This window comes from Urocitellus parryii, chromosome 1 (genome assembly GCF_045843805.1).
Source record: "Urocitellus parryii isolate mUroPar1 chromosome 1, mUroPar1.hap1, whole genome shotgun sequence".
In the NCBI taxonomy this organism is placed as follows: domain Eukaryota; kingdom Metazoa; phylum Chordata; class Mammalia; order Rodentia; family Sciuridae; genus Urocitellus; species Urocitellus parryii.
The window spans coordinates 155179569-155242632 of NC_135531.1; the positions used below are offsets into that span (position 1 = coordinate 155179569).

The window sequence follows — 63064 nt, forward strand, 5'->3', positions numbered from 1 at the left end:
TACCACATTACAAAATTGTGCAACTTCCAAATATATCTTATTCCCAGATATTTTTATCACTTTCAGTGAAACACTACCCATTGTCCCTATGTATCTTTACTTACAGTCACTTGAAGACTCTAAGTATAATCTCCATGTTTAAATTTATGTCTTGCAGGTTTGGTTGAGTAGAATCATTCAGTATGGGTTCTTTTTTATGACTTGGGTCAGTCACATGTTTTTCAAATTAATCCACATTGTAGAGTTTATCACAAGTTTATTCTTTTAGAGAATGAATACCATTCCTTTATATATATATACCAGCAACTTAAAAATCTATCTTTCTATAAGCAGTTGGTCCTTTGTTCTGTTATCATAGTGTGTGTCCTTAATGGGTAGTTATCATTTTGGTTCTAGGGACCTCTCTCTGTCTTTGCTGAAGGAGTCAATGTCCAGGATTTGGACCTACGTTTCTTCTCTGTTTCTTTGTGCCCAGACCCTTGTTGTTGTTTTCTCCTGTATTCAATGTATGAAAGCATTTATGAGGCTGTGGTGGGTCTAGTTCATGTGTGGAGTGAGGTTTGCTGATACTTGGCTGGGTTTTGAGTATTGCTGGGTAGCAAGATCTCTTCATTGTGAACTTAAAGTGTCCCAACCACTTCCAGCCCCTAATTTCCTCCCTGTCAGGACCCAGCATTCTCCACATGGATTTTCCAGCACAGAAGAGAAACCTGGGCTTCCTGAGCACAGTACAGGAGCCTGGAAGTATACCTGAAGAATGACCAGGGACTCTTTCAATTGTTTGCAATCCTTATTGACCCGGAAACAAGTCTCCATATTAAATTATCTTGGATAAAATGCTTAAAGTCCATTTCTCTCTTCCTGACAAGATACAAATGGATACACAGCTCTGTGTCAAAATCCAGCTCCCTACTTCTCCTCCTCCTAGCTTTTCAGAATGAGCTCAGGCTACTCCTCCCTTGCAAATTCTTCCCTTCAGGTTTACTAATCCTAACTCCTCTGTATTAGATTTATCTCCTACTGACCCATAATGTGAGTTCCTATAAGTCCCTATCTTCCTAGCAATCCCATTTCGGCATGAGTTCACAGTCTCAGCCAAGCCCTCACTAACATAATCAGAAGTCTGTTGTGGATAAGGCATTGACAAAAACTGTAAAATTACCTTTCACAACACAAGAATCCTTATTGGGCTGCACCTGGGTAGAGTACTGTTTGGTAGCTACTGAACCACAACTTTACGTGGCTCAGATGGGTCTGAATCCTAGCCCTGTATCTGCAGCAGAGAGGCCAGCCTACTAAGGGTGTGGGCATGGCCTGAAGGGCATGGGCAGCGTTGGGGTGTGGGGGAGTGAGGGTGTGGCCCCAGCCTGGCCATATTAGACTGCCATGGCCTGGAGGGAAGGAAGCCAAGTCTCCCCATCTAGGTTTTCCAAAAGCTGTGGCATCTTCCTTCCTATTCCACCTGGTGATGGGGCTCCTGAACTTGGAAATCACAAATGCTCCAGTACATCTGCAAATTGCACAGCGCATATCACAAATGCCACTCTTTTCAGAGCCCCAAAGTCCTCCCAAATTTTGATTATAACCGTAAATAAAGTCACATCAGGGTAAGGATGGCTTTGTGACCATGGAGAGCCAGTACCACCCGATCACTGACCAATGATGGTGTTTGTAACCAACAAATTCTGAGTTACCTGTAGAAACACATCAGCAACAAGAAGACAAGGAGAAAAACCAAAAGTGCTCATGAAAGACACCACAGACCCAGGCAGCCTTCTGCAGGTGAGGAGAGTGTCCACCAGAAGCTTGCCTTGTCTTTATTCAGAGTTTTGTCAAATGATAAATCACTGAAACTGTGTGCACGTCTGTCACTTGCTTCTGATGGAGTTTCCTGAGTTTTTTGTTTAAAGGCTGCAGAGCTGCTGCCCCTCCCTGGGCTATGGATGACACAATAGGGGAGGGTAGATGGGCAGCCAAGAGCAGCTGCTTGGTGCAAAGCTGCTGGGCCCATAAACTGTGGCACATTTACAGGACAATGCTGATGAATTTCTGAAGACTGAGTGTGGATTGGCATGAAGAGAGATTCTGAGCCTTAAACCTGAGAGGTTCTCCAGGGGCCTGGTTGGCCTGTGCAGTTGACATCAAGCAACTGTCCAGCTGCAGAAGCAGATTTGCTTTTCTTCTCTTTTTGGAATGACATTTTTGATGTCAGTTTTCTTCCTTTTTAGAGAAATTTAACATTGAAACAGGAAAAGGCTGTAATGAAAAAGTATTTGAAAATTGACTGGCTTGCATCGTGGAGACTCCCCTTAATGAGGAAGTGTGTATTTTTCAGTCTTTTTTCTCTGGATATTGGGTTGTGTTGTAGTCACCCAGAGGTGTTGAACACCTGGAGGCAGTTATCTCTCATGTGTCATGGTGCTATTGTGATTGGCATAATAAAAGAGAGTATAACAGTCACCTAATTGGAATGCCTTTGTGACATAAGCTGCACAGGCATCAGGCAGCTTGCCTCTTATGGTGGTAGGAGGTGCTGTCACTGCGCACATCTGTAGTTTTGTTAAATCTGTCATTATTTGAGAGGATGACCAAAAAGTGGTGTGTTAGTCAGTTTTTCATTGCTGTGATCAAAATACCCAACAAGAATAAGTTAGAGAGGGTAATGTTCAGTTTGGTCTCTGGTTTTAGAGTCTCAGTACATGGTGGACCAGTTCCATGCTCTGGGCCATGGTCACAGGGTGTGGTGGAGAAAAGCTGCTCAGCTCATGGCAGCCAGATAGCAGAGGGAGTGAGGGGGAAGGGTCTGCAGGGAAGATATATCTTTCCATTCAAACTAGGATGGTCTGATTAGGTCTCAGCTCTCCTGATCCAATCATTTCACAGATTCCTGCTGTAACACAGGGGAATACCTCCCATCTTGCAGAACTGGAGATCAGGGAAGCCTCTGTGTTCATGATGAGTAAGCATGTACCAGCCTCCATACATAGTGAACTACCACCTAGCTGGGTTCCAAGCAGGGTATAACATGACCCATCAGTGTGTCCTTATATCTAAGCAACTGGGCCTCAGCCAATCCTAGGCCGAAGCCTGTCCAGTGATGCGGAAATGAGGCCAAGGCCAGGCCTCATCCACTGGGGACTCCCTGCATGCCATTTCCTGTCTTCCTGGTTGTGAGGCCTGGGGCACATTACCAATGTCCTTCAGTGTGGAATGCTGGCCAGTGCTAGGACCTTTTTCTCTCTGCAATAAACTTTGTTACATTATACTGGTCTCAGTTTATCTTTATCAATTTTGATGTGGTCAACAGGACTTGACATAGAGCTTCCAGTGAATGCAGGAGCCCTAGATGACAACACCAGGAACCTCCAGAGTCCATTGGGTCCAGAGATCTCTCAAAACAGCTAGAAAGATAACACAACATTCATGTGAACATTGCACTACCCAAGGAACCATTTGATTATCTTAGAAGTTTGCATTAGAATGTTACTAGAGTTTTCAGTACTTCCATTTCCATGTCTGGGAAGTCTGTGTACAAATACCATGTAATATTTTGGTCTAATTAAATAGTTATATTGTTGAGAGCCACAGCCAAAGGGGCCCCAGCAAACTTCCAGCTGCCGGCTGATGATTGGCTCACAGTGGCCCCAGCAACATCTAGCTGATTGGCTCCTCTGCAGTCATGTTCATTGGGCTGTTTCCCTGCCCTTCAGACTGCCAGCTGATGATTGGCTCACAGCGGCCCCAGCAACATCTAGCTGATTGGCTCCTCTGCGGTGATGTTCATTGGGCTGTTTCCCTGCCCTTCAGACTACGGAACTGCTCATTGGGGGACTTCTTTGGCTCCGCCCACGCGACCCAGCCAATCGGCCTCAAGAGCAGGAGGATTGTGGGAGGTGGTTGTGGTTTGTGAGGGGAGAGGCTTGTGGAAGCCGGTGGTGGCAGTTGGGCTCTGAGGGTTTTTCCTGAGGAGCTGTTTTGTTTGGCGTTTGTAGTTTTAAAAATAAAGTTTGTTTCTTTTGACAAGTGGCTCCTGAATTGTGCCCAGTCAGACTGCGGCATTATATGAGAGTGAAAGTATATAGGATAGTCTGGGGGAGCCCTTGGAATAAGCTTCTGCTTGTTGGTGACATTGTTTCTTCAGCTTGCTTAGTTCATGCCTGTGCCTTCAGAGTAGGAGAATCGGATGAATCACACTCTCAATATGCATATTCTATAGATCTTATTACTAAATTAATAGTAAGCAGAATTCTTACTTGTCTGTCCTAGTAAATAATCAGTTGATTCATAAATATAGAATGCCCAGCAATTAGGATGTACTAAAACAGGGACATTATTATTTTTGTCATTATTTTGCTCTACATTTTTGTTTCATAATGAACAAAACCATGTGCTTTTCAATTGAAAATCAGTTAATACGAAGATTATTGAAGATTTATGACCTCATGAAGTTAACAATCCATGTCATATTAGCTAGAACACAAGTTGGCACAATTTTTAAGAAGTCAAGCAACATGTGTAAGTAGGTTATCACAATATTGATTTAAATTCCACTTTTACAAACTTAGAAAATAACCAACAAGTAAAAAGTGTGGGCTTTGTGAATTGCAGTTATTGTAGTGAAATCTGAAAGTAATTTTTATAACAATCAACAGTGGAGGAATTTGATAAGTTAGGATCCAGTAAGATATATAATTGTTCCAATGAAGTTGATGAATATTTAGAAACTGTAATGTAATAATTATTTAAAATGAATTACAAATGACAAAGAAGTTTCTTTATTTACTTGTAAATATGCTAAAGGAAATATAGAGCTCAGTTTCTTTTTGTTTGTGTTTTGGGTCAGGCTATATAGGCAATGACCAAACAGACTCCATTTTACCCTAAGGCTCCATGTCATGTAAGAAATGCATCTCCCATGGAAGCACTATGCTTCTGTACCTATCAATAGTTGCTTAGCATAGCAAGTTTGCAACATAAATTGGCAATTCTTATACAATTTGAAACTGTTCTCTCTTTGGTTCCCATTTTTCATGGGCAGTGTACCCTGTCAGAGATTGATTGTCTAGACATTAGTTACCATTCTCTAAATTGTACTCAACTAGGGTAATTTTACCCATTTCCCTTGTGCTTGCTGCTATGCCAACCTGGAAAGTCCCATGGGAAATACCAATGTACCCAATGCATTGTCTCGCTAACTGCTCAATGTAGCTTCTGTGCTCCTGCTTGCTTGCAGCTACATCAACCGAGATGTAGTTTTGCCAATTTTTGCCTTTAAGGAACTTGAAATGCTCAGGCTTGGGGCTGTTCCTTGCAGAAAAATTTATGGGTGCTGTAGGGAGCACTTGCCTGCTGGCCAGGTAAATAAAGACTCTCCAATTTGAACAAAATGGACTTGTTATGTTTTCTGAGTGGTCTTCCCCATAACAGTTTGTGCACATGTAGATAAAAGAGCTATATCTGCATATTACCTGTATACTAGGTATGTGGAAGGAAATGGAGACACCTAATTAGTTACATGGAGGTGTTCATAGAAATGTACACAGGCTGCTTTATATTTTCTCTATCTCCTATCTTCTGTTTACCATTTTGGTCAATATGAAACAGGTTTCTCAGTAAAAATTAATTAAATTCATTGTGTTTGAGGACAAACTAAAAAAAAATTAAAAAGATTGCATGGTTTGCTAATTTGGGACGACATTAAAATTTGTACTGGGAAAAAAAATATAATCCGTGCCATGCACGTTAAGTTCTCAAATACATAAAAAAAATTCAGGTTCTTAATTTTACCTTGTTGGTGAGACTTCCTTCCTTTAGTGAGGTTTTGCAGCACTAATGTCCAGGAAGAAGAAGGCCCCTGAAGAGATGACCGCTCCCAGTGCTCTGGATTTAGCTGTTTCATGCCTCACCACCTGAGATCAAGTGGTGCTGTCTACATCAGGGTTACTTCATCTAATGGAAAAGAGTGAAGAAACATTATGCATGGCAGTGTCACAGCTGTGACTACTATGCTATATGGAGATGGCTGGTTCTCCTCCCTCTCCATCTGCAAGGCCTCTGTGACTGGCTTCATTCTACCCTAGAGTTGAGGGGCTGAGGTTGTAGAAGTTTCACTTCCCACATGTGAGTAGCTATGCCAAACTCTGTCCACCATGATAACAATGGGTAGCACCCATTCCATGTTCTGGGGTGAAGAGATGAAGCACTCATTACTTTATTTGGTATGTTTGTATTTCATCCATGTGCAATTCTAGTTGCTCCAGTTAGAACAGAGAAGTAAACAGCACAGTCTTTCCTCCTGGAGCCTGGAGGAAAGATATCACAAAAGATAGCGTAAGTAGCTGGGATAGAAGTATTCTATTATTGTAATTTTATAAAATCCCATAAAAACTGGGAAATTGTGAATTTATGAGTAATTTTAGAAAAAAAAGTTTCTGAGAAAATAAATTAGAGTTATTGACTCACTCAAACACTTTTTATTTACCAAGGTAGAGGTCATTAGGAAGGAGAGGAACTTCCTGTTCATTGTGTATGTGTCTGAATAAAACTGCCATGTGCTATGTGTTCTACACATTGCAGGGTAGGGTGGTATGTTTCTGTTTCATAAGCAACCATGTGAAGTGAGCAGCAGTACTGGGAAATGTCCCAGTGATGGACATCCCCATGCACGCTCACACTCACACATGTGCATGTTCACCCACACAGGGATGTGCTTTCCTTTATCTCTGGAGAAAATATCTGTCACTTGCCCATTTTTAATCAGGCTCATTTTGATTGAATATAGAAGTCACTTACATCTAGAATAAATTCTGTATCAGATGCAGATTTCTCTTTCCCATCCCACAGGCAGGTTGCCTTTCCCATCTTACAATATTTTTTATATGCAGAGGGTTTTAAGTTTGATGTAGTTTTCATTTGTTTATTTTTCATTTTTTTCCTCTGCATTTAGGTTCAGATTCATGAAACTGTGATCATGTCCTGAGTCCTGGAGCTTTAGCACAGGTCTTTCTTGTAGAAGTTCAATGGATTTAAGGCTCACAGTTAGGCCTTTGTGCATTTTGAGCTAAGATCAGGTGTGGTATAGAGGCCCAAGTCACCCTTTTGCGGAGGACCCTGTACCATGACTCCCTATTGGGTAATCTCAGCACCCTTGTTTAAAATCTCCAGGCCCAGAGTGGAAGGGCTGCTGTGAGGCTCCACATTCTGCTGTTTGCACTCTGTGAGGGATGCAGGTGCTGTCATAAATAATCTCCCTCTTGTATGTTTGGAAACCTCAGTGTGAGACCTTTAATTTTGCTCATTTCTTTTCAAGACTATTTTAGCTTTTCAGGACAGTTTCATTCTATATGAATTTTATGATACTTTTTTTGTTTCTGAAAGAAAGATTAATAAAAAAATTTTGATAATGATTTCATTGAATCTTTAAAGTATTTTAGAAACTAAAGTTATTTTAATAACATTAAGACTTCTTATCCACAGGCATGGAACATTATTCTATTTATGTATAACTTTAATTTATTTGGACAATGATTTTATTATACTTTCATGTAAGAATCATTAAGATTTTGATTAAATGTACTTTATCCTTCTTGATACATAATTGAATGGGATGACTTTTTAAATTTCCTTTTGTGATTTGTTATTGTTAACTCAAATTATAAAATTTTGAGTGTTGAGTTTGTATCTTTAGACTTCTTGGAATTAATTGTTAGTTCCAACAATTTTTTTGGTAAATTTTCAGGGTTTTCTACATGTAAAATGTTAACATCTCTAAACATATTTTAAGTTCTTTTTAAATTTCAATCCTTACACCTGATATATATATATATATATATATATATATATATATATATATATATATATATATATATAAAACTAAAGGTAACTTTTTAGTGGCACATTTGTGATATATGCAATTTGCCTAATTTTTGTTGTTTCTTCATTTGAGGCAATTTCTTGTCATAGGTTCATAATTTTATTTATCTGAGTTCTTTATATCAAACCACATACAGTTGAACTTTCTTCTCAGATTCTGTGTTTGTGAGTTTGCTTGTTGTGATTTTCCCACAAATGTGACCCCAGACTCTGTACTTGCAGCCCTTAAGGACCACTCCTCCTAAAATGCAAGAACAGTGCATTATTTTAGTTACCCCAATGCACACTCCTGGTTTAGGAAGGATGCAGCAGGACTTTGCCTTTTTCTTCTTCTTTGGGCTCTCAATTTGTACACCAGTGTCCTCTCTCTCTGTCAAGGTCCTGCCTCTCTGCTCTAGTTACTATGCTCTTGGTGCTTTGTTGTCCAGAAGGCCACCCATGTATGGTGCTGAGCTACTTTCCAGTGTCCCTGAGCACCACTAGGTTCTGATGTGCCTTACAATTGGATGAGCTTTGTGTGGCCTGCATCACAGCGCTGACAGTGATGAGGTGCATTGAACAGCAGGTCCTCTCCCAGAAACATGCACAGAACAGGGTATGTGTGTAGTCGGTTGGTGAAAACGCTGTGATCAGTTGCAATCCTAGTTCTCAGGGCCTAAACTGCATTTCTCATGGTAGCAACGGGGCAGTGTTTATGAATCCAGCATTTGCAGTGATTTTGTAGAACTGTGAGGAGTTAGAATTGATTGTTTCTCTTTGAGGGTGTAGTTGAGGCCTGGTGAGGTGGTGCACGCCTGTGATCCCAGTGACTTGAGAGCCTAAGGCAGGACAATCAAAAGTTCTAGGCCAGCCTGGTAATGGAGCAAGACCCTGCCTCAAGGTCAAAAATTAAAATGGCAGTGAATGTAGTTCAGTGGTGAAACACACCTGGGTTGAGCTGTAGGAAAAAGGAAACAAAAAGAGTGCTGTTAAAAAGAATATTCAGAGTGGTATTTTTTCCATCTAATAGAGGTATAATGAAACAACAAAATTTGCTTACATTTACTATATAAATATGCCCTTGTTGAAAATTTGCCAACCTGATTACATATATTTAGATTATTTCTGACCTGTCTATTCTGTTCCATGTGCTTGGATTACTGGTTTTATGCCAGTGCTATCCTGTAGATTGCAATGGCTTTGTAAAAATACCTTAAATGATAAAGTGGAATGCCTCCAATTTTGTTTTTCTTTCCCATTATGTCTGTGAACATGTAAAGTTTTGTGATTTCATACAAGTTTTCAGAAATTTTTCTATGTTTTATTACATACATATATTACATGTGTATGTCATATAGACATTTGTAAGATATACCTGTTTCAGGTACTTATGAGGCATATGTGTACTATGCACAAAATGATAATTATAATCAAACTTTTTGTATGTGATATCTGAAAGTTTTGAGCCCACATAAGTATGTGAGGCTGAAATGGAGTGATGTTATGTGGGGTCAGTAAGTTCTGGTCAGCAACTCCTCAGTATGACGACTGTACTCAGGGCACTGTGTACTTGATAGTTGAAGAGGGCAGATCCTAAATGTTCTTACCACAGACAAAAAATGATGATAACTATGTGAAGTGGTAAGTGTGCTAATGCATCTGAATGCCTCCTGCTGCTTCTTCATATCTGTGTCCTCTGGGTAGAATGTAACATCCTATGTTCTGTTATGCAGTAGTGCTGAGAGAGGGGACCTTGCCTTATTCCTGATCTTAGATGCACAGATTTCATCTCTCCATTGAATTTGGTGTTATCTGTGGGATTTTTATGCCTGCCTTTTACTATGTTGATGTATTTTCCTCCTATTCCTAAATTAATGTACATTTTTATCTTGTTCAGTTTTGTTAAATGTTTCTACATCAATTTTAATGATCATAGTTTTTGTATTCATTTTGTTAATTTGCTGTATTACATTGATTGACATAGATTAAACCATCCTTGCACACCATGTATAAATCCCATCTGCTCAGGAGTATCACTTTTTTTTTTAATGTGCTGTCCAATTCAATCTGCTAGTTTTTTTTTTTCTTCTTCAGGATTTTTGAGTTACTAGTCACTTGGGGATATTGCTCTTTTGCTTTCTTTTCTTGTAATTTCCTTGGTTGAGGTTTCAGGGAAATGATTTGCCTCTCAGCATGAAGTGAGAGTGTTACCTTCTCTTCAGTTCTTCAAAAGAGTTTGAGAAAGATTGCTGTAAATTCTTCAAATATTTGTTAGAATTATCTAGTAAATCACCTCTCTATCTCATTTCTGAAAGGAAAGAATTTCCAATCAAAATCATCCTTCTAAAAATATAAACTATCAATGTTTTATTTTCACATTATTTGAAAAAAAATATGATAGAAAGGTAAACTGTATTCTCTCACAGAAACATGGAAAGTCCTGCCTGTTCATGCTAGGAGCCGAGTGCTCTTCTAACAGCATAATTAGCCCAGCATCTCAGTCCTCTCTCTTCTTTCTTGGCAGTTTACTTTTCAACATGCTTTGGGGCACTAATTTTCTCAGTCCCTTTAACTCCTTAGTTTTCCCTAAGATCCCTGCTTGCATCAGACACCTGAGGGTCACATGGGATGCCTCTGTGTGTTGTCTGTTAGAGGCACCAGGGTTCATGTGGGAGAGATGCTCAGGAGACAGAGCTCTGATTAGCTCCCAGAGGTTATCTTCTGTCTTGTTAGCTTAATGAGTCCCATGACGATTCTTCAAAATTTTATTTGCCAGATTCCAAACTTCCCCTCATGATTCCAGCCAATGATTAGCTCCGTGTTTTGCTCATTTTTCTGCCTCTGTCCTGTGTGGCCCTCTAACTGTACCCAGAGAGGGTTGGGAGTGCTTCTTCTGAGTTCAGGCTGTTTGTAAGATTTCAGGGCTGGAATAAGAAAAAATCACTGTGAAGATCAGCATTGAGATATTTTTCCCTTTTGTTCCTGTCCAGAAGTTGTATAGTTCCAGGCCTTACTTTTATGTCACTTATCCATTTTAAGCTGATTTTACATGTGAAGTTAGATAAGCACCCAATTTCATTCTTTTACTTCTGGAAATTCATATTTTTCTTAGCAATGTGTATGGAATAGACTCCTCTTTCCTCACTGTGTCTTCTTGGTGTCCTTGTTGAAATCCACCTGATTACATATGTTTAGAATATTTCTGACCTGTCTACTCTGTTCAATTTGTCTAGGTTCTTAGTATCATGCTAATTGGGAAACAGTCTTCTGTTATTGTTTTTGATGTTTCTTCAACTTTAGACTTGTGAATCCCTAAGGTCTTATGATACATGTCTCAAATAAGACCAAACAACATTTGATGTTTTGAAATAATAAATCAATCTTTGTCATGATAAAGAATTTTAAATATAATTTTGTAAATTGGGATTGAGTTTGTATAATATATTATTTAATCTTCTTTTGTATGTGTTTTTATTAGTGCATTATAGTTTTACATACTAGTGGATTTCATTGTTACATTTTCACACATGCACACAATATAACAATATAAGTTGGTAAATATCATTCCTCAGTATTTCCCTTTTCCTCCTCCCCCTCATGGCATTGGCTCTGCTCTACTGATCTTCCTTCTATATTCAGCAGATTCCCTCATGTATGTTTTCTTTCTTTCTTTCTTTCTTTCCTTCTTTCTTTCTTTCTTTCTTTCTTTCTTTCTTTCTTTCTTTCTTTCTTTCTTTCCTTCCTTCCTTCCTTCCTTCCTTCCTTCCTTCCTTCCTTCCTTCCTTTCTTTCTTTCTTTCTTTCTTTCTTTCTTTCTTTCTTTCTTTCTTCTTCCACTCATGAGATAAACATACCCTTGACCTTCTGAGTTTGGCTTATTTCCTTCAGCAGGATGATCTCAAGTTCCATCCATTTTCCTGCAAATGACATAATCTCATTTTTCTTCATGGTTGACTAAATCTCCATCATGTACATACACCACATTTTCTTTAATCCATTCATCCATGGTTTGACAACTAGGCTTGGTTCCATAGTTTGGCTGTTGTGGATTGTGCTGCTATAAATATGGGTCTGCATGTATCCCTGTAGTGTGATTAATTTAATTCTTTAGGGCAAATACTGAGTGGTATTCCTGGGTCAAATGGTGATTCCATGCCCAGTCTTTTGTGGAACCTCCATACAGATTTCCATAGTAGTTGTCCTAAATTACAGTCCCACCAACAGTGTGAAGTGTTCTCTTTACCCATATCCTCTTCAGCATTTATTATAATTTGAACTCATCATAATCCATTTGTTTATCTATCTAGAGAAATATCTTTAGGTCATTTGAACACTTCTATCAAAGTTCTCTGAATTTCTATCAAAGTTGAACATTTCTGTCAAAGTTGTTGTTCAAGTCTTCAACTACATGAGTGTGGAATACATTTCCATTCATCCATGTCTACTGTGACTACTTTCTGTAGCATTTTGGAGATTTCTGCACATGAGACTGTAACCTCCTTGTTCAAGTTAATTCCTGAGTGTTTTATTATTGTGCCCTTGCTGAGTACAGTTGCTGCCTTGGTGTGCATTTTTTAATTTTTTAAACTCTTTGAAGCCCAGGTGCACCCTACCTTTGCCCTGAGTGAAACAAGCTTTCCTCATGTTGTCATGGAGATGAGGCAGCTGGTTTCCCATCACACTGAGCCCAAACTCAACACCCCTGCAACTGCCAACCTACTGGCCAGCACCATAGTTAGGTGAACAAATGTCGCCATTCGCATGTGTTATTATTATTAATTTTAATTAGCCAGTTCCCTGGGGAAGCCTATGGATATTGCCCATTGACCTTGGTAAAGGCAGAATCCCATGGTGTCTCCCTCAGAACTTGACTCCAGCTCCCGGTCATTTCCAACTCTCAGTGGGCACCTATAACACCTCTGGGACATGAGTGTAGGAGAGCAGTACAATTCTTCTGTGTCATGCGCTGGACTTTCTCTTCCTCCTCTGCCCTCTGTCTGACACACTTGAACCTGATGTCAGTCAGAGGTCCTCCAGGGAGTGCCCACCTTGGCCTCTGGCCACTGTCAAGGGAGAGATCTCAAGTCAACACTGGAAGGAAATCAGAGCAAAAGAAGATCATGTTTATTCTTTTGGGTGTCACTACAGTGGAATTCTTTATCTCCTCTGATTGCTCATGGTTGTGTTATAGAGATAAATGTCTGTTTCTATTAGTTTTGTATTCTGCATCTTAGCTTCACTGATTTAGTAATTCTTACAGTTTGTTGTGGAAACTGTTTTTTTTTTTTAAACACTAAAGATCACATTATGGTGGAAAAATAAGATAATTTTACTGTCAGTTACTTTGTCTGATGTCTTTTATTTATTTTTATTTAATTCATAATTCTGCCTGTGACATACAGTACTTCATTAAGTGAAAATTGTGAAAGCAGGAAATTTGTCTTATTCTTTTCTTAAAGAACCTCCCACATGCTCAGAGTTGGTCATTGTCTTTGCTGTGGTATTTACTATGAGACTCTGACTATTTGTAGGTAGTTTTGTTCTTGGTGTTTACTTCTTACGATTCACCTTCATTCTCTATTCCTATTGTTTCTCTTTGTGGATTCCTATTTCCTTCAATTTCCAGTTTAATATCTGATCATGAAAATACTGAGTTTTACAGAGTGCTTCTTCTCCACCAGTGGATCATGAGTGATTTTTCTCCCTTATGACTCCTAGCCTGTTTGTGACATTGATAGATTTGTGTGTGTGTGTGCGCGCGTGTGTGTGTGTGTGTGTGTGTGTGTGTGTGTGTGTGTGTGTATTGAAACTCTCTCGCATTTAGGGATAAACACCACTTATTTTTGCTGTGTAACACTTTCATTGTACTTTTAAACTCTGTTTGATATCATATTTCAGTATTTTATTAGTGCAGTCTAGTTATTCATAATATTGGGGATTATAATGGCACAGTCATACAAGCACGGGACATAGTTTCTTCTAATCCAGTCCCTAGTGTCTCCTCTTCCTCTCCTCTCCTCCCTCCCCATGTTCCATTTCATCTGCTCTTCTGATATTCCTTCAAATTCATCTTTTTTTTCATTTGATGTTTTGAAGGTGGAATCCACTAGGATGTATTCACATATGAACATACAATAGTTGGATCTTTTCCCCATCCTTCCTCACTCCCCTCAACTCCTGACCTTTACTCCATGGATTTCCTTCTACATTCATGGCATCCTCACTTCTTTACTAATTTTGCTCTTCCACACATTAGGGAAAGCACTTAACCCTTGACTTCTGAGTCTGTCTTCTTCACTGAGCATGATGTTCAGCAGTTCTATCCGTTCACCTGAAAGGGCCATGATCTCCTTCCTCTTTGTGGCTGAGTCAAACCCCATTGTGTGTTTGTACCACATTTTCTTAATCCATTCATCTGTTGGTAGGTTTCTGGGTGGGTCCTTGACTGGCCAGAGTGAATTGCTCTGCTTTAAACATTGATGAGCCTGTTTCATTGTAGTATACTGGCTTTAGTTATTTTGGATAAGTACCAAGGTGTATGATTTTAAAAATACTCATCAGGGCTATCTGTTTTGGGTTTAATTTTCTTAATTTGACTTTGGCTTTCTATGAGGTAATACTAGTCTCAAAAAATGAAGTTAGGATATATTTTCTGCCTTTTGTTTTTGTATGAATTTTATAAAAGCTCTTCTTAGTGGTACTAGGAATTGAACCCAAGTCTCCCTAACACTGAGCTCCATCCACAGGCCTTTTCAATGTTTTTAATTTTTATCATTTTTGAGAGAGAATCATGCTGATTTGCTAAGATTGGTGTCATTCCTTTAAATCTTTGTTTTGAAGAATCAATAATCTAAGTTTTATTGATTTTTCTTGAGGATTTTGTATTTTATTTTCCTTTTATTTTATCTCTATTACTCCACCTGCTACTGACTTTGTGTCTAATTTGTTTCTCTTGTTCTATGTCTTCAGTGTGTAAAGTTAAGTGACTGATATGAAATCTTTCTTTTATGAGTCTGAGTATTTTCAAATACAAATCTCCCTTTCCCACTATTCTCTCTGCATCCTTTCAATTTCAGTGTGTTGTGCTTTTACATCATTTTTATAAGGAGATTTTCTGGTAGAGAAGGCAACTTCCCTTCTGACCTCTTATTTTCGTAGGAGACAATGTTAATTTACACATATTTGTATATTTACCATATTTTACCATTCTGTCTTCGCTATGTAGTTGCAATCCATTGTGAACCAAAGTCCATGGGTGGAGTGGGGTATGTAGGACTGGGGTGCTCTTCTAGTTTCCATGTTCCTATTTCTTCTCTGTCTGTTGTAGGTACTAGTTGAATACATTTGGATATTGAAGTGTATGAATATTATTTCAGAGCTGTCTCTCTCTTTTCTTCCTGCCTAATCTTTCTCAATTTATTGTGAAGCTCTGATTCGTGTTATGTATGTTCTCTTGATTGTTAATACCACCTGTACATTAACACTTTTATCATTATGTAAGGATCACTATATTTTTAAAAGTTTTTGACTTTGAATTAATTTCATTCTTACATTGTTGTAGCACCCTGGACTCTTTGGGTTGCTGTTTATGCATTCTTCATCCTTTTGGTCTTATCCTGATCTGAGTCAATACTCTAGGAGACAGAACAAGGTTGTATGATATTTAAAATCCTATTTTCTGATGTGTACGATTTGATTAGACAATCAAATCCAGTTAATTTTAATGACATTAATGACGGGAAGGACTTATTTTTGCCATTTATTGTTTTCTGTATGTCTTGGAGCTCTTTTCATTCTTATTCATTCCTTTATTTATGTCCTTTGTTTTTGATTATTTTTGTAGTGATATTTGATTCACTTCTCATTTGTATTAAGCAATTCATATAGATATTGTTTGTGTGTGTGTGTGTGTGTGTGTGTGTGTGTGTGTGTGTGGTTATTTTGGGAATTACATCTATCAATCTTAGTTTATCTTGGTTTATAACTGTTTTAAACAGATACCAACTTAACTTTGATCATGTACAAAGTTCTACTCTCTTAGTTTTGACCTTATACACTATATTATTGATGTCACATATGGTCTACCAATTAACAGACCTAAAATCATTTTGTTACTTTTTTGTTCTAATCCCTAAGAAAAGTTAAATGTGGAGTAATAAACTGAAATACCAATATTAATAGTTTTTATATTTTCCTTTACCAGAGAATTTTATTTTTACATGGCTACAGATCACTATCTAGTGTCATTTTATTTTTATTTTAACCATATCTCGTTGGATCTGTATAGTACTAATTAAGTTGATTGCTTTTTTTCATAGAGTATCATTATTTCTTATTTTAAGGAGATAGACGATAGTTTTGTCATTTGGGGAATTCATACTGATGGGTTGTATTTTCCTTTGCTAAATATATCAAACCACTGTTCTTTAGTGTGGAAAGTTTCTACTGAGATACTGATCAGTAATATTATAGAAGATTAGTTTTGTGTGATGAGCTGCCTTTGTCTTATGCCTTTCAATATTCTCTTTACCTTTGGCTTTAGATGCTTTGATAGTTATGACTCTTAGTCTTCATCTCTGGATTTATTGGAGTACATGAATGTCTTAGATGTACATATCATATCTTTGAATAGGTATTTTTAAAATTTTTTTTTAAAGAAGGTCTTAACTTCTTTCTCTACAATTTGATATTATCCTGTAAGTTTCTAAGAATGTTTACTGTTTTCATTTTCTTTTCTTTTTGTTTGTTAGACTTGATCATTTCAATTTAACTGTCTTCCAATTATTGATTCTTCTTCCTATGTGTTTAAATTTGACATTGAAACTTTTACTACACTTTTCAATTCATTTCTTAATTTTGGTTTCAGAATTTTTTCCATTTACTTTAATTTATAACTTCTACAATTTTCTTAGTACTCTTATTTTTTTTTCATGTATATTTTTCTTTTTTGCTTTCATGCTCTCTTAGTATTTTCCCTTATCTTTTTGAATTATTTAAAGCAATGGATATTTAGTCTTTGTCTATTAAATTTGAATTTAGTGTCTTTAAATTAGTATTTGTAGATTAATTTTGTTTTTTTAATGGGACACATTTCCCTGTTTCTTTGTGTGTCTTGTGATCTTTTGTTGACAAATGGGATTTATATAAGACATCAACTATAAGACATCACCTCTCATTGAAGCCTGGCTCTCTGTGTGCTAGAAACCTGCTTGATTGAAGGCTCACTGAGGGCATCTTTTCTCAGCATGTGTCTTCCCTTCCCTGTGCAAGTGTCTCCCCACAATCCTCCCAAGTTCATGGATGCTTTAAATGTCTTCATTTTTTCTGAGATTCTTATCTATTTTTCTTCTCAGTAACTGATTGTTCTTTTATGTTCCTTGGCCTAAGATCTCTTGCCCTCACATATATGCAGGTCCTTTATCTTTCATTCCTGTGGTACCTGTCACAGCAATTGGAGGTTTTCTGCTTTGGAAGCCACCTTTGCCACTATTACTATTTGACCTGTGAGCCAAGTGATACAGAAGTAACTCCTGTGATATTCCACAAACATGACAGGATGAATCAAATTCTGTCCCTTTCCTTCCAAGGGAGGAAACTGGGAATTGGACTACCTCTTCTTGTCTATGTCATGATGTGATAAAGATTAAAAAAATAAAAAGAAGGAAAGAAAAAAAAGACTCTACAAAATTCTCAACTTACTTGATGTGTGTTTTTGGTGATTGGACATCCACTAGGTTAATATGGGTCATTGAAGAGTGTCCATAATTCTCAAAAGTCTATTTTGGTCAATCTATAGATATTCAATATTTCCATGTGGATTGATTGTTTCTGACTTCATAGCCCATGATCTTGCTGACTTCTCATAATTTTGTTTAAAGAAGATTTTTCTTGGTGCTTGTGTTGCTGTAAGAGTATACAGCTTCGGGTAATATCTAAAGGAAACAAAATTAACTGGCTTACCATTTTGGTGGCTGAGAAGTCCAGATAGCATGGTCCAAACATCATGGTACCACACTGGATATGCCAAAACAATGAAGAACCACAAAGAGAATTGGTCAGGTGAGGAAGGGACACTGTGTGAGCCAGGAAGCATGAGGGAAGGAAGGAACTGAGCTCACTGGTTTATAAAAACCTTGTCTCACAAGAAGGAATCTAGTCCTATAGGACTGACTCAGTCTCATCAGATGGTGTTGCTCAGATGGTGTAATCACCCAAGGCCTCACCACCTCAGGACTGTTTTTTTTCCTATTTTTCATTGTTGCATTACAGTGGTACACGATGGGATAAATGGTCACGGATTCATATGACCTACAACAATATAATTTGGTCAATAGCATGCCCCAATTTTCCCCTTTCCCTCTCCTCCTTCCTCCACTGCACCTTTTCCTCTACTCTACTGATGTCCCTTTGATTTTCATGAGATCCACCCCCCACACACCTTTTTGTCCTTTCTAGCTTTCACATCTGAGAGAAAATATACGGCCCTTGATTTTCTGAGTTTGGCTTATTTTACTTAATCTAATTTTCTCAAGCTCCATTCATTTTCCTAATGACATAATTCCATGCTTCTTTATGGAAGAATAATTTTTTGTATATATTGCCACAAAACTTTTTATCCATTTGTCCAAGGAGAGACACCTGGGCTGTTTTCATAGTTTGGCCATTGTGAATTGTGCTGCTATGAACATGGGTATGCATGTATCAGTACAGTATGTTGACTTTAATTCTTTAGGATAAACACCACCTGTATGGTTTAATTGAGGACCATTCTTCTAGCACATAAAACTTTAAAGTAAATACTCAAAACACATTCAAAACAGAGCATTAGTTGTTTTTAATTATAATATGAAAATGAATGAAAACAGCAGCAATAAAGATTATATTTCATATATATGCCAATCCTCTTTCAATATTTAAAAAATAACTCAAGTTCCATATAAGAGTTTTACTTGTTCATTGTGGAATATTAAAGAATGGTCATTGTGGTGTGTAGCAGGTAAAGGAAGAGAATATAAGGAAGTTAACCTGAGATAAACCCACATAAAGACTGTAGTCTGAGCTTTGATACTGCTTTCTGGATGTTCCCATAGCTTCCTACAACACATCTACTTGGTTACAGTATCCAAATAATTTTGTTTTATGGAATTAACATATATGTTCACAGGGACTGGGAATTGAATTGAGATTCCACCTTTCTCAGTCTTTGCCCCCAGTAATTCCTGGTGATATCATCCTCAGGGTCAAGAGAGATTGCTGTCCTAGTCCAGGGACACTGGGCTTGTGGAGGGCAGGCACTGTCTTAGAAGCCCAGGTACAGATTGTATCATGCTCTATAAAGCTACCACCTCTTATTTTTGTCAGTTAATCTCCAATTTGCTGCATTTTGTGTGTGTATGTGTGTGTGTGTTTGTGTGTGTGTGTCTGTATATGAGTCATTGTTCATACCCCATTTCATTTAGAAGTTTGGTAGAATGTTCTACTGATGCTCATAAGTGAGTTTCTTCTCACGTGAGCACCCAGCACAGGGCCTCCCCTTCCCCTGCTCCCTGGGACCATGCTTTCTCACAGGAGTGCTCCAGGGGCTTCTCTTTTTCTTTAGTTTTTATTTTCTGCTCAGAAAAATTATGTGGGAAGACATTAGTTAAATCACAGAGACCACCCAGAGAAGAATCTGCATAAATCTATTCAGTGTGATGGTGGCTTCAGCCTCAGTGTCTGCATAGCAGTAGGTCCTCCATCAGTGACAGTTGAGGGGTGACCAAAAGCATTTGCTGAGGGCCCTTTCCTGGCACATGCATTATTGATATAGCTTTGCAGAGATACTGTGCTTGCTTGTTTCTAAACACTGGGGCATGAGCTTATCACTTGATCCCCTGGGTAAGTTGAGAGGCCAAAAATAATGGTGACACTTATAAAATCAAGTAACCTGCATAGTCTCAAGTCACTGCTTAGAAACTTGCTTAGTGGAGATTTGGACAGTCAAGAATGTCTAGGCCATTTTTTTTTCATATATTTGTTGATTGATTATATATCTTCTTCTGAGAAGTGTCTGTTCAGGTCCTTGGCCCATTTATTGATTGGGTTTTTTGTTTTTTCAGTGCTTAGCTGTTTGAGTTCCTTATATATCCTAGAGATTAGTGCTTTATCTGATGTGTGAGGGGTAAAAATTTGCTTCCAGGATGTAGGCTCTCTGTTCACCTCACAGATTGTTTCTTTTTCTGAGTAAAACCTTTTTAGTTTGATTCCATCCCATTTTTATTGATTCTTGGTTTTAATTCTTGTGCTATAGACGTCTTATTAAGGAAGTTGGGGCCTAATCTCACTTGATGGAGATTAGGGTCTACTTTTCCTTCTACTAATTCCTAGGTCCTTGATCCATTTTTGAGTTACCTTTTGTGAATGGTGAGAGATAGAGGTTTAATTTCATTTTGTTGCATATGGATTTCCAGGTTTCCTAGCACCATTTGTTGAAGATGCTATCTTTTCTCCAGTGCATATTATTGGCACCTTTGTCTAATATAAGATAATTGTAATTTTGTAGGTTAATTTCTGTGTCCTCTATTCTGTACCATTGGTCTACCAGTCTGTTTTGGTGCTAGTACCGTGCTGTTTTTGTTATTGTTGTTCTGTACTATAGTTTAAGGTCTGGTATAGCAATACAACCTGCTTCACTCTTCCTGCTAAAGATTGCTTTAGCTATTCTGGGTCTCTTATACTTCCAGATGAATTTCATGATTTCTTCTTTCTATTTCTATGAGGAATGCCATTGGGATTTTGATCAGAATTGCATTAAATCTGTATAGTGCTTTTTGTAGTATGGTTATTTTGATAATATTAAGTATGCCTATCCAAAAGCAAGGTAGATCTTTCATCTTTTAAGGTCTTCTTTGATTTCTTTCCTTAGGGTTCTGTAGTTTTCATTGAATAGATCTTTCACCTCTTTTGATAAGGTGATTCCCAAGTGTCTTATTTTTTTTTTTGAGGTTATTGTGAATGGGGTAGTTTTCCTCATTTCCTTCTCAGAGGTTTTGTCACTGATATACAGAAATGCCTCTGATTTATGGGTGTTTATTTTATATCCTGCTACTTTTCTGAATTCATTTACTAGTTCTAGAAGTTTTCTGGTGGAGCCACATTTACTATTCATTTTCACAATGAATCTCATTAATGGCAAAATTATTATGTGTTACTTATAATGAAAATGAATTAGAAAACCTTAAATATCGCAGCATCTTTTTATGAACTTATTTATTATAGTGTTTTATTTACATTATGAAGTCTGAGTATGAAAAATTCTAACAAGAAACATCATCTCAATAATGGTTTCAAGATGGTCTAATCCTTGAAGCTGAAGCATGGCCTCCATCTGGATACCCCTGAGTGGGTGAATGGCGAAACATGTGGAATATGGTCACAAAGAACGGTACTCAGGGTGAAAAATCTTGAAATGTTGTCGCTTGAGGCTGGACACAGACTGGTGGAAGGGAGGTCATTGTGTGGGATAAAGTGTACCCAGAAAGCAGACACCACACACTCTAACTCATTTGTGAAAGCTGAAAAGCAGATCTGAGTGAAGAAGAGAATGGGATGGTATCACTAAAGACACAAAAGGCCTGGGAAGGGAGGATAGAAAGAGGTGTCAGGGTGGCCACCCAGCTAGTGAGAGGAGGGGACTGGACTTGCCTTAGGGCAGTGGGAAGCTACTGGAGAGAGTAGGTGGGGCGAGGTCTCACAAGGACTAGAGAAGAGGAGGATTGCATGTCCAACACACAGGAAGACCAAGGTCTAAGGAGGTTGCTCAGCTTTGATCGTCACACGTTTGACAGGGGATCCCATTAACATGGTGTTCTGTCTAACACATACAGACACTACATCTCAACTAAAAAAATAAAATAAAAATCGACATGACTCAAAATTAAATTTGAAGTTAAAAGCATTGGTCTATTTCATTTTCTTAGATCAACATATTCACTGCAATCTTTATATGCTAGACATTGTGTAGGTAGTTAAATTATAGCATGCATTAATATTAAAAATGATTTCCAAAAAGTAAAATGAAATTCCAGTCATTTAAGAGAAACTTTTGCAACACGGGAAAAGATGTCAGCATACCAAATCAAAAGATCAAGTGTCTATTTTTTCATCTGACTCTTCATGAGCAGACTTCAAATTAACATGATAGTCTACATCAAAATCAGTATTGAGCTGCATGCAAAATCAAAGATTCACATTGGTGTCATGAAATGGATTGCTTGAAAATGAATTAGCATTATGCAATGTGTTATAAATATAATTTATTATAGATTCTTTGGAGGTAATTTTTCAGATTTTTAGACACAGAAGATAGAAAGGAGTTTTCTTGGACCATGCATTATGAGGCCAGCTGCTGGCCAGGATGGCCTCATTGGTGATGCCAATGGGTGCCCACCGGCAGCTGACACTACAAGTAAATGATTAGTCAGGAGGAAGCATAATTTACTCAACTTTAGTTCTTTCTTTATATTCTTTAAAATATCTAACATCTACATTGATCAGTAAAGTTACCCTTGTATACAACTATAATTTTGAAAAATTTCTCCTTGTAAAATATTGGAGATAAAAAGCAGATGCTATATATTAAATTTATCTTGCTAAACTTAAGCAATTCAAACAATATGTTTACTTATGATACAGATCTAAAGACGATGAAGTTCTCCATGTATATTTAACTTTCTTCCTGCACCAGGGATACATGTGACTGATAATAGTGGTTAAAAGATGTCACACCACCCCAAGCCAGAGTAAATAAAATAAAATTTTATTTTAAATGAGCTATCAATTTTGCAATTATTATTTTTGGGTGTGTGTTTGCACAGGCGTGTGTGAGTTCTGTATATCAGACAATGACAATGGCAATTTCTCTTCTCCCTATCCTATTGTATGCATGCTCTTGCTCTATCTCATCTGTTTGTCCTAAAGTCTTCCTTGCTAAGTAGAAGTTTCAGGAAGATGCTTTTATGCCTGTTTCATAACTTCCCACAGATACTTTTGCTTTGCACATTACTGGTCTGAACAGAGGTTGTAGTTCTTTTCCCCTGGCCTGTGGCAGGTGCATGAACTTAAGATTCCTTTCCTCACTCCAGGACTCCTCCTCTGCTGCTCAGCATGCATTTCTTTATGTTGGTTTCCTGTAGTGCTTTGTGGCTCTACAAAGCTCCATTTTAAATTAATTAATATATACCAATTAAAAGGAAGAAATGTATTCACAGATTATGGCAAGAATCTGCTACAAAATCTGGTGTCTGTATTGTGGTTCACCTATAGGGACCTACCAAATGCTTTGAGCAGTGTCACTGAAAGCCACTGTCACTTCAGACATGTCTGGTTCTGCTGGATCCTAGGGCTCAAGTGACTGAGAAGTTTGCATGCCAGCTTGGACTTGCCACAGAGCCCTCTCTTCTTCTCTTTCCTACTGAGAATCAGAGGCTTCATGGCTACCTGGTCAATGGGCTGAAGTAGCACACCTATGCAACTAGTAGGATGTCTTGAAAATTCAGAGAAGTTCTCTATCCAGCGTGACTCTTTTCAGTTGTAGAAGAGACCAGATATAATGACTTATACTTCACATAACAGGGCAAATCTAATGACCCAGACCATGATATCCTAGTCGTTTTCCTGATCTGTGAGACCCCTGAGCTTTTATTGTTTTTATTCAGTTTCTGACACACAAATTATTGCCATCCAGCCAAGAGCAGTTCCTGATTCTTGTTTGGTGGGTCCAATCAGTATTGCACAATCGACCATTGCTAGTCCTGTAGATGATGCAGGTTGTCAAGTCTCTGCTAAAAATCCTGATGTAAGGCTGAAATGTCGATATGTACCTGACAGGACACTGAGGGTGTGTTTTTGGTCTTACCAGGTGAAAGAAGTTTGCTTCCAGTAGCCTGTACTAAATTATACTGGGAAAAAACAACTGCCCATGTCAGAGAGCCCAAAAAGGTCTCATTATTTTATTTCCCTTGGTGGACAGTCACCCTGGTAGAAGACTGTAGGTCTTTACCAGATGGCTGGCAACACTTAACAGTTTCTGTGCAGCTTTGGCAGGACTTCAATGGCTCTTTCTAACAGAACCCATCTTAAGATTTGCTGGGAGTTAAGGTTTGCATCCTGGATCAGGTAAGGAATGCCCTGGAAAGCTGGGACTCTGGGGTTTCATGGTTCCGTGGAGACTTGTTCCTTCAGTCAGGGCTCATGATTGTGAGTTGGTACTGATGGGCGGATACTGACCCAAGGACAGCAGGAGCCAACCCAAGACAGGGCAGTGTTTCTGAGGTCAGGGTGTGTTGGGTGCATCCTGGAGTGAAGGTGGGCTCATTGACAGTCCTTAGAGAAGGACTGTGGATGTCAGTTAACAAAATTAAAGTCTTCCATCTGGGAACCTCACAGTAAACTAATTAGTTGAGGTTTTCTGCTTATCTTTAATTCACTTTGCTGATTGTTCTACTTGAAGTCTCTCCACCTAAATACCAGCTTTGAGAAGTGAGGCCTACTCTGTGCTATTAGACAATTCTAAAGAGGTATTTTACCAAAATAAATTATTTGCATTTTCACAGGGACTGGTATGAGATCCCAGCCACTGAGCAAATGTTACTTCCTGCTCCTAGGCCAGGCAGGGGTAGTTCCCAGGGATAGCTTCTTAGATTCACATTAACCCTTAAAACATCCAGGACTGATACTGGCCTTGCATATTCCACTTTCATCATAAGAGATGTGACTAAGGTAGGATAAAAGCTCAATTCCAGTTGAAAAATCAACAAATTGACTTTTGAAAGGAAGTTCTGCACCCCATCTTTTATTGTAGATCCTATACAATTCCAAGTTTAAATAAGGCTTGCTAAATTGGGGAAAAGTGCTACTGATGCTCCAAACACCATAAAATATTCACCCTGGTGAATAGACTGAGCTGGACACATGTTAGTTTGACAGAGCAAATCTGGACATGACACAGGATTCCTAAGATGGAAGAACATCCTGTCTTACTGGGAATCTTATGTCCTATAGAAGTCTGTGGCCTTTCATGCCATTGCATTGGAACTGGTATCTTGAAATCAAAGTAGGAACAATCTTACTCATAGGAAATCCACTTTTGTTGGTACATTAGAAAGGAACCTTTCTATCTTTGACTTGAGGATGATTGGCTGCTGGACCAGGTGGAGATGCACCACAGACTCTGATTCTACTTCTCTGCTCAAGTTGGTGTGTATCTTTGATTTTTTAAATGTTGAATAACTATGTTTGCATTCATAAAATTACAAAAATTAGAAGAACACTAAAACTTTGAATTGATCTTGATGTAAATATCGATCTGCACAGATAATTCAGTGAACACTGGGGCACATCTGAATTGGTCACTTTCATCCCTGGGTTGCATATTCTACAATCCATCTTTGCATCACTAGATGCACTAATAAACTGTGGGGTCCTGTAAGTTCTTACTGAGAAAGCAGAACCAAGGGGCTGGGGCTGGGGCTCAGTGGTAGAGCACTCACCTAGCATGAGCGAGGCCCTGGGTTCGATCCTCAGTGCCACATATAAATAAAGGTATTGGGTGCAACTACAACTAAAATACATATAAATATTGAAAGAAAGAAAGAAAGAAAGAAAGAAAAAAAGAAAGAAAGAAAGAAAGAAAGAAAGAAAAAAAGAAAGAAAGAAAGAAAAAAAGAAAGAAAGAAAGAAAGAAAGAAAGAAAGAAAGAAAGAAAGAAGAATCAAAAAAACTAGAGTAACTTGAGCATTTGCTCAGGAAACTCATTTGATCCAGTAAGTCCAGGCCCATTGTGAGCTCATCAGCTGTCAGTCTCCTCGTAGGAACTGCCTCATCAAGCCATGCTGCTGAGACTTGCCCCTTACACCCAAGAGTCCAAACTCAGTACCTATGCCTCTGTCACTCAGTCTGAGCCTTCACATGGCCAATTTCACCAAGTCACAATGACATTACTTATCATTATATTTTGAATCATTTAACAGTAGATCACACTAGAAACTTCTTCCATATCCATGTCTGTAAAGGTGATATTGTCTCTTGATGCAGATAATTTAATAAATAACAAGAGAAGAACCACATTAAATAGATTAAAACAATCCCTTATTTTATATGCAAAAGAAATATCTTAATAATTAGCTGCTGCTATTATCTATTTTTAACTCATGTTCTCTTTTTTTCTGTCCTTGGGAAGTTATCTTCATGGCTTTGCACAATTTGACATCCAATATGGGATTCCATATAGTCTTTGTACCAATATTTAGTTATTTGCATCTCCTTTGCAACCAGCTGTTTGGGTATAAAACATCTTAAAACACAAGTTAAATATCCAATGACTTTCACCAAGATGGATGTCTCTCAATAGGACTGCTGTGATGCTATTTTTTTTCTAAATTTATACATTAAAGTTAAACTTAATTGTCACCTCAACTCATGTAAGATTTTGAATGCCACTCATTAGGATTCAGTAGGTTATAGTTGTAAAGGTGGAGGTCACAGAAGTCATCTGTGGTGCTCTGAAGTGCCTTCTGCTCTAGCAGGGAACATTGGAGCAGGGAGACCCAGTGGTCAGACACAGTGGATGGAGCCTGTGTTCTGGTTGGATCCTGTTACAGCAGGTCAAGTCTTCCTGCTGATTGTCTGGGTGCTCATGGGTTCCTACTACAAGTATGCCCTTGTCTGCAAACTTTAAGAGATGCTGTTATTCATTATTCACATATATTTAGATTTTTGTATTTTCCTAGGTAATACATATATTTATAATTTTGTCCACTATTTTCTTATTAGTGAACTGGTGAAAAAATTGTTCTCAGAATTTGGAGTTTGATGCATTGCCTGCAATATATATGGACTCTTTTTTTCTTATTTTGTTATATTAAAATTTCTAGATCCATTGACAGTGAGTATATGTCAGTTGCAATTAATAACTAGCAAAACACATTCCAGTTTGGCCACTAAAATATTTCAAAAGACATAAACTCTGTGAGAGGATGAATGACTGCAAAAAGGCATTAGAGGACATGTACAGATACAGGCTTACATTACGTACTTATAGAAAGTTGACAGTTGACATAGAGGAGACACTTAGGTCAGATAATTAGTATCTATCATTTCATTTTTATAAGACAAGACAAATGTCTTAAATATTACAGAATTAAGTTACATGGGGGAAACAACAATCTTAATGCTCACCTACAACTTAGCCCTAAGGTTTGGAGCCCATCTCTGGGTCCATCATGGACATAAAAAAGACTGGCATCCAACACGGCCTAGGAAGGCAATGTGGCTTCCCCAGGGGATGGATTTGACTGTCAGGACACAGGCGTTGGTAACCATGGCCCTCTTTTTACTTCATGGACAAGGATTTTCCTCTTTTTCTATGTTCCAGAAGGAGAGAAATGTTACTATGATTCCCTCTACACTTTTGGTTATAACTTCTTTAGGATTTGATTTTTGTGTTATTTCCAATGTATTTACATTCACACAATTGTGTATCATAGATCTTCCATATTTATTTCACACATCACTAAATGAAATCACTAAATATGATCAAATGATTTCAGGATGTTCTCATAATTGATTCATAAGGTTTGCATCTGTGACTTTACTAGATAAAAGTACTACAAACTATTTGATGAATCATAAACATATATAATCTCAAATGATTATAGCAAATAACTTGAATTATACTCATTTATAAAATATGCATTTAAAAACATTATACATTTTATGAAAAATAAATAGAAATGATGGTGTAAATTAAAACAAAAATTATTTTGTAAGTTGAAGGACCCAATAAGGTGACATTAGAGTAAGCAGTATAAATTCTGAAGCACAGCTATGAAGAGCATGATCTCTAATCAAGAACCCTAAACAGGGAAATTAGAATAATACTGAAAAGCATCTTTATTATTTCCCTGAAAACAACTGTCTTTGCATTACTCTCCTCACAGCTTCCTTTACCTGTTTGTTCCTGAGACTGTAGATAAGAGGATTCAGGAAGGGAGGAACCATGGTGTAAAAGGCAGAGAGAACCATGTTCTGGAGGGTGTCAGAGGTTGATGAGGACCTCAGGTACACACCTGCACCAGAACTAAGGAAGATGGACACCACGAGGATGTGAGGGGTGCAGGTGGAGAAGGCCTTCCCTGATTCGGGAAATTTCAGCACAGCAGAAAATATGCGAATGTATGACATTGCAATAAGAGTAAAGCAACCACCACCAATTGCCACAGCAGAGACAAGAAGAAGGACCATGTTGCTGGTGGTGTCAGAGCAGGACAGCCTCAGAAGAGAGGGGACATCACAGAAGAACTGGTGGACCACGTTTGACTGACAGAAGGACAGCCAGAATGTGTTTCCAGTGTGCACACCTGCATACAACAGACCACTGACCAGGGTGGCCAGGGTCATGTGGACACAAATCTGAGGATTCATGATGAGGGGGTACTGGAGGGGCTGGCAGATGGCCACATAGCGGTCCCAGGCCATGATGGTGAGAAACAGAAGTTCAACATATTCACAAAAAAGGACCAAGAAGATCTGGGTTGCACAGCCAGCCACTGAAATGGCTCTGTTGCCAGTGAGAGAGTTGACACAAGCATTGGGAACAGTGATGGAAATGTAGCACATATCCAAAATGGACAGGTTCCTGAGGAAGAAGTACATGGGTGTGTGCAGGTTCTGGTCAGCAGTGGTGACAGTGACAATGAGAAGATTCCCTAACAAGGTACCCAGGTAGGTCATTGAGAATATCGTGAAATAGAGGAAACTCATATTCCAGCCATCAGGAGAGCCCAGGAGGAGAAATTCAGTTACCATGGTGGCATTGGCCATTCACTGGAAATTCAGGTTGACTGGGATGATAAAGAGATAAAAGTGGAAAGAAAACAGATTCAATGCAATTACTTTATATATTCATATGCACCATTTTTTCTTGTATTTTGTGGTTAGATTCCCTGCAAAGGAAGGTCACTCTTGGTTTTCTGATATGTTCACTCATATCTGAGCAGAGTGCACCTCCCAGTTCAGGTGTGGAGGTCTGCACCTCAGGGTCTGGGTGTGACCTGTAGGGCTTGTGTTCAGTTCCTCCTCATCAGGCCTCCCCTGACCTCCTGATACTCCATGCAGAGCATGTGACAATGTTTTTTTTTAAATTTTTTTAATGATCAGTAATATAGTTACCTACATTCTCTTCCATGAATACAATTTCAACATTATTTTGCCATTTTCCACACTAAATAATTCAAAGTATGATTAATAATTCCAATTGTAATTAATTTTCTAATATTTTTACATAGGAAACTCTTCATAATGTAGGAGTATTTATCTCCATGAACATGAAAAAAATTTTACTCATGAGGAAAGAATCTCAAGTATTCAAAGTTTCCCATTCCAGGGCTGCAGGACCAGTGTTGTGGTAAACTGAGGTGATCTGACTGCATCTGGACTCTCCTGCAGTCCCCTAGTCTCCCTGCTGCTCCCCATGATGGGGTGGTGCTGTATGCAGGCCACACAATCTCAGATAGGGATCTGGTCCTGTTCCCACTGGGGCTCTCTTTTTCTCTCCAACACAAAATCAGTGTGAGGTGTTTAAAGCTCCAGATTCCAGCCCAGCTGACATTCTCCTAAACTTTTATTTTTTACCTTAATGTGTTTTTACTCTGTGTTCAGCACCATGAAGTTGAAGATTCCTTTGTCTACATAATAATTTGTCATTTTCTTGTTGACACCTTCCATTTTAACCCTTTCCTCCAAATGTCATGATTATACAAAGTGATCCTGGCTGTATACCCTAGAAGGAAGATTTTGCTCATATTTATAGCACTTATGAAGCAGCTCAGACTGATTCAATCCCAAATCACTAAAATCATCGTTTCTTCAGCACTCTGAAAACCTGGGTCCACCTCAGCACCTTGCCAGGTTAACCACACTCATCCTTTGAAAAGCGATTTTCCTCATGAGTTTGTCTGGCCTTTACTTTTGTGCCCTGACACAGGTACATTGGTGTTAATTTCACAGTTAATTTCAAGGACCCCTACACAGTCTAACTTCAATCTCTTGCTTGCCTTATTCCCCATTTCTCCGTGACACAAACCTGAATCTCACACCTCAGTGACCCCCTTGTTCACAACATGCCCTAGAACTTGCTGACAGAGGACCTTTTCTACTGTGACATAATGATTCCATTTTCCTCATTACTATGTACTGAGCTTTAAAGGAGGCTCAAATGCAACTTTTCTTCAGAAACCCTCTTGTATCTTCTTCTATTTCTCTGTAGTGTTAGAAATCAACATGTTATTCTACCTTTCAGTAAATCAGTATGATTTATCCCTGGAAATGCTGTTGCAAATTCCTTGATTTTTGATCATGTATTGCTTCAAGTTTTTATTCTCATAGTAGCAAGTGCATGACATCATGCATAGTAGTTACTAAAAAATGCAATATAGCATAATCGACTAATTGTTAACATGAACTAAGTTTTTATTTGACTTATTTACAAACGAGTAACTCCTAAATTGGTGAAGCCCTTTCTTCACATCTGTAAGAAATACAGTGTTCCTTCTTTTGAAATAACCCACACTTGCCTTTGGGCATAACATAAGATCTTTTCAAATTAGGTAATCTTTCCACAAATATTTACTAATGATTAATAACATGGGAAAATCTGCTCCGGATACTGGTTTTAGTAAAAGAGGTAAATTATCATCTTTAAAACATAATTTGAGTATTGTGAAGGAAAAATAAAATGGTACATATGTAAAAAGTCAAATAAACATTAAAAAATTTGAAAGGCATATACGATGAGACTAATCAGGTTTCTTTATGGAAATCTGCCAGGTTTTTCACCTTCTATCCTAGATTCTGGTATCTTCAGGAGTTTTTGTTGATCATCCCAGAACATCTTGTCACATACAGATGGAACATAAACTTGGGTTTAAATTTAGAAGTTGCATAGAACTATAGAGACATTTTTTTTAAATGTTTAAATTTTCTGTGTGTGTGGTGCTGAGTGCTGAACCCAGAGTCTGGTGCACACGAGGCCAGCACTCCATCAACTGTGATATGTCCCTAGTATTCTTTCTTTATTATGGCTTTTAACACTAAACAACCTACTGCTTTTCTTTCTCCAATAGAACTTAGAAAATTCTCCACAACTAGTTTGAATTATAGGAACTTACTTCATGTCCTCTTTTCCTTGTGTGATTTTGGTATAGTTTGATAAATTCATCTCAATTCAACTTTCTTTTTTTATATTCCCGTCAATATCGGGAAACTTCCAATTATGGAGAACTGATGCAAAGTCATGTATAAATACAATAAAATAAATGTACAAAGCACCACCTATTTTTAAAAAGGGCCTGAGACAATTTCAGTAGATTCTAAATATATGGTGATTTTTTGAAGCTGGATTTTTTTAAAATATGGCTTAGATTGCATAGGTTGAATTTAAAATTTTATATGGTTCTGTATGACATCCTCATTTTAAGATTCCCTCTTAAAGACAATAAGATGAAGGTATGAATAACAGAAAGGGTTGGTAGAAGTGAGAGTCAGGACAATGTGTGTGAGGAGAACTAGCATGTTTTAACTCCAGGAACATGAAGAGGGACTGCCCAGGTGCTTTCTCTGCACGTGAAAAGCCAGGACTTTTTATTTTTTGTATTTCTCTCGATAGTGTTTCAAATAATTAAATATATGTTAAATAGATCATTTCAAAACTGCTAAAAAATTTTTGGTTTGAAAGATTCAATAATTAATTATTTCTAAATTACATTTTCCTTGTTAGGAAATTGATTAGTATCTTTGATAAGCCATTGAGGAATGCTGAGGTACATATAATCTGAAAATTGAAATATGCTTCCAAATGTTGCACAACTTGAAATTTATATTGATACCATTAGACACACACATCCTTATAGTCATACTTAATATATACTCAGTAAAAAATGTTAAGAATACAACTGAAAATTTGGGCACAGTGACACATGCTTGTAATCCAGCAGCTCAGGAGGCTGAGACAGACTCAAAGCTAGCCTCCCAACTTGTCAAGACTGTGTCTCAGAATAAATAATCAAAAGGGCTGGGATGTGGCTCAGTGGTTAAGCACCCCTGGGTTCAATCCCTGAAACCCCAAAACAAAAAGTAACAAAATGAATAAGTGAAAAAATGTATTGTGATCAAAAGAAAGGGGTGAGATTAATTTTCAAACTATTCCAATGAAAATTGTGTTCTACATTAAATATATTATTTCCCACATTTATTTACATATGTGCATGTTTATCAGTTGTATAAAAACATTCCTATCTACCTAACTATCCTATACCATATTTTGCATTTTGTGCTTGTTGTCTTAATGTGAATGTGTTTATTTTTCTCTGGAATTTTACAAGTATGCTATAAGGAATAGTAATCTGAAAAAGAGAATTTTAAACTATCCAGAATCAGCGTGAAGAATTTTCACACACTATACTTGCATCCACTGTGCAGACCTCCTGAAGGTCTCTGTGTTCCTATTGCAGCAGTGGCAATCACCCCCAAAACCATAGTGCACTTTTAAGGAGTCTCCATGCTTGCTGTGTTCTTCTCAGAATTAAAACTTTTCCTGGACTAGCTGACTCTTTGGATGACACTGTAATTTGCTGAACAGAATAAAAGTAAAGCTCAGATGCATTGAAACTCTAACTGCTTATTACTCACTCCTGAGTGTCACTTGTTGTCAACATGGAACAGAACCATGTCTCCCCATGCTTCTCCCATCAATTGTGTCTGCAGCCAGGGTGAATCTGTCCAGTTAGCACAGTGCTATGTAGGATGTGGGGAGCTCAGTCACCTCTGCTTTATGTGAACCTGGTGCCTGGCCAGTTGGAGCAGGGCCCCCAGGAGCCCAGAGCTCAGCCTGCAGAGACAGCAGGAGGCCTGAGCACACCCCCAAGAAGCAGCTCCTACAGAGCCCAGGAGAGAGGACCTGGCCACGTGCCAGCATGGACAGTGGAACTGCTCTGCCACACATGGTTGTAAATCATTACTGAGAAGTGAGTAACACTGAAAAGACTGATGGTTCTCCCTGTGTGTTTTCATCTCTGGCCTCCTGTCCTCATTATGAATTAAGGGTGTTGGTATGGATCAGGTAACATCAAGGCTGGTGAGCAACTCTCACTCACTCACCAACTTGTAAGTGGGAAACTGTTCACACTGTAGTTCAGCATAAAAATTTCTTATCATTGACATGAAATTCACATGACATAAAGTTTACCTTTGTGACAGTTCATGGTTATAAATGTAGTAATATTTACTACATTACCAAGTTGTAGAACATCCAACTGCAACTTGTTCCCAGATACTTTTATTACTTCAGATGAACCATCTAATCTGTTACACATGGTCTTACAGACACTAGAAAACTCTAGTTATATTCTGTACCTCTGAAATTATATATTTGTGAAATTTCATATAAATAAAATCATTCAATATATGTTCTGGCTTGACTTACCCTAACTTTTTCAAAATCAGTCCACCCTGTACAGGCATTGTTTGTACATTCCTTAGGACGAAGGACATTCTGTTACAGGTACATTCCACAGATCTTTAAATCAGCACATCTATCTGTGGACTTATTTCTCCTCAATCTGGTAATATAATGTGACTGATTTATTGTGTATTATAAGTTTGGCCATTTGGTCATCTCTAGTATACACTCTGCACTCTATGTGATTATGATGAAGAACTGTGTCAGATTTGCATGGCTGTGACCAAAATACCTGGTTAAAAAACAAAAAACACACCCACAATAAACAAAAACCAACCAATTTGGGGAAGCATATTTTGACTCAGGGTTTCAGAGTTTTAGTCTATCTTTGGCCAATTTCATGACTTTGTGCCCATGGTGGGGGCACACTGAGGACCAACACAGCAGAGGGAAGATGCTCAGCATATGGCTCCAGGAAAGAAAAGGCAGGGAAGAAGAATGAGGGTTAGGGTTAGAGGAAAGCTATCAGGGATTAATCCCAGTGGGCCACATTCTCCAGCAATGTTCCAAATGCCTAAATCTACCACCCAGTCAATTCAAATTAAGATGGATTGATTAGGTTGCAGCTCTCATAATCCTATCATTCTACCTTTTAAAATTCTGTCTCAATTCAGGAACTTTTTGAGATACCTCACATTCCATCCATAATGTTTCAATCCAAGACCTTCAAAACTCATGTCCATTTCACAATGCAAAATGAATTTAGGCCATCTCCAACTGTCTGTTAGTCGTAACAATTCCAACTTTACCCTAAAGTTTGAGCCAAATATCTCACCTAAAACTGAAGGTAAAATCTTGGTTTTGAGGCCCCATAAAAATCAAAAGCAAGTTACATGCATCAATATCCACTGTAGAACATAAACCTTCTTATTCCAAAAGAACTTAGTAGGGCTGTGGAAAGAATGGGTGATGTAGAGGAAATACAAATCCAACTGAGAAAATAACTCCATCTGTAATTCCTCATGTAACAGCTAAGACTCTTGACTGTAAGACAATATTTCCAAAATGTTTGGTAATTCCTGCCCTTTGGTATTTCCAGTTGCAGAGCACAGGGTCTCTCTTTGCCTTTTCTTGGCAGAGAGTTTATGCTACTGGTAACTATTAATGTCTTGGGATTCCATGCCAACTTTGGCTTCACATTCACAGCTTCACCTATTCACCCTGTCAGGGGGAGCCTGCAGGGCCTCAGGCAATGCTACAGTTCACTTGGTCTACCAAGCCTTTCTTTGAATTGATGGTGGAAGGCATTAATTTGAGCACCCTGCATTCCTGTAGAGCTGGCACAATGTAAATGATGCTAAAGCCTGATGCCACCTCACCATAGTTGGGTCCCCCAAATTATTACAATGGTGGTTTCTGAATGTCTTCCTTGCTTAGCATGGTAAAACAACTTCTTGTGCCCGCTGTGCAAACAGGGTGGCCACAAGACACTTCTCAAGGGAATATTCCTTTCTACATTCTTGAGTGTGCAATAGGTATGGTCTTACAGATTTATTAGATGCTCTCAGCTCCTTTCCTATTGAAGAGGTATGAAATACTTTGCATCTCTTTAGGGCTTGCAGTCAGTTTACAACCACTCAGTTTTGGGATCCAACTTTTAAAATGATGTCTTTAAAATTCTGATCAAATCTAGCTTTTAACTCTACTGATACAAACAAGTGATTCCTTGCAGTTGATATAATACTCTAAAGTCATTGATATAAGTATTCTAAAGGATTTATGAAGGTGGAAAAAGTCAGATGGTTCTGGCATAACTCTCAGTTGTGAATATTATCTTAAAAGTCTCTATAGAATAAGTTACTACATTGCCTTGTTGATTGCTAAACTTTCATTATACTTCTAACTCTGTACTGGGCTCAGGCTCGGTCTTCTGCAACTTTCATCCCACAGACACTGACACTCATAACCATGGGAGATGGTGATGTGCATCAGGTTTGTGATTGTCTCATGGTGGTCGTGTGCTGCTTGCAGTGGGAACTCCCTGAGCAAATACACAGTTGAAGATCCCCCAGTTGCTATGGTGACACTTTGCCTATGAAAAATCAGGGCAAAGGCTCAGAGTTATCAGTCTGAACCTTGAAACTGAGATACTATCTCCCAGGGATCAGAGATTCTGAGCATAGATAACAAGAACCACAATGTCTCATTGGTAGTGGGAGCCTCACACCTGCCTGCTTTGTTGAAATTTTTCCACAAATAACCTTTTTATGATAAAACCTATAAAATAAATGTGCTGAACCAGCTCGGGGTCACTCATCTCAACCAGAGATGAGTGTCCCACCTGATCCCAGCATTCTCTCTAAAGGTTTTTGTGTGTTTTGTAAAAATCTCTGGTCATCCCTGTGTGGTATCTGAATTAATGGCCATGGAGGTGGCAACTCATGTACTCTTAAATATTGTTTCCTTATTAGAGTAAACCTAATATTTTATGAAAACTGGCTTAATAAATAGACCTAATATTTCAGAAAAGTTGGCTATCCAAAATATATCTTTGACATAGTGATATTACTATAAAAATATGCTTCTTGGCTCATGACTAATACTCAAAGTAAATTTTTTACCACTTCTGCATATGATCCATATCACACCAATTGATGGGTCTTTGCATTATTTCACACACAATGTGAGCTATAATAAAGTCCTTATATCAATATTTTTTGTTCATCTCCTTTGACTCAAAGTTTTCCAAATAAAACATATGTTAAATATCCAAAAATGTACCCCAGAGGATGCGTCTCAATAGGACTGATGGTTGCAATTCAATTTCTTTCCTCCTTTATCTGTTCAATTTAAACTTCATTTATGTGGACACCTCAACTCATGAAAAACTCATAAAATTAGATACAGGAAGCCATAGTTGAAGAGGAAATGCATATCAAGGTGGAGTTTGCTGAATTTATCTGGAGTTCTCCAAAGGTCTTTTCCTCTAGCAGGAAACATTGGAGCAGTGAGAACCAGAAACCATGGACATAGTGTGTGGGTGGATCAACTCTGGTGGATCATATAGAGGAAGTCAAGCCTTCCCACATCAGGCAGCACTGGGGTGCTCGTTGGCTCCTACTGCAAGTATTCCCTTGTCTGAAAATTTAAGAAATGCCTTTATTAATCAATATCATACATATAGGCTTTTATATTGCCTTAGGTAATAAATTCATTTTTATTTTTAATCCACATTTTCCTATTAGTGTTTTGGTGAACGAAATTGATTGTTTAGAATTTGGAATTGAATACACTGATTGTTTTTTGGTATAAATATTTTATTCTCATTTTGTTATATCAGTTCTCCTAGGTAACTTGATATGGAGCCTATGTCAGTCATAATTAACAATTAACAAAGCACATGCCAATGAGGACATTAAAATGTTTGGAAAGAAATAACTCATGTGAGATGATGAGCTGCCACAAACTGAGCATAGGGGTGCACACCTGCAATCCCACACATGAGGAGGCTGATGAACATGATCACAGGTATGAAGCAAGACTCTGAAACTCCTGGAGTCCCTAAGCAACTTAGCAACACCCTATTTTCTGTGATACAATTTGGCACATGAGAAAGAAATCACTGGGTGAGTCTTGAAGTAGGACACTAAGTTTATTAGATGGTGGGTAGGAATGGCAAATAGAAAGGTAGCTCTGCATCCTTCAACCTTTTGCAGAAGGTAGGGTACATTTGTATATCCCCAAAGGACAAGCTACCAGTACTTCAAAACCATAGTAACATGGAGAGTGAGTCAGAATTACCTAGTTCAGGGTACAGTACACAGCCCAAGAAAAATAGGAACTAAAATGAGAACAACTTACATATGTATTTCCTAATAATATGCTGTGAAAGAATAATTGAAACTTTTTTAGTCTTATTTGTTGTCACACAGGCTGTGCTTGGCAGAATGTGGGTCACGTAAGCAAGTTTTCTCATGTGAGAAGCATTTTTCATATGCAATGGAGTCTCAGGATAAAATGGAGTTTGTCTGGTCAAAGCATATATAGTCCCACATTAAAAACAGAAAAAAGTCTAGGATGCAGCCTTGGTTCAGTCCTGCTGAGCACAACTACAGCAACAACAACCAAAAAAAAAAAAAAAGGCCAGAAATGCACCTAGAGGTTTACTTTACAAATTCCAAAAAAAAAAAAAAAAAAAACTGAGAGAAATTTTCAAGTTTACATGGGTCAGACAGTGAGGCCAGACAATTCCTGGCCACTTTTTCATAATGATCAGTTATGACTCATTACAATAGTTATTATAGAACTAAGATGTATGGGAGGAAAACCCTTAGAAAACTTACCTGCAACTCAGCCCCGAGTTTGTGTCCCCCATACTAGACCATCCTAGACACAATAAAAGATTGGCAGCCATAACAGCCGGGGGAGCCCAAGGTGCTCTTCCCCAGTGGATGGATTTTAATATTGGTTCATGATGGATGTAAACTTTGCTCTGTCTTTTCTTAATGGACAAGGAGCATCTTCCTTTTTTATATATAAGAGAATTGGGAAAAAGTATCATTGTGATTCTCTCTACATTTTTTATTACAAAGTTTTAAGGATTTGATTTATATATATTTTCATAGTAATTAAATTTGAGCAGACCAATATCAAGTGATGAAATGGAATACACCACCAGAAGTCTATCAACCAAGAAAAGCCCAGGACTGGATGGATACATAGCCAAATTCTACAAGACCTTTAAGGAAGAAGTAACACCAATACTCTTCAATTTATTTCACTAAATAGAAAAAAAAGAGAGAGCACTCCCATACTGATTCTATGGTGCCAATATCATCCTGATTACAAAACCAGGCAAAGATACATCAAACAAAAAAAAACTTTAGAACAATATCTCTAATGAACATAGATGCAAATATTTTCAATAAAATTCTGGCAAATAAAATGCAAAAACGTGTCAAAAATATTGTACACCAAGATCAAGTGGGAATTGATCCCAGGGATACAATGTTGGTTTAACATGTGAAACTCAATAAATGTAATTCATCACATCAATAGACTTAAAGCTATGAGGGGCTGGGGATGTGGCTCAAGCGGTAGCACACTCGCCTGGCATGCATGCGGCCCGGGTTCGATCCTCAGCACCACATACCAACAAAGATGTTGTGTCTGCAGAGAACTAAAGAATAAATATTAAAATTCTCTCTCACTCTCTCTCTCTCTCTTTAAAAAAATCATTTAAAAAAAAGATAAGAATCATATGATCATGTCATTAGATGTAGAAAAAGCATTTGACAAAATACAGCACCCCTTCATGTTCAAAATACCAGGGAAACTAGGGATAACAGGAATATATCCCAACATCATAAAGGCTATCTCTGCTAAGCCCCAGGCCAACATCATTCTAAATGGAGAAAATTGAAGGCATTGCCTCTAAAAACTGAAACAAGACAGTGATGCCCTCTTTCACCACTTCTATTTAATATAGTTCTTGAAACATTGGCCAGAGCAATTAGACAGATGAAAACAATTAAAGAGTTACATGGGAAAACAAAAACTCAAATGGGCACTAATTGATGAAAATATGATTTTATACCTAGAAGATCCAAAAAGCTCCACCAGAAAACTTCTAGAACTAGTAAATGAATTCAGCAAAGTACCAGGATATAAAATCAACACTCATAAATTAAAGACATTTCTGTACATCAGTGACAAATACTCTGAGAGGGAAGTGAGGAAAACTACCTATTTACAATAGCCTCAAGAAACAAAAATACTTGGCAATCAATTTAAAGAACAAGGTGAAAGATCTATACAATGAAAATTATAAAATGCTAAAGAAAAAAAAAGATCAAAGAAGACCTTATAAGATGGAAAAATCTACCTTGTTCTTAGATAGGCAGAATTAATATTATCAAAATGACCATACTAACAAAAGCACTATACAGATTTAATGCAATTCCAATCAAAATCCCAATGGTATTCCTCATTAAAATAGAAAAGGCAATCATGAAATTCATTTGTACAAATAAGAGACCCAGAAAAGCTAGAGCAATGCTTAGGAGGAAGAGTGAAGCAGGTGGCATTGCTATACCAGACCTTTGACAAAATACAGCCTAAAACTATACTACAGAGCAATAGTAACAAAAACAGCATAGTATTGGCACCAAAACAGATTAGTAGACCAATGGTACAGAATAGAGGACACAGAGACTAACCCACAAAATTACAATTATATTAGGCAAAGGTGCCAAAAACATGCATTAGAGAAAAGATAGCCTCTTCAAAATATGGTGATGGGAAAACTAAAAATTTATACACAATTAAAGGAAATTAAATCTCTCTCTCTCACTATGCACAAAACATTAAAAAGTTCAAAACTTCAAATCAAAGTGGATCAAGGACCTAGGAATTAAACCACAGACCCTGCGCCTTAAAGAAGAAAAAGTAGGCCCTAATCTTCATCATGTGGGATTAGGCCCCAAATTCCTCAATAAGCCTCCTATAGTGCAAGAATTAAAACCAAGCAACAATAAATGGGATGGATTCAAACTAAAGAGTTTCTTCTCAGCAAAAGAAACAATCTTTGAGGTGAATAGAGAGCCTGCATCTTGGGAGCAAATTTTTACCCCTCATATATCAGATAGAGCACTAATCTCTAGGATATATAAAGAACTCAAAAAGCTAAACACGAAAAAGCAAATAATCTAATTAATAAATGGGCCAAGGACCTGAGAAGAAACTTCTCAGAAAATGATATACAATTGATAAACACATTTATGAAAAAATGTTCATTACTGCTAACAATTAGAGAAATGCAAATCAAAACTACTCTAAGATTTCAGCTCTCTCTTTTAATAATGGCAACTATTATGCATACAAACAACAATAAGTATTGGGGAGCATGTGGAGGAAAAGACACACTCATACATTAATGGTGGGATTGCAAATTGGTGCAGCCAATATGGAAAGTAGTGTGGAGATTCCATGGAAAACTTGGAATGGAACCCCCATTTGACCCAGCTATACCTCTTTTCAGTCTATACCCACAGGTCTTAAAAATAGCCTACTACAGGGGCACAGTCATATCAATGTTTATAGCAGCACAATTCACAATAGCTAAACTTTGGAACCAGCCTAGATGCCCTTCAGTAGATGAATGTATAAAAAATGGAGCTTATGTACACAATGGAATATAACTCAGCAGTAAACGAGAATAAATTCATGGCATTTGCAGATAAATGGAAGGCATTGGAGAAGATAATGGTAAGTGAAGTTAGTCAATTCCAAAAAAAAAAAAAAATGCTGAGTGTTTCCTCTGACATAAGGAGATTGACTCATAGTGGGTAGGGAGAGGGGAATGGGAGGAAAAGACAAACTCTACATAGGACAGAGGGATGGGAGGGGAAGGGAGAGAGCAGGGTTTTAGCAAGGATGGCGGGATGTGATGGACATCATTATATAAAGTACATGTATGAAGACATGAATTGGCATGAACATACATTATATACAACCAGAGATATGAAAAAATGTGCTCTATATGTGTAATAAGAATTATAATCATTCTGCTGTCATTTACTTAAAAAATATAAAATGTGTTCTATATGTGCAGGAGAGATCGTAATGCATTCTGCTGTCATATATAACAAACTAAAATTTTAAAAAATAAATAAATAAAACATTACCAGCAACAAAAACAACAAAATGACTATCACAAATAAAGACAGAGTTTTGCATTACAAATTTGAGAAAAGTGAAGAAATGTAAGAGTTGGCATGGCCCAGACACATGTGCCAGACAACTATCATTTATTTCTCCATGATTATTAGGACCAAGTCATTAGCACAACACTACAGGAGTAAGATGTGTAGAAGACAAACCATCAGAAAGCTGACCTCAATTCATAGACATAATCAAGGACTGGCCCCTGTCGTGGCCAAAGAAGCACGGGCTGCTGTTCCCTGTGGAAAGTTGTGAATGTTGGGACATGGGGTGCATTAATCATTGCCACTCTTTACTTCACAGAAAGGAGTCTCTTTTTTTGCCTGGTTCAGATGGAGAAAAATGTTACTGTGAAATTCTTTACATTTTGGCTATAACTTCTTTAAGATTTGATTTTTTATATATTTTAAAAGTAAGTAAATTGACAAATTATGTATCACAGTGTTTACAAGTAGGTTCTACACTGTTCTGAATAATAGCAAATTATATAAGAATAAGTAATCTCCAGATTTTATAGGTTTTCTTTGGTGACAGTATTTAATATAGGTAATTGACATATGGGATGATTCTTTAAAATATATAACCACGTATGAGTTTAGCAAATATATTGAATTATATTTAATCATTAAAAGATGCATTGATGAAATAACACAATCTATGAAGGAACCCTTGAAATGATATGGTAAGTCACAGAAATATACCTTACGAAATAACTCAGCTTCTAATAATGCAATAGAAAGGTAGACAGAGTAACTTGTAAAGTTCAAATATAAAGAGGATTGTATCTAATTAAGTACCACGATCAATGAAATTAGGATGATGCTGAATGGCATCTTTATAATTTCCCTGACAACAACTGTCTTGGCATTACTCTCCTCACAGCTTCCTTTACCTGTTTGTTTCTGAGACTGTGGAGGAGAGGATTCAGGAAGGAAGGAACTACGGTGTAAAAGGCACACAGAACCATGTCCTGGAGGGTGTCAGAGGTTGCTGAGGACCTCAGGAACACACCTGAGCCAGAACTGAGGAAAATGGACACCAGGAGAATGTGAGGGGTGCAGGTGGAGAAGACTTTCCCTGGGGCTCTGGTGGGAAATTTTAGCACAGCAGAAAATATGTGAATGTATGACATGACAATAAAAAGAAAGCAACCACCACAAATGACCACAGCATAGACAAGAATAAGAAACTTGTTGCTGGTGGTGTCAGAGCAGGAAAACCTCAGCAGAGAGAGGATGTCACAGAAGAACTGGTGGACCATGTTTGACTGGCAGAAGGAAAGCCGGAATGTGTTCCCTGTGTGCACACCTGAGTACAGCAGACCACTGAGCAGGGAAGCCAAGGTCATGCAGACACAAAACTGAGGATCCATTGGAGGGGCTGGCAAATGGCCACATAGCAGTCCCAGGCCGTGATGGAGAGAATCAAAATCTCTATGTATGCACAAAAAAGGACCAAGAAGATCTGTGTTGCACAGCCAGTCACTGAAATGACCCAGTTGATAATGAAAGAGTTGACAAAGGCATTGGGGACAGTGATGGAAATGAAGCATATGTCCAAGATGGACAGGTTCCTGAGGAAGAAGTACATGGGCATATGCAGATTCTGGTCAGCAGTGGTGACCATGATGATGAGAAGGTTCCCTAACAAGGTACCCAAGTAGGTCATTGGGAATACTGTGAAATAGAGGAAACTCAGATCCTAGCCATCAGGAGAGCCCAGGAGGAGAAATTCAGTCACCATGGTGGCATTGGCCATTTGCTGGAAATTCTGGTTGCCTGGTAAGATAAATAGATGAGAGACGAAGGAAAAAATAATTAATACAATTATTTTACATATTTATGTCCAGAGTGTTTTCTTGTATTTCACATTAGCTTTCCCTGCAGAGGAAAGGTCACTCTTCTTTTTCTGATATTTTTAATCATTTTTAACCATAGTGCATCTCCCAGTGCAGGTGTGGAGGCCTGCAGCCCATGGTCTACGTGTGGCCTTCAGAGCTTGTCTTCAGTTTCCCCATCAAGGCTCCTCTAACCTCCTGAGACTCTTAAGCAGAGCACTAGCAAGTATTGGTCACCTTCTCTCCTGTTTGATCACCTGTGTGACAATACGTTCTTTAATGCTCTGTAATTTTATTATCTCATTGCCTTCCATAAATGCAATTTCACCACTTTTTGCCTTTGTATCCACACTAAATAATTCAAATTATAATTTATAAATATTTTTGTAAGAATGGTGTCAGAGACTTTATCATCATGAACATGAAAAACTCACACATGCTCAGCCAGACCTGTTTCAGCTCCCCCAGGGGCTATTTTTCTCTCAAGTAGATCAGTGTAAGGACTTTAGAGGCTGACATTCTACTAAACTTCTACTTTTTACCTTAATATGTTTTTACTCAGTGCTCAGAACCATGAAGTTGAAGATTCCTTTGTTTAGACAATCATTGTCCCTTTTCTTTTTGACACTTCCCTTATATACCAATCTTCTTAAAGTTATCATAAGTGTACAGAAAGTTACTGACTGCATACCCTACAAGGAATGTTTTGCTCATAGTTATAGCACTCCTGCAGCACTTCAGACTGGTTCAATCCTTTGTCACCAAAATCATTATCTCCTCAGCCCTCTGCAACCTGGGTCCACCTTAGCACCTTGCCATGTTAACAACACTCACCCTTAGAAAAGAGACCTTCCAAAAAAAAAAAAAAGAAAGAAAGAAAGAAAGAAAAGAGACCTTCCTACTGAGCCTGCCTGGGCTCCTCTGAAAATGTATGTGTCCCCCAATGTCATTGGTGGGTGGCCAGACTCGTGAACATTACTGTTAATTTCACAGTGTGGGTGAAGTTAAGGTGTCCTACTTAATCTACCTACAATCTTTTGCTAGCCCCATCCCCCATTCTTCACTGACACAAACCTGAACAGTGACTTCCTTGTTCACACCATACCCTGGAACTTGTTGACAGAGCCCCTTTTCTACCAAACCATAACTGATTTAATTTACCCCATTAGTATATACTGCTCTTTAAAGAGGCTAAAATGTAACTTTTTCTCTGAAACCCTTTCTTAGTCTTTAGTTTTTCTTATATTTTTCTGTTAATGTTAGAAGTCGACATGTTATTTTACCTTTTAGTAAATCTATATGTACTAATCACCCAAATCACTTGTATAAATTCCTTGATTTTGGACCTTGTATCATTCATCTTTTTATTCTCTTAGTAGCAATAAGTGACTTCATGCATAGTAGATAATAAAAATGCAATGTAGCACAATTGACTAACTGCTAATATGAACTGTTTCTTGATGTAACTTTTTCTCTGAAACCCTTTCTTAGTCTTTAATTTTTCTGTTAGTGTTAGAAGTCGACATGTTATTATACCTTTTAGTAAATCTATATGTACTAATCACTCAAATCACTGGTATAAATTCCTTGATTTTAGCAAGTAAGTGACTTCACGCATAGTAGTTAATAAAAATGCAATGTAGCACAATTGACTAACTGCTAATATGAACTAAGTTTTTTGATTCCACTAATTTACAAGTGAGTACCTTCTAAATCAGTGATGTCCTTTCTTCACTTCTGTAAGAATACAGTGTGTGTTCATTTGAAATAACATACCCCCACTTCTGTGCAGAAAGAAGATGATTTTAAAGCAGGCAATCTTGACAAATATTTACTAATGGTTTATAATATGGCAAAATCTGCTGCAGATACTGAGTTTTAGTAAAACATTGTCTTTTAAAAAACATGATTTGAGTACTCCGAAGGAAAAAACATAAAATGGTACATATATAAAAATTCAAATTAATATGAAAAATTCTGTATTTGATATATGATGATACTAACTAATAAGGAAATCTGCCAGACCTTTTACCCTTTAACCTGGATTCCAGGAGCTATAGGAGCTCCTGTTGATCACCTCAGGACATCCTGTCACATACAGATGGGACATCAACATGGGTTCAAATCTAGAAGATGCATAAAACTACAGAGACATTTTCTTTCTTTATTATTGTTTTCTACACTAAGGCAAATACTGCCTTTCCTTCTCCAATAGAATTCATCAAATTCTCCACAAACCAGTTTGAAGCTTAACTTACTTGATGTCCTCCTTTGTGTGATTTAGCTATGGTTTGATAAATTCTTCTGAATTTGTCTTTCTTTTTTTATGTATCAATCTTCAAAAACTTCCATTTATGGAGCACCAATCCAAAGTCATGTATAAATACAATAAAATAAATGTACAAGCACCGCCTAATTTTTACAGAGAGGCTCAGATAATTTCAGTAGATTCTAAAGATAGGATGACTTTTTGAACCTGGATTTTTAAAATAAAAGTATGGCTTAGATTGCATAGATTGGCCTTAATATTTTGGTGTGATTCAATTCTACATTCTCATTTAAGGAGCAAAAATGCCTATAGAGAATTCTCTCATAAAGACAATAAGATGCAGGTATAAATAACAGAAAGGGATGGTAGAGTGAGAGTCAGCACAATGTGTGTGAGGAAAACTAGCATGTTTTAACTCCAGGAACATGAACAGGGACTGCCCAGGTGCTTTCTCTGTAAGTGGTAAAAGCTGAGAGTTTTCTCTTTTTAATTTCTGTTGATAGTGTTTCAAATAATGAATTACAAAATAAAAAAGAGCACTTCAAAACTGCAAATATTATTTGGTTTGGAAGACACAAGAATAAATTATTTTCTAAATTATATTTTCCATATTAGGAATTATTGACTAGTGTCTCTGATAAGTCATTAAAAATGCTGAGGTACATCTATTCTGAAAATAAAAATATGCTTCCAAATGTTACGCAAGTTTATTTTTATATTTATACCACTGGACACACACATCCTCATAGTCATAGGTAACATATATTTAGTATAAAAAATTAAGAATATAATTGAAATCTTGGGTATGGTGGTGCATGCCTATAATCCCAGCAGCACAGGAGGCTGAGACAGGAAGATTTCAAGTTCAAAGCTAGCCTCAGCAACTTGTCAAGACCCTGTCTCAGAATAAATGTTCAAAAGGGCTGGGGTGTTGCTCAATGATTAGGCAGCCCTGAGTTCAATCCCTGTCACCAAACAAACAAAGAAATAATTGAAAACATGTATTTGTGAACAAAAGAAAGGAGTGAGATTAATGTTCAAAATATTTCAATGAATCTTGCCTACTACATTAAATATATTTCCCAGTTATTGACTTAGGTGCATGTTAGAGTCTGTAAACAAGTCAAAATAACACCTGGTATTTTGCCAGAGAAATGTTAGAGTTCATAAAGAAGTCTAGATGGTGCCTGGCAAAATGCCAGAGGGAGTGGTCTGAGAAGTAACAAAAGCAAGCCATTAAGTGTGGAGATTCCTTATTGGTTGACTGATGTATCCAGTTTATGCTAATTAAGATAAGCTGTGCAAAATGTATAAATACCTCTGTTGTCCTACAATAAATGGCTCCCATTCCTGCTGTATCAACGTACACAAGTTATTCGTCACCCCCAGCTATTTTGCTGCAGCCGGACTGCAGCAGGTGCATGTGTATCAGCTATATAAAATCATTCCTATCTACCTACCTATCCTATACCATGTTTTGCATTTTATTCTTGTTGTCTTAATGTGAATATTTTTATTAGTCTTCTATGGAATTTCTGTGCAAACTACTTTGGGTGTTATCTAAGTGTATTAAAAGTTAAAGTAATCCGAAGAAAAGAATTTTAAACCAACAAGAAGCAACACAAAGAACTATTACACACTTTACTTCCATATACCATGCAGATGTCCCCAAGGTCCCGGTGTTCCTATTAAAGCCATGGCAATCACAGCAAACACCATAATGCAGTTATAAGGACCTCTGTGCTTCCTGTGCTCTTCTCAGAATTCACCGAACCCTTCCTGGGCTAGCTGACTCTTTGTATGAAATTGCAATTTTCAGAGCAGAATAATTATGAATCTTAGATGCATTTGGACTCCAAATGCAAGTCCTCACTACTGAGTGTCTCCTACTCTCCATGATGGTGCAGAACCACATCTCTCCTTGGCTTCTCCCATCCACTCTGACTGCAGCCAGGGTGGATCTGTCCAGTCAGCCCACTGCCATGTAGGATGTTGGGAGCTTGATCACCACTGCTTTATGTGAGCATGGTGCCTAGATGTGAGCATGGTGCCTAGCCAGTGGGAACAGGGCTCCTGGGAGCCCAGAGCTCAGCCTGCAGAGACAGCAGGAGGCTTGAGCACACCACCAGGCAGTGAAACCTGCACAACCCAGGAGAGAGGACCTGGCCACATGCCAGTATGGACAGTGGATGACACACGGAAATTCCTCTGCTGGGCATTGACTTTAGTCGTTATTGAGAAACTAATGACACAGAGGAGAGACTGATGGTGCTCACTGTGTGTTTTCATCTCTGCCCTCCTTCACCTCAGTGTAAGTTAGTGGTAGGTGTTTATATGGATTAGTTAAAATTAAGTGTGGTGGGCAGCTCTCACTCATTCACTAACCTGTAAGAGGAAAACATCTAAAACTACATCCAGTTCAGCAGCAAAAAAATTTCACACCATTAAGATGAAATCCACATGATATAAAATTAACCTTTGTAACAGTTTATGGTTCTCAAGTCAGTGTGAGTTATCACACTGCATAATTGTATGATTTCCAGCTACATCGTTTTCCATAATACTTTTTACTTCAAATTGACCACCTAACCCATTACACACATTGTTCATATTATCCCTAATTGCAATCACTGGAAAACCCTAAATGTATTCTGTATCTTTGAATTTACATATTTGTGAAATTTCATATAAATAAAGTCACTCAGTATATGATGTGTATTCTGGCTGAAGTGAGCATAAAGTCATTGAAATTAGTCGACCTTGTAGTATGCATCATTTGTTCATTTCTGAAAGACTAAGGACAAACAATTATTTGCATACGCCAGAAATATTTTAATCAACATATCTATTTGTGGACATATTTTTTTATTCTCTAGTATAATTTGACTGATTTGTTTGGTTATCTTATGTTTTGCCGTATTTGACTTCTTTGGTAAACACTCAACACTTCTATGATTATGTTTAGAAACTGTTTCGGTGAGCTTTGCATTGCTGTGACAAAAATACCTGAACAGAAACAAAAAACCGCCAGGCACTGTGGTGCGTGCATATCATCCCAACAGCTTTTGAAGCTGAGGCAGGAGAATTGTGAGTTCAAAGCCAGTCTCAGCAACAGCAAGGCACTAAGCAACTCAGTGAGGCCCTGTCTCCAATATATGCATCAGTGATTGAATGATCCTCAGTTCAACCCCATTACTGCAAAAAGAAAAAAAAATATCCTTAGATGCTGCAGCCACTTTCCTGCTGTCTCTGGGTGAAATGCTTAGCATCTCTTTACGTGCTGGTATCTATTATAATTACAACTTCCTTGGCCCTACTTTCTTAAAACAATCCCTTTAAAACTCTGATCCAATTTTGTTTTAAACTCTACTAATATAAACAACAGCTTTTTTTTTACAATGCAATATATCTCTGGTATTAATGTAAATATTCTAAAGTCTTTATAAAACTTAGAAAATTCTGAATATTCTGGCATAATAGTCTCAGTCATGAATATTACCATAAAACACCCTATAGAATAAGTTACTACATTTCTTGTTGGTTGCTAAACTCTCATCAAATTTCTAACTATGTGTTGTTCTAAGTCTTTTGTCTTCTGAAGTTTTGATTCTACAAAGCACTGAAAAAAACATAATCACAATAAAGTCTCTAACAAGTACTCTTAAATATTGTTTCCTTAAAGGGTAGAATTAACATTTCAGAAGAGCTCTCTTTCCAATAGATATCTCACATAATTTGTATTACTATAAAAATCTATTTCTTTGTAGATGACTAATACACACAGAAAATATTTTTGCTCAATTCTGCAGAAATTTTATACCATTCTCATGCACCTGCAGGGTTTTGTGTTATTTGACACAAGATTTGAGATATCACAAAGTCCTTATACCAATGTTTCCTTTTTTCGTATCTATTGCTACCAGATCTTGTGATACAAGACATCTTAAAACAGGTGTTAAATATTCAATATCTTTCATTAAGAGGTATACCTTTCAATAGAACAGGTGTTTGCTTCTTAGTTTGAATCCATGCCACTTGTTGATTCTTAATTTTCCTTCTTGAGCTTTTTGAGTCTTGTTAAGGAAGTCCAGTGCTAAGCTGACATGATAAAAATTTGGGCCAACTTTTAGAATGGAGTCAAACTAAAAAGCTTTTTCTCAGAAAAGAAATAAACAATAACATGAAAAGACATCCTATGAATGAGAGAAAAATCTTTACCACATTCAACTCAGGTAGAGCGCTAATCTCCAGGATATATAAAAAACTCAACAAACTTAACTCAAAACATGAGAGAAGAAACCCACAAAAAATCCATTTAATCAATGGGCTAAATAACTGAACATACACTGTACAAGAAGAAGAAATACAATTGATCAACAAATATATGAAAAATGTTCAACATCTGTAGAAATTAGAGAAATAAATTAAAACTACTCTAAGATTTTATGTCATTCCAATCAGAATGGAAATTATCAAGAATACAAATAAGCATTGGCAAGGAGATGGGTAAAAAGGCGCACTTATATATTGTAGGTGGGAATGAAAATTGGTGCAAACCCTCTGGAAAACAGTATGGAGATTCCACAGAAAATTTAGAATGGAACCACTGAAAATAATCTCAAAAGAGACATAGAAACAAGGTGGAAGAGTTACTCTTTGTCCATGTGGCCACATTTATCTATATCAATAGGTTACATTAGGTCATTAGTACCACAACCACATTATTATTTGGAGTATCAGTAAGATTGCTTATTCTGCAGTTACATTTCATAGTTACAATATGCGATGTCAGGAGCTTTGTACAGCTCTCCAGAAAGTCCGTTTTCTGAAGTTACTGTTAGGTGGACAGTTCCAGAAGCATGCTTGATGAAAAATTGTAGTTATCTAGCCAACAAATTCTTCTATTCCCAGGAGCTATGTGCCTAAGATCAAGATGGAAACCCTCAGGGAAGAGCATTGCTACAGTGGTCAGGCATTCCCATGTCTATAACATGGAAGTTTTCCAAGAGCCAGGAATTCTGCACCTTTTCACAGAAACTTCCTAACCACCAAATGTGCCACAATCATGAAGTTTATCAGAGACCCAATCTCAAATGTAAATCTCCTATAAACCACCACTTGACCCAGCTATCCCACTCTTTGGTTTATATTCAAAGGACAATGTCAGCAAACTTTGTGACACAACCACATCAATATTTTTGGCAGCTCAATTCACAATAGCTAAACTATGGAACCAACCTAACTGCCCTTCAACAGATGAATGGATGAAAGAAATATGGTATATATAAAGGGAATATTACTCAGCATTAAAGAAGAATGAAATTATGACATTTGCAGGTAAATGGGAATATTTACCAGCAGAATATCATGCTGATGGAAATACACAAATTCCTAAAAACCAAAAGCCCAATGTTTTCTCTGATACACAGATACTGATCTGTAATGGTGGATGGGCTAGAGAAGAATTCAGAAACTTTAAACTGGACAGAGGGGAGTGAGGGTAGGGAAGTGTGGGCTGGGAAGACAGTGGAATGAGGACATTTTTATTCTATATACATGTCTGATTGCACCACACCTGACTCTGCCTCATGTACAGCCAGACGATGAGAAGTTGTGCTCCATTTATGTTCAATGTTTCAAAATGCCTTCTGCTGCCATGTGAAATTGATTAATTAGGACAAATAAAAAAATACCATCTGTACAAAAAAAGAACTGGTGTTTATAATTTAATTACTTTCCAACTTTTTACATTAAATTTAAAATTAATTTAAGTAGTCCTCTCATCTATGTGAAATGTCCAATACTACTCACTAGGATTCAGTAAGCTATAGTTGTAGAGGAAATGCATGTAAAGGTAGAGTGTACAGAATTCATCTGGGGTTCTGTGAAGGTCTTTCTGTTCTAGCAGGGAACATTGGGGCAGTGAGAACCAAAAGCCATGGGACACAGTGTGGGGATGGTTGGATCCTGTTAAGCAATTCAAGGCTTCCTGCAGCAGTCAGTGCTGGGGTGCTCAGCTGCTCTTATCACAAGAATTCCCTTGCCTAAAAACTTTAATAAGTCTATTCATCAATTAATCATATATGTATATTATTTTGTATTTTCTTAGGTAATAAGTACATTTATGTATTTCTCCATATTTTCATATCAGTGTAATGTTGAACAAATTGTTTTTCAGAATTTGTAATTTAAAATCTTGAATGTGATATTATATAAATATTTTTTCTTACTGTGTTATATAAGTAAACCTAAATAAAATTGTCCTTCAGCATATGTCATTTATTATTGATAATTTCAAAGTATATGCCAGTGAGGGCACTAGAATACTTGGGGAGAAATAACTTGTGGGAGGTGATGAAAGACTGCCACAAGACAGGTGGGGTCGTGCAAGCCTGCAATCATAGTGCCTCAGGAGGCTAAGGCAGGAGGATCAGAGGTTTCAAGACAGCATTAGCAAGGGAGCAAGACCTGAAACCGCTTAGCAAGACCCCATTGTAAGTAACCCAAAAAAGGACTGGGTATGAGATCTTAAGTGCAATCTTTGGTTTAATAATAATAATAATAATAATAATAATAATAATCAGAGCAAATACACTTCCATAAGGTTTCAGGGAACAAGTACAGACAGATGTACTTTAAGAAACAAGTACAGTAAACTGGGGGGAATTTTATAGTTGACCCAATCAGAAATTTAGGCCAAGAAATAATGGTCCACCATGTCATAATTTTGAGGCATGGCACATTAGCATAGATGTCACATAAGTAAGATGTGTGGGAGGTAAACCACAGAGCTGACCTGCAACTCATGCTGCATGCTTTGTCCCCCACACTGAGTCACTCATGGACATAATAAAAGACTGGCAGCTGCCACTGCCAAGTAAGCACTGGGTGCTCTTCCTGGTGGATGGATTTGACTGTTGGAACACAGGGTGTGGTAAACAGGGCTCTCTGTTTATTCATGGAAAAGGAATTACTCTTCTCATGTTCCAAATAGATTGGTTATAACTCCTTCAGTATTTAATTATTGCATATATTCAAAGTAGTCAAATTGATACAGCTAGGTACCACAGTGATTAGAATTTTGCTTGACACTTCTCTGAATAATAGCATATTATGTGAGTGTAAGTTTTCTTCAGATTTGATTGGTAAAATTTTCCTCTGTGACAATACTTGATACAGGCACTGCAAAGTATTTGATGAATCTTTAATGTATACCTCCACAAATGATTTCAACAAATATATTAAATTATATTAACCCATTAAAAGACACATTGATTAAATTACACATTTTATAAAGGATCCATATTCACACAAAGTGACATTAAAGTAGGCAATTTAACTTGTATCACCCAGATATGAAGAGCATTTGCCCTCATCTTGAAATTCACTCAGACAAATTAGGATGATGCTGAAATGCATCTTTATCATTTCCCTGAGAATAACTGTCTTTGCATTACTCTCCCCACAGCTTCTTTTACCTGCTTGTTCCTGAGACTGTAGATGAGAGGATTCAGGAAGGGAGGAACCATGGTGTAAAAAGCAGAGAGAACCATGTCTTGGAGGGTGTCAGAGGTTGCTGAGGACCTCAGGTACACAGCTGTGCCAGAACTGAGGAACACGGAAAACACGAGGATGTGAGGAGTGCAGGTGGAGAAGGCCTTCGCTGACTTCCCAGTGGGAAATTTCAGCACAGCAGAGAATATGCGAATATATGACATGGCAATAAATGTAAAGCAACCACCACAAATCAGCACAGCAGAGACAAGAAGGAAGACCTGGTTACTGGTGGTGTCTGAGCAGGACAGCCTCAGCAGAGAGGGGACATCACAGAAGAACTGATGGACCACGTTTGACTGGCAGAAGGACAGCCGGAATGTGTTCCCAGTGTGCACACCTGCATACAGCAGACCACTGAGCAGGGAAGCCAGGATCATGTGGACACAAAACTTTGGGTTCATGATGAGCGGGTACTGGAGGGGCTGGCAGATGGCCACATAGCGGTCCCAGGCCATGATGGTGAGAAATAGCATCTCCACATATGCACAAAAAATGACCAAGAAGATCTGTGTTGCACAGCCAGGCACTGAAATGGCCCTGTTGCCAGTGAGAGAGTTGACAAAGGCATTGGGGACAGTGATGGAAATGAAGCCCATGTCCAAGATGGACAGGTTCCTGAGGAAGAAGTACATGGGTTTGTTCAGGTATTAGTCAGCAGTGGTGACAGTGACAATGAGAAGGTTCCCTAACAAGGTACCCAGGTGGGTCATTGGGAATACTGTGAAATAGAGGAAACTCAGATCCCAGCCCTCAGGAGAGCTCAGGAGGAGAAATTCAGTTACCATGGTGGCATTGGCCATTTGCTGGAAATTCTGGTTGTCTTTGTCTGAGAAGATAAAGAGATAAGCGAGAGGAAGGAAAAAAAGAACATGATGAATACAATTACTTGAGGCTGGTATTGTTGCTCAGTCATAGAGTACCTGTCTAGCATGTGTTAAAAAACATCCATTGATCATTTGAAAAAAATGCAATTACTTTGTATATTCTTTTTTGTAGTATTTTTCATGTATTTGGCAATTGCTTTCCCTGTAGAGGAAGATCACTCTTGGTTTTCTGATATGTTTACTCATTTTGAGTGGAGTGCATCTCCAGGTGCAGGTATGGAGGTCTGCAGCCCAGGGTCTGGACCTTAACTGCAGGGCTTGTCCACAGCTCCCCATCAGGCCTCACCTGACCTTCTGAGACTCCTGTGTGAAGCATTTCTAGGGGTTTTCCCTGTAGGGCATAATGTAATGTGGGGTATGTTGCATCAGAAAAGAGGAAAATTAACTTGCTGGCTTCACTTGCTTCCCAGTCCTGGGGCCAAATGTGGCTAAGAGAGCACCTAGCGATTAGCCAGAAGGCATTGCCCTGGGTTGGGATGAAGAATGGAACCACCTCTAGGATAGGCTCAGAACCCCTCTGCCCTCATGGATATTACTGCCTGTAGGATGGGTGTAGATGTAAATTCTCCCCACCCTGTTGACCTTTATCCTGATTGGCTCCTGTACATTATATTAGCTGTGTATGTTTTCACATTAAAGGAGATCCTGCTTTGACAGTTCTCCCTGGCTGTGTGGGATTGTTCTCCGGAGAGGGAGGACTGGGTGTGGGCCGCCAGTCGACCTTTACCTTTCTTGGCCTGTCCTAGTGGGGTGTGCTCCCCCATCTCTTCCACAGGTCAGGTGGGAATGGGGCCTAAAAACCCTGACATTACCTTCTTCTCCTGCATGGCCACCTGTCTGATAGTGCATTCTTTAATATTCTCCAACTTATTTACCTTTATTTTAGTCCATGAATATATTTTCCACATTATTTTGCCATTGTATTCACACTTAATAATGCAAATAATAATTACTTTCTACTTTTTTTAATATATAGGAAACTATTTATAATGGTGTAGAATATATCTTCATGAACACGAATAAATTTGGCTCATTTGGAAATCATCTCAAGAATTTACTTTCTCACCCAGGCTCACAGGTCCAGTGTTGTGAAAACTGAGGTGACCTGACTGCACTTGGACTTGCCTGCAGGCCTCCGCTCTCCCTGCTGCTCTCCCAGGACATGCATGGTGCTGTCTTATGGCCAAACGACCTCAGCCAGACCAGTCCCAGCCTCCCTGAGGCTCTTTCCTCTCCAACTGAGCAGCATATGTTCTTTTCAACCTCTACATCCCAGCCCAGCTGACATTGACCTAAGCTTCTACCTTTACCTTGTTCTGTTTTCATGTTCAGCACCATGAAGTTGAAGGTCTTTTGTCCAAAACATAATTTGCCTTAGTCTTGGTAACACCTTCTATTATATTGCTTTCTTGTCTTGGTAACACCTTCTATTATATTGCTTTCTTGTCTTGGTAACACCTTCTATTATATTGCTTTCTTATCAATGTCACAATCTCACAAACTGAAACTGGCTGTAAACCCTAAAAGGAAGGTTTTGCTCATACTTTCAAAACTTCTGCAGCAGTTCAGTCCAATTCACTCCTGAGTCACCTGCATCTTCATCTCCTCAGCCCTCTGTAAACTGGGGTCCTCCTCAGCACATTTCCAGGTTAACAACACAGGCTCTTAGAAAAAAGGCCTTTCATCTCATTCTGCCTGGGCTCCTCTGGAAGTCTGTGTGTCTCCCAGGGCAATAGGTGGGTGGTCAGACTCATGTAGGTTGTTGTTAATTTGGTGGTGAGTGTGAAGTTCAAGGGGTCTGTCTACCTGCAGTCTGTTCATGTCACAGGACATTCAGCCTGAGGGACCCTCTTGTTCACTGCTGACTTTTTTTACTGTGATGTATTAATTTATTTTTTCCCCTTAGTAGGTATTGGGCTTTAAAGGAGACTCTACAGGAATCTTTCCTCTGAAACCTTTTTCATAATCTCTAATTTTTCTTCCAATTTTGTTGAGTGTTAGAAATCAACATGGTATACAACCTTTCAGCTAATCAATATACATTCATCACCCCAAGTCTCTGGTGCAAATTCCTTTGTAAGGGGGGGACCGGCGAAACGTCGGAGGGAAAGACCACCCAAGAGACTGACTCCATGCAATTGGCAAAAGGGGATTTATTGGGGATCCATTCCAGCGCGCTGGGACTCTGTGCTCACTCAAGGAGGGAGAGCAGCCCAGAGCCCAGAGCAGAGTTCAAGCAGAGCTTAAGTACACTTTTTGGAGAGGGTGGGGGGCTTTGCATACATCAGAACAAATCATCATGAGGCGCGGGAAAATTGAACAACAATCCTGAAACATGATTAGTACATACATTGGCGGGAACAATCAGGGCAGGGGTGATTGGTTGTTTCTAAGCGGGGTACACATTCAAACTGATTGGTTTAGGTCCTGCAATGCCTACGTGCCAAGCAACTCAGAACCCTTAGCTATTAAACAACCAGAAAGTCAGTAGAAATATTTACTGGGCAGTTCCAGCATTGTCCTAACAACTTTACAGAGATTACAGGTTCCGGGGATAGCAGAAGAATTTTAACAATACCTAATCTTTACTTTTTAGCCCAGGCCTTGCCATTTAGAAGCTTTACAATGCCCGGTCTTTTACACTTTAACTCAGACTTTTGCAGCTTAGAATCAGCTTAGAAATTTTACCTTTACACCTTGATTTGGGACCTTATATTATTCATCATTTTACGTTTCAGCAGCAGTGCATGACTTCCTGCGCAGTGGTTAACTACCTAGCACCTGCTGGCATAGTTCAGACCATTCACTTAGACTGTTTTTTTTTTTTTTATGCCACTGATTTACAGATGAAGAGCTCCCAAGTAGGCTCTGCCCCTTCTACACTGCTGTGGCACACACAGTGCAGGGTAGTGTGAGGTCAAGTTCACTTACAGATCTAGATGTCTTTAAAGCAGTACTCACCCAACAAATATTACTAAGGACATAAATATGGTGACAGGTATTTCAGACCTTGAGGATTTGAAAAGATGAAAAATATTGGTATTTTAAAATAAATTGATTACCATTAGAGGACAAATATAATAACACAATATATAAGGTGTAAATACATATGACAAATTGAGAATGTGCTGGGTGATGAGATAATTCCATATTAAAAACCTAGCAGCTTTTTCTCCTTCTGTACTGACTTCTGGACCCTTCATGGGTGATTGTTGACCAACCCCAGGCATTTGTGTAAAATATTAGTTGGAAAATCAACTATCTGTTAGGATTTGGAAGCTGGAGTAGAACCACTTGAGGCATTTTCTTTGTTTCACTTTTTTTATACTAAACCATTTACTGTCTTTGTTTTTGCAACAGAATTTAGTAATTTCTCTAGTAAGTACTTTGAATTACTTCTACTTAATTGATGTCCTTCTTTTGCTTATGGGATTTAACTGCAACTTGAAAACTTCTCTACATTTATCTTAATTTTCTCATGGATGAATCTCCTAGAAAACTTCAGACTATGGATGTGATACAGTAAATACATGAATCATCACCTAACTCTCATAGGTCCTCAGAGTATTCCTGCAGATCTTAAAAATATGAATACTTTATGAATCCAGATTTTGTGAAATAAGAAATTGGCTTTAATTTTTGCAGTTTGACCTCCATAATTTTAGTGTTCAGAACTACATTCTCCTTTAGTGGGTGAAAATTGCTTATTGAATATTCCCTTAAAAAATCCAAAATGTGGGGCATAAAGAAAAACAAGATTAGATATCTTGAGGGTACAAAAAATAAGTACAATGAAATATTAGCATATCTTTAATGCCAGAAGAATGTAGAGAGACTGCTCCAAGTGCTTCCCTCTGTAACCGGGGACAGCTGACATTTTTTTTTTCCTTTTGTTACTTCTCTTGATAGTGCTTAAAATGAAGAAGTGTATGGATCGCAAGTAAAAATGCAAAGCATTTCTTTTATTTTTTGGCTCATAATGTTTTTATTAATTTTTTAGTTTGTTCTAATTATTTATACATGGCAGCAGAATGCATTTTGGCACATTGTACACAAATTGAGCACAACTTCTCCTTCCTCTGGCTGAACATGGTGCAGAGTCATACTAGTAGTGTAATCATACATGTATAGTGGGTAATAATGTCTGTCTCATTCCACCATACTTCTGATCCCCACATTGCCTTCCCTTCTTTCACTTTTCTGTGCATAATCCATTTATTTCTTGGGTTTTAAGAGACAGGAATTAATCATTTTCTAAATTACATTTTTCTGTATTAGGAGTTATGGATTAATGCTATTGATCAGCCATTGGGGAATGCTGAGAGGCACTTATCATATGCTGAGCTTGATAATGAGCTTCCAAAGGCTGCACCACTGTATTTTTATATTATTTACACTGGACACACAATCCTCATCACACCTGATATAACTTTAGTATGAAATGTGAAAAATTATTGAAAAGGAGATCATAATTGTCATCATGACAGAAAGGTGAAGTTGGTGAATTCAAAATGCTTCAATGACAATTTTATAGTATATTAGAAGTTTTATTTTCAATGCTACTGAAAAATAAGAATATCATTTGCTAAATGAACTCAACTATTTGGCAATTTTCTTTCTTGTCATGATACAAATGTTTTCCTGGTCACCTCTCTTATCTGTGCAGATAATTGTGTGCATTTTCTAAGTGTGTGGTCAGTAAAATAATTTGAAAAGTATAATTTTAAACCAAGAGGCGGTATGAAGAGAGATCACATTATATACTTGCAAACAGCATTCATAAGTCCACAGCACTCCAGTTACACTAATATGTACACAACAAATACTACAGTGTTTACAAGACTTCTCTGTGCCTGTTATTCTTGCACAATTAACCAAGCATTTATTGAGATACCTCAAAATATGCATGTGATTGCAATTTGCTGAGCAGAATCAAAATTAGGCTCAGATGAGCTTGGACTCTAACTTCCAAGTACTCACTCTTGAGTGTCGCTCGTTCTCCACCTGGGAGCAGAACCCTGTCTCTCCTTGGCATCTCCCATCCACTGTGTCTGCAGCCAGATGGACCAGTCCAGCCAGCTCTGTACAATGTGGTATGTGGGAATCTCAGTCATCTCTGCTTTGGGTGAACTTGGTGCCTGGCCAGTGGTAGCATGGCCCCTGGGAGCCTAGAGCTCAGCCTGCAGAGACAGCAGGAGGCCTGAGCACACCACCAGGCAACAGCACCTCCAGAGCCCAGGATAGAGGACCTGGCTATGTGCCAAGGTGGACAGTGGATGACACAGTGGAACTCCTCTGCTGAGCATCACCCTAAGTCATTATTGAAAACTGAGTAACACTGAGGAGATACTGATGGTGTTCACTGTGTGTTTTAATCTCTGCCCTCCTCAATGTGAGGGAGGAGTGTTTGCAGGGATCAGTTAACAGTAAGGGTGGTGGGCAACTCTCACTCATCAACCTGTAAGTGGGAAACCTCTAACAGTGTCTGAATTTCAGCAGCAACATTTCTTATTCTTGAGATAAAATGCAAATGATTTAAAGATAACTTTGGCAAGAGTTCATAGTTATCAATTCAGTGTTATATACTATATTTAAAAATTGCACAATATCCAACTACATCTTGTTAGAGAATATTTGTATTTCTTCAAATTAACCATCTAATCCATTACACACAATATCTCTGCTTATCATTAATTAGAGTCACTGGAAACCACTGTGTATAATCTCCATTTTTTTAAAATTTATATGTCCCAGACATTTTGTTTGACTAGAATCATTCAATATGTGCTGTTTTTATGATGTGGATTCAGCTTGATGTTTTCAAAATTATTTTACATTGTAGCATTTATCACTATTTCATTTTTAAGGGATGAATAACAGTCCATTATATGTATACACCAGCACTTTAAAAATCCATGCATCCACTGATGGATGTTTTGCTCTTCACTGTGGTAACATGAGGTAAGATTTGTTGGTAATCTTCTATAGGGGCTTCTTTGTATCCTGGGAGAGATTCCACATGAATGTGTTCTATAATCCATCTGATATGCTGCTGGATTTGCTTTGCTAGGTTTTGTAGAGAATGTTGGCCTATGTTCTGATCAGATCTATTATCTTCTGGTCTTCATTTCAATATGGCCTTTTCCATATTGTCTTAGCTACTCATCCCCCACCTTGTGCCTGTCCTAAAGGAAAAATAAGGAAGAAAATAAATCTGTATTGATCCAGAAAAAGAGAGAAAAAACAAAGACCCTGTATCTACAGGCATTAGGAATGATGGCCACCTTGGTATTTAGGCCACTAGGTCTGTGAGATTGAAAGACCCAATGAGGAGAGATGTCACTGTATGGTCCTAGGGGACGACAAGGCTAGGAAAAGAGTACAATGTAAGTGGCTTCATCTGTAGTAGAGACAACACTATTTATTACATCTATGCACCTTATTTGACTTTGAGTCTCATGGACAATGAAAGGAAGGAAAATGTCCAAGAACAGGATTCAGTATTTGACTTGGTCACCATTGTACAGCTAGAGGGTGATCCTACATTCTTGAAAATTCAAAAGTTACAAAGTAATCTTTAACCTTCTGTACTCATATTGGTACAGGCCAAACTAAGGCCCAGAGCCCAGCACAGGGAAGGAACACTGATAATGATGAGCCACAGAGGGAAGCATGCTGAAGGAGGGTCACAGAGTGAACCATGAGCATTGACCCTTGTCTCATTCATGATCTTTAGCAGACCCTGGGCCAAGGCCAGTAGCCTCCACTCCTTTATGGACATTTTACCTGAGACTAGTGAGCAGGACCTGGTATTGGTCATCAGAACAATGTAGCTTCTAAAATAAGACCAAGATACTTGCAAACAGCATTCATAAGTACCTCAGGTGTACTGGTGATTGGTGTAGTTTTCACAAGTCAACTATCATTTCTAGTATAACCTTCCCTATGTCTAGGAAGAAAGTACAGAATATAAAAACCATTATGAAAGAATACCAAGTCATATGCCTAGAAACAAGTTTAATGGAGAAAAAATAATGTGGATGAACACCTTCTCTTCAATCCGTGAGCAGTGTTTCACAGGTGAGGGATCCCAGATATAAAGGACTCCTCTGTTTTTATATTTATAAGAAGGAATGATCAGGAAATCAGGAAAGAAAGTGAAGACTAATGAAGAAGAAGAAAAGGCTTCTTGGAGTCCCAGAGGGGTCCAGAGGTCACAGTGCTGATCTACCTGCAGGCCATGGAGTGAGAGGAGCCATGGAATCCTGTCCATCTTGGCCTTGGACTGTCCCTGGACTATTGGAATTGTATTTCCTCCCTCCCATCCCTTAGGACCTCGGAGAGGTCAGCAGCATTGTTCAGGGCAGAGCCAGCCACAGACTCCTCATGAACTCAACATTCATCAAGAACTTTCCAGAGTGGGGCAAGTGAGGTGGAGACCTGCCCCTCCTAGGCATGGTGGCCTCTGTGGAGGTGGGAGGCCTGTGCTTAGGGCTGGAGCAAATCCAGTTGTCCTGTGGGCTGTTTTCTTAGAGGGATGCATTGAGTCTCTAATCTACAGCAAGCACAGTGTGAAAACAGGGTTTTCTGCAGCAGAGGCTGGAGCAATGCTGATCCTGGTAGCCAATGGCAGCCTGTCTGCTCCATGCACCTCCCTGAGCATGCTCAGAGTCATGTCTACCATGCCCTGCAGGCATGGTCAATGGTTTGTGTGTCAAGTTTCTGAGTCCTAAAGAGACCTCCTGGTTGCTCTCCCAAGAGTTTCTATTTGAATTTATACAAATGCATTTATTATTTATATTTTTGCCTGGGATAAAATGTATTATTGAACAAATGTAGATGTTGTTTTCATAGCTCAGAAGGTAGTCTCATATATGTAGTTATTCTTAAATATGTTACTGCTTTCTCTTTTTCTATAGTTCAACCTAATGTCATTTTATGAAGGATGAATAGAAATAATAGTGTAAATCACAAAATTATTATATTAAAACATTCATGGGTCTTAATTAAGTGATACCAGGGTAGGCAGTGTAACCTGTAAAGGCCAGATTTGAAGACCTTCATCTAATTATAAATCTTAACAGTAAAATTAGGCTAATGCTGAAATCATCTTTATCATCCCCCTGAGAACAACTGTCTTTTCATTACTGTCCCTACAGCTTCCTTTACCTGCTTGTTCCTGAGACTGTAGATGAGAGGATTCAGGAAGGGAGGAACCATGGTGTAAAAGGCAGAGATAACCGTGTTCTGGAGGGTGTCAGAGGTTGCTGAAAGCCTCAGGTATGTACCTGTGACGGAATTGAGGAAGACGGACACCATGAGGATGTGAGGGGTGCAGGTGGAGAAGGCCTTCCCTGGGGCTCTGGTGGGAAATTTCACCACAGCAGAAAATATGCAAATGTATGACATGATTTTTATTTCAAAGTAGCTACCACCAATGATTATAATAAAGACAAGGAAAAGGACCATGTTGCTGGTGGTGTCTGAGCAGGAGAGCCTCAGCAGAGAGGGGACATCACAAAAGAACTGATGGACCATGTTTTACTGTCAGAAGGACAGCCGGAATGTGTTCCCAGTGTGCACACCTGCATACAGCAGACCACTGAGCAGGGAAGCTAGCATCATGCAGACACAAAACTGAGGTTCATGATGAGGGGATACTGGAGGGGCTGGCAGATGGCCACTTTTGCTCTCCTATATCATCCTTTAATGCACAAAACATTTAATTATGTATATCCTGAACTTTGTCTCTGTCATTTTTTCTGCTGTGCTGGTCATGGATTCTAATTTATTATCTTGGTTTGTTTAGAGCATTTTCTTCCCTTATTTGTTCTTGGTGTTTGGGTGTCTTCCATTCTATCACCGTAGATCTGAGGTATTACAGTTTTTACCCTGTAGGCTTATGGTGTCCCTGCAGGATTCCAATACCTCTCCTTTAGTGGGGAGAACAATATTAACACATTGCAATACACACAACATTCAGCCTTAAACCAAATAGTTGATATTAAGACGTTTATGGTTTTGTCATCATATACAGAAATGGTGAGTTCAATTCTCATCTTCAGCACAATCAGGAGGTGTGCCAAAGGGTCTATAATTTCTGGTGGACAATGAGAAAGCCAGAGGTGAGGTGTAAGATAAAGAGTTAAGGAGGTAGGAGGTGAGGATACAGAGTTTTTGGCTCTTAGGAAGAGTGGAAAAGGAATCTAAAGTTGGCTTGTAGGAGTAGAAAAGAGAGAAAGTTATTTTGGGGAGACAAGCAACTGGAAAGACAATACAGAGTACAAAAAACAAACATAATTTTTTTAAATGTAAAAATAGGCAATAAAAGAATATGCAACACAACTGTAATATTCTATTCAGACATCCCAGAACTCAGTAGCATAATGCACGAAAAGTACTTGGTTCCACCAATGTTGGGGATGTGAGGTTGAGAGATGAGAGAGAGAGAGA

At 38.2% G+C, this 63064-nt stretch overlaps 1 protein-coding gene and 2 pseudogenes across 1 annotated transcript; all 3 read right to left on the reverse strand.

Annotated features, from left to right (window-relative positions):
• Window positions 1-27782: 27782 nt before the first annotated feature.
• On the reverse strand, window positions 27783-28709 carry LOC144255493 (olfactory receptor 14C36-like). Its single transcript, XM_077800329.1, has one exon. It carries the CDS (start codon window positions 28707-28709, stop codon window positions 27783-27785), a length of 927 nt encoding a protein of 308 aa, XP_077656455.1.
• Window positions 28710-41899: 13190 nt separating this feature from the next.
• LOC144255497 (olfactory receptor 14C36-like) lies at window positions 41900-42822 on the reverse strand (annotated as a pseudogene).
• Window positions 42823-52594: 9772 nt separating this feature from the next.
• Window positions 52595-53527, reverse strand: LOC144255546 (olfactory receptor 14C36-like; annotated as a pseudogene).
• Window positions 53528-63064: the final 9537 nt, after the last annotated feature.

Bases quoted from the DNA above. Each gene is read 5' to 3' on its own strand.
- LOC144255493 (XM_077800329.1), bottom strand. From the start codon at position 28,709: ATGGCCAATGCCACCATGGTAACTGAATTTCTCCTCCTGGGCTCTCCT.